The sequence below is a fragment of the Spermophilus citellus genome (assembly GCF_964194105.1).
Source record: "Spermophilus citellus genome assembly, chromosome: 11".
Lineage (NCBI taxonomy): Eukaryota > Metazoa > Chordata > Mammalia > Rodentia > Sciuridae > Spermophilus > Spermophilus citellus.
In genome coordinates, this window is record NC_138192.1 from 15,931,133 (window position 1) to 16,003,221 (window position 72,089).

The following is a 72,089-nucleotide window of genomic DNA, read 5'->3' on the forward strand; positions in this document are numbered from 1 at the left end:
TACATGTATTTGGAACTGTAAATCAAACACGGTTTGTTCCAGCTCTTTGAAATTTGAAAGAATAAAGTAGTTCCAAGTTCTATCTCTATGGTTTGGTTCCTATTGATGTATCCCTAAGCAGAGACTGGCGCAAATCACTTTTATGGAAAGGGGTTGCCAAGCTTCCAAAAAACAACGAGTTTCCTGAAATCTCAGCACACATTTTTTCACCCAATCTTGATGACATTTTCAGGTAATGATCAGTACCCCAATCCCACGTGGCTCACCAAATTTCGTTCTTCTAGGTTAAACCGTTCGTTGGCAGTAACAGTTTTAATATTTTAGGTTTCACTCTGTTTTCTCCTATATCGATACATGTAGTTGGAACTCTAAATGAAACACGGTTTGTGCTAGCTCTTTGAAACTTGACACAATAAAGTAGTTCCAAGTTCTATCTCTACGATTTGTTTCCTATTGATGTAGCCCTAAGCAGAGACTGGCGCAAATCAATTTCATGGAAAGGGGTTGCCAAGCTTCCAAAAAACTACGAGTTTCCTGAAATCTCAGCACACATTTTTTCACCCAATCTTGATGACACTTTCAAGTAATGATCAGTACCCCAATCCCACTTGGCTCACCAAATTTCCTTCTTCTAGTTTAAACCGTTTGTTGGCTGTAACGGTTTTAATTTTTAGGTTTCACTCTTTTTTTTTCCAATATGGTTACATGTAGTTGGAACTCTAAATCAAACACGGTTTGTGCTAGCTCTTTTAAACTTGACATAATAAAGTAGTTCCAAGTTCTATCTCTATGGTTTGTTTCAAATTGATGTAGCCCTAAGGAGAGACCAGCGCAAATCACTTTCATGGAAAGGTGTTGCCAAGCTTCCAAAAAACTACGAGTTTCCTGAAATCTCAGCACACATTTTTTCACCCAATCTTGATGACACTTTCAGGTAATGATCAGTCCCCCAATCCCACTTGGCTCACCAAATTTCGTTCTTCTAGGTTAAACCGTTCGTTGGCAGTAACAGTTTTAATTTTTAGGTTTCACTCTCTTTACTCCTATATGGCTACAAGTAGTTGGAATTTTAAATCAAACACGGTTTGTGCTAGCTCTTTGAAACTTGACACAATAAAGTACTTCCAAGTTCTATCTCTATGGTTTGTTTCAAATTGATGTAGCCCTAAGGAGAGACCAGCGCAAATCACTTTCATGGAAAGGGGGTGCCAAGCTTCCAAAAAACTACGAGTTTCCTGAAATCTCAGCACACATTTTTTCACCCAATCTTGATGACACTTTCAGGTAATGATCAGTACCCCAATCCCACTAGGCTCACCGAATTTCGTTCTTCTAGGTTAAACCGTTCGTTGGCAGTAACAGTTTTAATTTTTAGGTTTCACTCTGTATTCTCCTATATGGTACACGTATTTGGAACTCTAAATCAAACACGGTTTGTGCTAGCTCTTTGAAACTTGACACAATAAAGTAGTTCCAAGTTCTATCTCTATGGTTTGTTTCCTATTGATGTAGCCCAAAGCAGAGACTGGCGCAAATCACTTTAATGGAAAGGGGTTGCCAAGCTTCCAAAAAACTACGAGTTTCCTGAAATCTCAGCACACATTTTTTCAACCAATCTTGATGACACTTTCAGGTAATGATCAGTACCCCAATCCCACTTGGCTCACCAAATTTCGTTCTTCTAGGTTAAACCGTTCGTTGTCAGTAACAGTTTTAATTTTTAGGTTTCACTCTGTTTTCTCCTATATGGATATATGTATTTGGAACTGTAAATCAAACACAGTTTGTGCCAGCTCTTTGAAACTTGACACAATAAAGTAGTTCCAAGTTCTATCTCTATGGTTTGGTTCCTATTGATGTATCCCTAAGCAGAGACTGGCGCAAATCACTTTTATGGAAAGGGGTTGCCAAGCTTCCAAAAAACTACGAGTTTCCTGAAATCTCAGCACACATTTTTTCACCCAATCTTGATGACATTATCAGGTAATGATCAGTACCCCAATCCCACGTGGCTCACCAAATTTCCTTCTTCTAGGTTAAACCGTTCGTTGGCTGTAAAGGTTTTAATTTTTAGGTTTCACTCTGTTTTCTCCAATATGGATACACGTAGTTGGAACTCTAAATCAAACACGGTTTGTGCTAGCTCTTTGAAACTTGACACAATAAAGTAGTTCCAAGTTCAATCTCTATGGTTTGTTTCAAATTGATGTAGCCCTAAGGAGAGACCAGAACAAATCACTTTCATGGAAAGGGATTGCCAACCTTCCAAAAAACTACGAGTTTCCTGAAATCTCAGCACACATTTTTTCACCCAATCTTGATGACACTTTCAGGTAATGATCAGTCAGCCAATCCCACTTGGTTCACCAAATTTCGTTCTTCTAGGTTAAACCGTTCGTTGGCAGTAACAGTTTTAATTTTTAGGTTTCACTCTCTTTACTCCTATATGGCTACACGTAGTTGGAATTTTAAATCAAACACGGTTTGTGCTAGCTCTTTGAAACTTGACACAATAAAGTACTTCCAAGTTCTATCTATATGGTTTGTTTCCTATTGTTGTAGGCCTAAGCAGAGACAGGCTCAAATCACTTTCATGGAAAGGGGTTGCCAAGCTTCCAAAAAACTACGAGTTTCCTGAAATCTCAGCACACATTTTTTCACCCAATCTTGATGTCACTTTCAAGTAATGATCAGTACCCCAATCCCACTTGGCTCACCAAATTTCGTTCTTCTAGGTTAAACCGTTCATTGTCAGTAACAGTTTTAATTTTTAGGTTTCACTCTGTTTTCTCCTATATGGATATATGTATTTGGAACTGTAAATCAAACACAGTTTGTGCCAGCTCTTTGAAACTTGACACAATAAAGTAGTTCCAAGTTCTATCTCTATGGTTTGGTTCCTATTGATGTATCCCTAAGCAGAGACTGGCGCAAATCACTTTTATGGAAAGGGGTTGCCAAGCTTCCAAAAAACTACGAGTTTCCTGAAATCTCAGCACACATTTTTTCACCCAATCTTGATGACACTTTCAGGTAATGATCAGTACCTCAGTCCCACTTGGCTCAGCAAATTTCCTTCTTCTAGGTTAAACCGTTCGTTGGCAGTAACAGTTTTAATTTTTAGGTTTCACTCTGTTTTCTCCTATATGGATACATGTATTTGGAACTGTAAATCAAACACGGTTTGTGCCAGCTCTTTGAAATTTGAAAGAATAATGTACTTCCAAGTTCTATCTCTACGGTTTGGTTCCTATTGATGTATCCCTAAACAGAGACTGGCACAAATCACTTTTATGGAAAGGGGTTGCCAAGCTTCAAAAAAACTACTAGTTTCCTGAAATCTCAGCACACATTTTTTCACCCAATCTTGATGACATTATCAGGTAATGATCAGTACCCCAATCCCACGTGGCTCACCAAATTTCCTTCTTCTAGGTTAAACCGTTCGTTGGCTGTAAAGGTTTTAATTTTTAGGTTTCACTCTGTTTTCTCCAATATGGATACACGTAGTTGGAACTCTAAAACAAACACGGTTTGTGCTAGCTCTTTGAAACTTGACACAATAAAGTAGTTCCAAGTTCAATCTCTATGGTTTGTTTCAAATTGATGTAGCCCTAAGGAGAGACCAGAACAAATCACTTTCATGGAAAGGGATTGCCAACCTTCCAAAAAACTACGAGTTTCCTGAAATCTCAGCACACATTTTTTCACCCAATCTTGATGACACTTTCAGGTAATGATCAGTCAGCCAATCCCACTTGGTTCACCAAATTTCATTCTTCCAGGTTAAACCGTTCGTTGGCAGTAACAGTTTTAATTTTTAGGTTTCACTCTCTTTACTCCTATATGGCTACACGTAGTTGGAATTTTAAATCAAACACGGTTTGTGCTAGCTCTTTGAAACTTGACACAATAAAGTACTTCCAAGTTCTATCTATATGGTTTGTTTCCTATTGTTGTAGGCCTAAGCAGAGACAGGCTCAAATCACTTTCATGGAAAGGGGGTGCCAAGCTTCCAAAAAACTACGAGTTTCCTGAAATCTCAGCACACATTTTTTCACCCAATCTTGATGACACTTTCAGGTAATGATCAGTACCCCAATCCCACTTGGCTCACCGAATTTCGTTCTTCTAGGTTAAACCGTTCGTTGGCAGTAACAGTTTTAATTTTTAGGTTTCACTCTGTTTTCTCCTATATGGATACATGTAGTTGGAACTCTAAATCAAACACGGTTTGTGCTAGCTCTTTGAAACTTGACACAATAAAGTAGTTCCAAGTTCTATCTCTATGGTTTGGTTCCTATTGATGTAGCCCTAAGCAGAGACTAGCGCAAATCACTTTCATGGAATGGGGTTGCCAAGCTTCCAAAAAACTATGCGTTTCCTGAAATTTCAGCACACATTTTTTCACCCAATCTTGATGACGCTTTCCGGTAATGATAAGTACCCCAATCCCACTTGGCTCACCAAATTTCGTTCTTCTAGGTTAAACCGTTCGTTGGCAGTAACAGTTTTAATTTTTAGGTTTCACTCTGTATTCTCCTATATGGAACACGTATTTGGAACTCTAAATCAAACATGGTTTGTGCTAGCTCTTTGAAACTTGACACAATAAAGTAGTTCCAAGTTCAATCCCTATGGTTTGTTTCCTATTGATGTAGCCCTAGGGAGAGACCGGCTCAATTAACTTTCATGGAAAGGGGTTGCCAAGGTTCCAAAACTACGAGTTTCCTGAAATCTCAGCACACATTTTTTCACTCAATCTTGATGACACTTTCAGGTAATGTTCAGTACGCCAATCCCACTTAGCTCACCAAATTTCGTTCATCTAGGTTAAACCGTTCGTTGGCAGTAACAGTTTAAATTTTTAGGTTTCACTCTGTTTTCTCCTATATGGATACATGTAGTTGAAACTCTAAATCACAAACGGTTTGTGCTAGCTCTTTGAAACTTGACACTATAAAATAGATCCAAGTTCTATCTCTATGATTTTTTTCCTATTGAGTAGCCCTAATCAGAGACCGGCCCAAATCACTTTCATGGAAAGGGTTTGCCAAGCTTCCAAAAAACTACGAGTTTCCTGAAATCTCAGCACACATTTTTTCACCCAATCTTGATGACACTTTCAGGTAATGATCAGTACCCCAATCCCACTTGGCTCACCAAATTTCGTTCTTCTAGGTTAAACCGTTCGTTGTCAGTAACAGTTTTAATTTTTAGGTTTCACTCTGTTTTCTCCTATATGGATATATGTATTTGGAACTGTAAATCAAACACAGTTTGTGCCAGCTCTTTGAAACTTGACACAATAAAGTAGTTCCAAGTTCTATCTCTATGGTTTGGTTCCTATTGATGTATCCCTAAGCAGAGACTGGCGCAAATCACTTTTATGGAAAGGGGTTGCCAAGCTTCCAAAAAACTACGAGTTTCCTGAAATCTCAGCACACATTTTTTCACCCAATCTTGATGACACTTTCAGGTAATGATCAGTACCTCAGTCCCACTTGGCTCAGCAAATTTCCTTCTTCTAGTTTAAACCGTTCGTTGGCAGTAACAGTTTTAATTTTTAGGTTTCACTCTGTTTTCTCCTATATGGCTACATGTATTTGGAACTGTAAATCAAACACGGTTTGTGCCAGCTCTTTGAAATTTGAAAGAATAATGTAGTTCCAAGTTCTATCTCTACGGTTTGGTTCCTATTGATGTATCCCTAAGCAGAGACTGGCACAAATCACTTTTATGGAAAGGGGTTGTCAAGCTTCCAAAAAACTACGAGTTTCCTGAAATCTCAGCACACATTTTTTCACCCAATCTTGATGACATTTTCAGGTAATGATCAGTACCCCAATCCCACGTGGCTCACCAAATTTCGTTCTTGTAGGTTAAACCGTTCGTTGGCAGTAACAGTTTTAATTTTTAGGTTTCACTCTGTTTTCTCCTATATGGATACATGTAGTTGGAACTCTAAATCAAACACGGTTTGTGCTAGCTCTTTGAAACTTGACACAATAATGTAGTTCCAAGTTCTATCTCTATGATTTGTTTCCTACTGATGTAGCCCTAAGCAGAGACCAGCGCAAATCAATTTCATGGAAAGGGGTTGCCAAGCTTCCAAAAAACTACGAGTTTCCTGAAATCTCAGCACACATTTTTTCACCCAATCTTGATGACACTTTCAAGTAATGATCAGTACCCCAATCCCACTTGGCTCACCAAATTTCCTTCTTCTAGATTAAACCATTCGTTGGCTGTAATGGTTTTAATTGTTAGGTTTCACTCTGTTTACTCCAATATGTATACATGTATTTGGAACTCTAAATCAAACACGGTTTGTGCTAGCTCTTTGAAACTTGACACAATAAAGTAGTTCCAAGTTCTATCTCTATGGTTTGTTTCAAATTGATGTAGCCCTAAGGAGAGACTGGCGCAAATCACTTTCTTGGAAAGGGGTTGCCAACTTCAAAAAAACTACGAGTTTCCTGAAATCTCAGCACACATTTTTTCACCCAATCTGGATAACACTTTCAGGTAATGATCAGTACCCCAATCCCACTTGGCTCACCAAATTTCGTTCTTCTAGGTTAAACCGTTCTTTGGCAGTAACAGTTTTAATTTTTAGGTTTCACTCTGTTTTCTCCTATATGGATACATGTACTTGGAACTCTAAATGAAACACGGTTTCTGCTAGCTCATTGAAACTTGACACAATAAAGTAGTTCCAAGTTCTATCTCTGTGTTTTGTTTCCTATTGATGTAGCCCTAACAGAGACCGGCACAAATCACTTTCATGGAAAGGGGTTGCCAAGCTTCCAAAAAAATATGAGATTCCTGAAATCTCAGCACACATTTTTTCACCCAATCTTGATGACACTTTCAGGTAATGATCAGTACCCCAATCCCACTTGGCTCACCAAATTTCGTTCTTCTAGGTTAAACCGTTCGTTGTCAGTAACAGTTTTAATTTTTAGGTTTCACTCTGTTTTCTCCTATATGGATATATGTATTTGGAACTGTAAATCAAACACAGTTTGTGCCAGCTCTTTGAAACTTGACACAATAAAGTAGTTCCAAGTTCTATCTCTATGGTTTGGTTCCTATTGATGTATCCCTAAGCAGAGACTGGCGCAAATCACTTTTATGGAAAGGGGTTGCCAAGCTTCCAAAAAACTACGAGTTTCCTGAAATCTCAGCACACATTTTTTCACCCAATCTTGATGACATTATCAGGTAATGATCAGTACCCCAATCCCACGTGGCTCACCAAATTTCCTTCTTCTAGGTTAAACCGTTCGTTGGCTGTAAAGGTTTTAATTTTTAGGTTTCACTCTGTTTTCTCCAATATGGATACACGTAGTTGGAACTCTAAATCAAACACGGTTTGTGCTAGCTCTTTGAAACTTGACACAATAAAGTAGTTCCAAGTTCAATCTCTATGGTTTGTTTCAAATTGATGTAGCCCTAAGGAGAGACCAGAACAAATCACTTTCATGGAAAGGGATTGCCAACCTTCCAAAAAACTACGAGTTTCCTGAAATCTCAGCACACATTTTTTCACCCAATCTTGATGACACTTTCAGGTAATGATCAGTCAGCCAATCCCACTTGGTTCACCAAATTTCGTTCTTCTAGGTTAAACCGTTCGTTGGCAGTAACAGTTTTAATTTTTAGGTTTCACTCTCTTTACTCCTATATGGCTACACGTAGTTGGAATTTTAAATCAAACACGGTTTGTGCTAGCTCTTTGAAACTTGACACAATAAAGTACTTCCAAGTTCTATCTATATGGTTTGTTTCCTATTGTTGTAGGCCTAAGCAGAGACAGGCTCAAATCACTTTCATGGAAAGGGGTTGCCAAGCTTCCAAAAAACTACGAGTTTCCTGAAATCTCAGCACACATTTTTTCACCCAATCTTGATGTCACTTTCAAGTAATGATCAGTACCCCAATCCCACTTGGCTCACCAAATTTCGTTCTTCTAGGTTAAACCGTTCATTGTCAGTAACAGTTTTAATTTTTAGGTTTCACTCTGTTTTCTCCTATATGGATATATGTATTTGGAACTGTAAATCAAACACAGTTTGTGCCAGCTCTTTGAAACTTGACACAATAAAGTAGTTCCAAGTTCTATCTCTATGGTTTGGTTCCTATTGATGTATCCCTAAGCAGAGACTGGCGCAAATCACTTTTATGGAAAGGGGTTGCCAAGCTTCCAAAAAACTACGAGTTTCCTGAAATCTCAGCACACATTTTTTCACCCAATCTTGATGACACTTTCAGGTAATGATCAGTACCTCAGTCCCACTTGGCTCAGCAAATTTCCTTCTTCTAGGTTAAACCGTTCGTTGGCAGTAACAGTTTTAATTTTTAGGTTTCACTCTGTTTTCTCCTATATGGATACATGTATTTGGAACTGTAAATCAAACACGGTTTGTGCCAGCTCTTTGAAATTTGAAAGAATAATGTACTTCCAAGTTCTATCTCTACGGTTTGGTTCCTATTGATGTATCCCTAAACAGAGACTGGCACAAATCACTTTTATGGAAAGGGGTTGCCAAGCTTCAAAAAAACTACTAGTTTCCTGAAATCTCAGCACACATTTTTTCACCCAATCTTGATGACATTATCAGGTAATGATCAGTACCCCAATCCCACGTGGCTCACCAAATTTCCTTCTTCTAGGTTAAACCGTTCGTTGGCTGTAAAGGTTTTAATTTTTAGGTTTCACTCTGTTTTCTCCAATATGGATACACGTAGTTGGAACTCTAAAACAAACACGGTTTGTGCTAGCTCTTTGAAACTTGACACAATAAAGTAGTTCCAAGTTCAATCTCTATGGTTTGTTTCAAATTGATGTAGCCCTAAGGAGAGACCAGAACAAATCACTTTCATGGAAAGGGATTGCCAACCTTCCAAAAAACTACGAGTTTCCTGAAATCTCAGCACACATTTTTTCACCCAATCTTGATGACACTTTCAGGTAATGATCAGTCAGCCAATCCCACTTGGTTCACCAAATTTCATTCTTCCAGGTTAAACCGTTCGTTGGCAGTAACAGTTTTAATTTTTAGGTTTCACTCTCTTTACTCCTATATGGCTACACGTAGTTGGAATTTTAAATCAAACACGGTTTGTGCTAGCTCTTTGAAACTTGACACAATAAAGTACTTCCAAGTTCTATCTATATGGTTTGTTTCCTATTGTTGTAGGCCTAAGCAGAGACAGGCTCAAATCACTTTCATGGAAAGGGGGTGCCAAGCTTCCAAAAAACTACGAGTTTCCTGAAATCTCAGCACACATTTTTTCACCCAATCTTGATGACACTTTCAGGTAATGATCAGTACCCCAATCCCACTTGGCTCACCGAATTTCGTTCTTCTAGGTTAAACCGTTCGTTGGCAGTAACAGTTTTAATTTTTAGGTTTCACTCTGTTTTCTCCTATATGGATACATGTAGTTGGAACTCTAAATCAAACACGGTTTGTGCTAGCTCTTTGAAACTTGACACAATAAAGTAGTTCCAAGTTCTATCTCTATGGTTTGGTTCCTATTGATGTAGCCCTAAGCAGAGACTAGCGCAAATCACTTTCATGGAATGGGGTTGCCAAGCTTCCAAAAAACTATGCGTTTCCTGAAATTTCAGCACACATTTTTTCACCCAATCTTGATGACGCTTTCAGGTAATGATAAGTACCCCAATCCCACTTGGCTCACCAAATTTCGTTCTTCTAGGTTAAACCGTTCGTTGGCAGTAACAGTTTTAATTTTTAGGTTTCACTCTGTATTCTCCTATATGGAACACGTATTTGGAACTCTAAATCAAACATGGTTTGTGCTAGCTCTTTGAAACTTGACACAATAAAGTAGTTCCAAGTTCAATCCCTATGGTTTGTTTCCTATTGATGTAGCCCTAGGGAGAGACCGGCTCAATTAACTTTCATGGAAAGGGGTTGCCAAGGTTCCAAAACTACGAGTTTCCTGAAATCTCAGCACACATTTTTTCACTCAATCTTGATGACACTTTCAGGTAATGTTCAGTACGCCAATCCCACTTAGCTCACCAAATTTCGTTCATCTAGGTTAAACCGTTCGTTGGCAGTAACAGTTTAAATTTTTAGGTTTCACTCTGTTTTCTCCTATATGGATACATGTAGTTGAAACTCTAAATCACAAACGGTTTGTGCTAGCTCTTTGAAACTTGACACTATAAAATAGATCCAAGTTCTATCTCTATGATTTTTTTCCTATTGAGTAGCCCTAATCAGAGACCGGCCCAAATCACTTTCATGGAAAGGGTTTGCCAAGCTTCCAAAAAACTACGAGTTTCCTGAAATCTCAGCACACATTTTTTCACCCAATCTTGATGACACTTTCAGGTAATGATCAGTACCCCAATCCCACTTGGCTCACCAAATTTCGTTCTTCTAGGTTAAACCGTTCGTTGTCAGTAACAGTTTTAATTTTTAGGTTTCACTCTGTTTTCTCCTATATGGATATATGTATTTGGAACTGTAAATCAAACACAGTTTGTGCCAGCTCTTTGAAACTTGACACAATAAAGTAGTTCCAAGTTCTATCTCTATGGTTTGGTTCCTATTGATGTATCCCTAAGCAGAGACTGGCGCAAATCACTTTTATGGAAAGGGGTTGCCAAGCTTCCAAAAAACTACGAGTTTCCTGAAATCTCAGCACACATTTTTTCACCCAATCTTGATGACACTTTCAGGTAATGATCAGTACCTCAGTCCCACTTGGCTCAGCAAATTTCCTTCTTCTAGTTTAAACCGTTCGTTGGCAGTAACAGTTTTAATTTTTAGGTTTCACTCTGTTTTCTCCTATATGGCTACATGTATTTGGAACTGTAAATCAAACACGGTTTGTGCCAGCTCTTTGAAATTTGAAAGAATAATGTAGTTCCAAGTTCTATCTCTACGGTTTGGTTCCTATTGATGTATCCCTAAGCAGAGACTGGCACAAATCACTTTTATGGAAAGGGGTTGTCAAGCTTCCAAAAAACTACGAGTTTCCTGAAATCTCAGCACACATTTTTTCACCCAATCTTGATGACATTTTCAGGTAATGATCAGTACCCCAATCCCACGTGGCTCACCAAATTTCGTTCTTGTAGGTTAAACCGTTCGTTGGCAGTAACAGTTTTAATTTTTAGGTTTCACTCTGTTTTCTCCTATATGGATACATGTAGTTGGAACTCTAAATCAAACACGGTTTGTGCTAGCTCTTTGAAACTTGACACAATAATGTAGTTCCAAGTTCTATCTCTATGATTTGTTTCCTACTGATGTAGCCCTAAGCAGAGACCAGCGCAAATCAATTTCATGGAAAGGGGTTGCCAAGCTTCCAAAAAACTACGAGTTTCCTGAAATCTCAGCACACATTTTTTCACCCAATCTTGATGACACTTTCAAGTAATGATCAGTACCCCAATCCCACTTGGCTCACCAAATTTCCTTCTTCTAGATTAAACCATTCGTTGGCTGTAATGGTTTTAATTGTTAGGTTTCACTCTGTTTACTCCAATATGTATACATGTATTTGGAACTCTAAATCAAACACGGTTTGTGCTAGCTCTTTGAAACTTGACACAATAAAGTAGTTCCAAGTTCTATCTCTATGGTTTGTTTCAAATTGATGTAGCCCTAAGGAGAGACTGGCGCAAATCACTTTCTTGGAAAGGGGTTGCCAACTTCAAAAAAACTACGAGTTTCCTGAAATCTCAGCACACATTTTTTCACCCAATCTGGATAACACTTTCAGGTAATGATCAGTACCCCAATCCCACTTGGCTCACCAAATTTCGTTCTTCTAGGTTAAACCGTTCTTTGGCAGTAACAGTTTTAATTTTTAGGTTTCACTCTGTTTTCTCCTATATGGATACATGTACTTGGAACTCTAAATGAAACACGGTTTCTGCTAGCTCATTGAAACTTGACACAATAAAGTAGTTCCAAGTTCTATCTCTGTGTTTTGTTTCCTATTGATGTAGCCCTAACAGAGACCGGCACAAATCACTTTCATGGAAAGGGGTTGCCAAGCTTCCAAAAAAATATGAGATTCCTGAAATCTCAGCACACATTTTTTCACCCAATCTTGATGACACTTTCAGGTAATGATCTGTACCCCAGTCCCACTTGGCTCACCAAATTTCGTTCTTCTAGTTTAAACCGTTCTTTGGCAGTAACAGTTTTAATTTTTAGGTTTCACTCTGTTTTCTCCTGTATGGATACATGTAGTTGGAACTCTAAATCAAACACGGTTTGTGCTAGCTCTTTGAAACTTGACACAATAAAGTAGTTCCAAGTTCAATCTCTATCGTTTGTTTCAAATTGATTTAGCCCTAAGGAGAGAGCAGAACAAATAACTTTCATGGAAATGGATTGCCAAACTTCCAAAAAACTACGAGTTTCCTGAAATCTCAGCACACATTTTTTCACCCAATCTTGATGACACTTTCCGGTAATGATCAGTACCCGAATCCCACTTGGCTCACCAAATTTCGTTCTTCTAGGTTAAACCGTTCGTTGGCAGTAACAGTTTTAATTTTTAGGTTTAACTCTGTTTTCTCCTATATGGATACATGTAGTTGGAACTCTAAATCAAACACGGTTTGTGCTAGCTCTATAAAACTTGACACAATAAAGTAGTTCCACGTTCTCTCTCTATGGTTTCTTTCCTATTGATGTAGCCCTAAGCAGAGACCAGCACAAATCACTTTCATGGAAAGGGGTTGCCAAGCTTCGAAAAAACTACGAGTTTCCTGAAATCTCAGCACACATTTTTTCACCCAATCTTGATGACATGTTCAGGTAATGATCAGTACCCCAATACCACGTGGCTCACCAAATTTCGTTCTTGTAGGTTAAACCGTTCGTTGGCAGTAACAGTTTTAATTTTTAGGTTTCATTCTGTTTTCTCCTATATGGATACATGTAGTTGGAACTCTAAATCAAACACGGTTTGTGCTAGCTCTTTGAAACTTGACAAAATAAAGTAGTTCCAAGTTCTCTTTCTATGGTTTGTGTCCTATTGATGTAGCCCTAAGCAGAGACCGGCGCAAATCACTTGCATGGAAAGGGGTTGCCAAGCTTCCAAAAAACTACGAGTTTCCTGAAATCTCAGCACACATTTTTTCACCCAATCTTGATGACACTTTCAGGTAATGATCAGTACCCCAGTCCAACTTGGCTCACCAAATTTCGTTCTTCTAGGTTAAACCGTTCGTTGGCAGTAACAGTTTTAATTTTTAGGTTTCACTCTGTTTTCTCCTATATGGATACATATATTTGGAACTGTAAATCAAACACGGTTTGTGCCAGCTGTTTGAAACTTGACAGAATAAAGTAGTTCCAAGTTCTATCTCTATGGTTTGGTTCCTATTGATGTATCCCTAAGCAGAGACTGGCGCAAATCACTTTTATGGAAAGGGGTTGCCAAGCTTCCAAAAAACTACGAATTTCCTGAAATCTCAGCACACATTTTTTCACCCAATCTTGATGACATTTTCAGGTAATGATCAGTACCCCAATCCCACGTGGCTCACCAAATTTCGTTCTTCTAGGTTAAACCGTTCGTTGGCAGTAACAGTTTTAATTTTTAGGTTTCATTCTGTTTTCTCCTGTATGGAAACATGTAGTTGGAACTCTAAATCAAACACGGTTTGTGCTAGCTCTTTGAAACTTGACACAATAAAGTAGTTCCAAGTTCAATCTCTATGGTTTGTTTCAAATTGATTTAGCCCTAAGGAGAGAGCAGAACAAATAACTTTCATGGAAATGGATTGCCAAACTTCCAAAAAACTACGAGTTTCCTGAAATCTCAGCACACATTTTTTCACCCAATCTTGATGACACTTTCAGGTAATGATCAGTACCCCAATCCCACTTGGCTCACCAAATTTCGTTCTTCTAGGTTAAACCGTTCGTTGGCAGTAACAGTTTTAATTTTTAGGTTTAACTCTGTTTTCTCCTATATGGATACATGTAGTTGGAACTCTAAATCAAACACGGTTTGTGCTAGCTCTTTAAAACTTGACACAATAAAGTAGTTCCATGTTCTCTCTCTATGGTTTGTTTCCTATTGATGTAGCCCTAAGCAGAGACCAGCACAAATCACTTTCATGGAAAGGGGTTGCCAAGCTTCGAAAAAACTACGAGTTTCCTGAAATCTCAGCACACATTTTTTCACCCAATCTTGATGACATGTTCAGGTAATGATCAGTACCCCAATACCACGTGGCTCACCAAATTTCGTTCTTGTAGGTTAAACCGTTCGTTGGCAGTAACAGTTTTAATTTTTAGGTTTCATTCTGTTTTCTCCTATATGGATACATGTAGTTGGAACTCTAAATCAAACACGGTTTGTGCTAGCTCTTTGAAACTTGACAAAATAAAGTAGTTCCAAGTTCTCTTTCTATGGTTTGTGTCCTATTGATGTAGCCCTAAGCAGAGACCGGCGCAAATCACTTGCATGGAAAGGGGTTGCCAAGCTTCCAAAAAACTACGAATTTCCTGAAATCTCAGCACACATTTTTTCACCCAATCTTGATGACATTTTCAGGTAATTATCAGTACCCCAATCCAACGTGGCTCACCAAATTTCGTTCTTCTAGGTTAAACCGTTCGTTGGCAGTAACAGTTTTGATTTTTAGGTTTAACTCTGTTTTCTCCTATATGGATACATGTAGTTGGAACTCTAAATCAAACACAGTTTGTGCTAGCTCTTTGAAACTTGACACAATAAACTAGTTCCAAGTTCTATTTCTACGGTTTGTTTCCTATTGATGTAGCCCTAAGCAGAGCCCGGCGGAAACCACTATCATTGAAAGGGTTTGCCAAGCTTCCAAAAAACTACGAGTTTCCTGAAATCTCAGCACACATTTTTTCACCCAATCTTGATGACACTTTCAGGTAATGATCAGTACCCCAACCCACTTGGCTCACCAAATTTTGTTCTTATAGGTTAATCCGATCGTTGGCAGTAAGAGTTTTAATTTTTAGGTTTCACTCTGTTTTCTCCTTTATGGATACATGTATTTGGAACTCTAAATCAAACACGGTTTGTGCTAGCTGTTTGAAACTTGACACAATAAAGTAATCCCAAGTTCTATCTCTATGGTTTCTTTCCTATTGATGTAGCCCTAAACAGAGACCAGCGCAAATCACTTTCACGGAAAAAGTTTGCCAAGCTTCCAAAAAACTACGAGTTTCCTGAAATCTCAGCACACATTTTTTCACACAATCTTGATGACACTGTCAGGTAATGATCAGTACCCCAATCCCACTTGGCTCACCAATTTTCATTCTTCTAGGTTAAACCGTTCGTTGGCAGTAACAGTTTTAATATTTAGGTTTCACTCTGTTTTCTCCTATATGGATACATGTAGTTGGAACACTAAATCCAACACGGTTTGTGCTAGCTCTTTGAAACTTGACACAATAAAGTAGTTCCAAGTTCTATCTCTATGGTTTGTTTCCTATTGATGTAGCCCAAAGCAGAGACTGGCGCAAATCACTTTCATGGAAAGGGTTTGCCAAGCTTCCAAAAAACTACGAGTTTCATGAAATCTCAGCACACATTTTTTCACCCAATCTTGATGACACTTTCAGGTAATGATCAGTATGCCAATCCCAATTGGCTCACCAAATTTCGTTCTTCTAGGTTAAATCTTTGGGTGGCAGTAACAGTTTTAATATTTAGGTTTTACTCTGTTTTCTCCTATATGGATACATGTAGTTGGAACACTAAATCAAACACGGTTTGTGCTAGCACTTGGAAACTTGACACAATAAAGTAGTTCCAAGTTCTATCTCTATGAGTTGTTTCCTATTGATGTAGCCCTAAGCAGAGACTGGCACAAATCACTTTCATGGAAAGGGGTTTCCAAGATTCCAAAAAACTACGAGTTTCCTGAAATATCAGCACACATTTTTTAACCCAATCTTGATGACACTTTCACGTAATGATCAGTACGCCAATCCCACTAGGATCACCTAATTTCGTTCTTCTAGGTTAAACCGTTTGATGGCAGTAACAGTTTTAATTTTTATCTTTCACTCTGTTTTCTCATATATGGATACATGTAGTTGGAACACTAAATCAAACACGGTTTGTGCTAGCACTTGGAAACTTGACACAATAAAGTAGTTCCAAGTTCTATCTCTATGAGTTGTTTCCTATTGATGTAGCCCTAAGCAGAGACTGGCACAAATCAGTTTCATGGAAAGGGGTTGCCAAGCTTCCAAAAAACTACGAGTTTCCTGAAATCTCAGCACACATTTTTTCACCCAATCTTGATGACACTTTCAGGTAATGATCAGTACACCAATCCCACTAGGCTCACCTAATTTCATTCTTCTAGGTTAAACCGTTTGATGGCAGTAACAGTTTTAATTTTTATCTTTCACTCTGTTAACTCCTATATGGATTCATGTAGTTGGAACTCTAAATCAAACACGGTTTGTGCTAGCTCTTTAAAACTTGACACAATAAAGTAGTTCCAAGTTCTATTTCTACTGTTTGTTTCCTATGGATGTAGCCCTAAGCAGAGACCGGCGGAAACCACTATCATGGAAAGGGTTTGCCAAGCTTCCAAAAAACTACGAGTTTCCTGAAATATCAGCACCCATTTTTTCACCCAATCTTGATGACACTTTCAGGTAATGATCAGTACCCCAATCCCACTTGGCTCACCAAATTTCGTTCTTCTAGGTTAAACCGTTCGATGGCAGTAACAGTTTTAATTTTTATCTTTCACTCTGTTTTCTCCTATATGGATACATGTAGTTGGAACTCTAAATCCAACACGGTTTGTGCTAGCTCTTTGAAACTTGACACAATAAAGTAGTTCCAAGTTCTATCTCTATGGTTTGTTTCCTATTGATGTAGCCCTAAGCAGAGACTGGCGCAAATCACTTTCATGGAAAGGGGTTGCCAAGCTTCCAAAAAACTACGAGTTTCCTGAAATATCAGCACACATTTTTTCACCCAATCTTGATGACACTTTCAGATAATGATCAGTACCCATATCCCACATGGCTCACAAAATTTTGTATTTCTAGGTTAAACCGTTCGATGGCAGTAACAGTTTTAATTTTTAGGTTTCACTCTGTTTTCTCCTATATGGATACATGTAGTTGAAACTCTAAATCAAACACGGTTTGTGCTAGCTCTTTGAAACTTGACACAATAAAGTAGTTCCAAGTTCTATCTCTATGGTTTGTTTCCTATTGATGTAGCCCTAATCAGAGACCGGCGCAAATCACTTTCATGGAAATGGGTTGCCAAGCTTCCAAAAAACTACGAGTTTCCTGAAATCTCAGCCCAAATTTTTTCACCCAATCTTGATGACACTTTCAGGTAATGATCAGTACCCCAATCCCACATGGCTCACGAAATTTCGTATTTCTAGGTTAAACCGTTCGATGGCAGTAACAGTATTAATTTTTATGTTTCACTCTGTTTTCTCCTAATGGACACATGTTTTTGGAACTCTAAATCAAACATGGTTTGTGCTAGCTCTTTGAAACTTGACACAATAAAGTAGTTCAAAGTTCTGTCTCTATGGTTTGTTTCCTATTGCTGTAGCCCTAAGCAGAGACCAGCGCAAATCACTTTCATGGAAAGGGGTTGCCAAGCTTCCAAAAAACTACGAGTTTCCTGAAATCTCAGCACACATTTTTTCACCCAATCTTGATGACACTTTCAGGTAGTGATCAGTACCCAAAATCCACTTGGCTCAGCAAATTTCGTTCTTCTAGTTTAAACCATTCGATGGCAGTAACAGTTTTAATTTTTAGGTTTCACTCTGTTTTCTCCTATATGGATACATGTAGTTGGAACTCTAAATCAAACACGGTTTGTGCTAGCTCTTTGAAACTTGACACAATAAAGTAGTTCCAAGTTCTATCTCTATGGTTTGTTTCCTATTGATGTAGCCCTAATCAGAGACCGGCGCAAATCACTTTCATGGAAAGGGGTTGCCAAGCTTCCAAAAAACTACGAGTTTCCTGAAATCTCAGCCCACATTTTTTCACCCAATCTTGATGACACTTTCAGGTAATTGTCAGTACCCCAATCCCACTTGGCTCACCAAATTTCGTTTTTTTAGGTTAATCCGTTCCTTGGCAGTAACAGTTTTAATTTTTAGGTTTCACTCTGTTTTCTCCTATATGGATACATGTATTTGGAACTCTAAATCAAACACGGTTTGTGCTAGCTCTTTGAAACTTGACACAATAAAGTAGTTCCAAGTTTTATCTCTATGGTTTGTTTCCTATTGATGTAGACCTAAGCAGAGACCAGCGCAAATCACTTACATGGAAAGGGGTTGCCAAGCTTCCAAAAAACTACGAGTTTCCTGAAATATCAGCACCCATTTTTTCACCCAATCTTGATGACACTTTCAGGTAATGATCAGTACCCCAATCCCACGTGGCGCACCAAATTTCGTTCTTCTAGGTTAAACCGTTCGTTGGCAGTAACAGTTTTAAATTTTAGGTTTCACTCTGTCTTCTCCTACTTTGATACATGTATTTGGAACTCTAAATCAAACACGGTTTGTGCTAGCTCTTTGAAACTTGACACAATAAAGTAGTTCCAAGTTCTATCTCTATGGTTTGTTTCCTATTGATGTAGCCCTTAGTAGAGACTGGCTCAAATCACTTTCATAGAAAGGGGGTGGCAAGCTTCAAAAAAAATACGAGTTTCCTGAAATCTCAGCACAGATTTTTTCACCCAAACTTGATGACACTTTCAAGTAATGATCAGTACCCAATCCCACTTGGCTCACCAAATTTCTTTCTTCTAGGTTAAACCGTTCGTTGGCTGTAACGGTATTAATTTTTAGGTTTCACTCTGTTTTCTCCAATATAGATACATGTAGTTGGAACTCTAAATCAAACACGGTTCGTGCTAGCTCTTTGAAACTTGACACAATAAAGTAGTTCCAAGTTCAATCTCTATGGTTTGTTTCAAATTGATGTAGCCCTAAGGAGAGACCGGCGCAAATCACTTTCATGGAAAGGGGTTGCCAAGCTTCCAAAAAACTACGAGTTTCCTGAAATCTCAGCACACATTTTTTCACCCAAACTTGATGACACTTTCAGGTAATGATCAGTACCCCAGTCCCACTTGGCTCACCAAATTTTGTTCTTCTAGGATAAACCGTTCGTTGGCAGTAACAGTTTTAATTTTTAGGTTTCACTCTGTTTTCTCCTATATGGATACATGTACTTGGAACTCTAAATCAAACACGGTTTGTGCTAGCTCATTGAAACTTGACACAATAAAGTAGTTCCAAGTTCTATCTCTGTGTCTTCTTTCCTATTGATGTAGCACTAAGCAGAGACCGGTGCACATCACTTTCATGGAAGGGGGTTGCCAAGCTTCCAAAAAACTACGAGTTTCCTGAAATCTCAGCACACATTTTTTCACCCAATCTTGATGACACTTTCAGGTAATGATCAGTACCCCAATCCCACTTGGCGCACCAAATTTCGTTCTTCTAGGTTAAACCGTTCGTTGGCAGTAACTGTTTTAATTTTAGGTTTCACTCTGTCTTCTCCTATTTTGATACATGTAGTTGGAACTCTAAATCAAACACGGTTTGTGCTAGCTCTTTGAAACTTGACACAATAAAGTAGTTCCAAGTTCTATCTCTATGGTTTGTTTCCTATTGATGCAGCCCTTAGCAGAGAGTGGCTCAAATCACGTTCATAGAAAGGGGGTGGCAAGCTTCCAAAAAAATACGAGTTTCCTGAAATCTCAGCACATATTTTTTCACCCAATCTTGATGACACTTTCAAGTAATGATCAGTACCCCAATCCCACCTGGCTCACCAAATTTCCTTCTTCTAGGTTAAACCGTTCGTTGGCTATAATTGTATTAATTTTTAGGTTTCACTCTGTTTTCTCCTATATGGATACATGTATTTGGAACTGTAAATCAAACACGGTTTGTGCCAGCTCTTTGAAACTTGACACAATAAAGTAGTTCCATGTTCTATCTCTATGGTTTGGTTCCTATTGATGTATCCCTAAGCAGAGACTGGCGCAAATTACTTATATGGAAAGGGGTTGCCATGCTTCCAAAAAAACTACGAGTTTCCTGAAATCTCAGCACACATTTTTTCACCCAATCTTGATGACATTTTCAGGTAATGATCAGTACCCCAATCCCACGTGGCTCTACAAATTTCATTCTTCTAGGTTAAACCATACGTTGGCAATAACAGTTTTAATATTTAGGTTACACTTTGTTTTCTCCTATATGGGTACATGTAGTTGGTACTCTAAATCAAACACGGTTTGTGCTAGCTCTTTGAAACTTGACAGAATAAAGTAGTTCCAAGTTCTATCTCTACGATTTGTTTCCTATTGATGTAGCCCTAAGCAGAGACTGGCGCAAATCAATTTCATGGAAAGGGGTTGCCAAGCTTTCAAAAAACAACAAGTTTCCTGAAATCTCAGCACACATTTTTTCACCCAATCTTGATGACACTTTCAGGTAATGATCAGTACCCAAATCCCACTTGGCGCACCAAATTTCCTTCTTCTAGGTTAAACCGTTTATTGGCTGTAACGGTTTTAATTTTTAGGTTTCACTCTGTTTTCTCCAATATGGATACATGTAGTTGGAACTCTAAATCAAACACGGTTTGTGCTAGCTCTTTGAAACTTGACACAATAAAGTAGTTCCAAGTTCTATCTCTATGGTTTATTTCAAATTGATGTAGCCCTAAGGAGAGACCGGAGCAAATCACTTTTATGGAAAGGGGTTGCCAAGCTTCCAAAAAAATACGAGTTTCCTGAAATCTCAGCACACATTTTTTCACCCAATCTTGATGACATTTTCAGGTAATGATCAGTACCCCAATCCCACGTGGCTCACCAAATTTCGTTCTTCTAGGTTAAACCATTCGTTGGCAGTAACAGTTTTAATTTTTAGGTTTCACTCTGTTTTCTCCTATATGGATACATGTAGTTGGAAATCTAAATCAAACACGGTTTGTGCTAGCTCTTTGAAACTTGACACAATAAAGTAGTTCCAAGTTCTATCTCTACGATTTGTTTCCTATTGATGTAGCCCTAAGCAGAGACCGGCGCAAATCAATTTCATGGAAAGGGGTTGCCAAGCTTCCAAAAAACTACGAGTTTCCTGAAATCTCTGCACACATTTTTTCACCCAATCTTGATGACACTTTCAAGTAATGATCAGTACCCCAATCCCACTTGGCTCACCAAATTTCCTTCTTCTAGGTTAAACCGTTTATTGGCTGTAACGGTTTTAATTTTTAGGTTTCACTCTGTTTTCTCCAATATGGATACATGTAGTTGGAACTCTAAATCAAACACGGTTTGTGCTAGCTCTTTGAAACTTGACACAATAAAGTAGTTCCAAGTTCTATCTCTATGGTTTATTTCAAATTGATGTAGCCCTAAGGAAAGACCGGAGCAAATCACTTTTATGGAAAGGGGTTGCCAAGCTTCCAAAAAAATACGAGTTTCCTGAAATCTCAGCACACATTTTTTCACCCAATCTTGATGACATTTTCAGGTAATGATCAGTACCCCAATCCCACGTGGCTCACCAAATTTCGTTCTTCTAGGTTAAACCATTCGTTGGCAGTAACAGTTTTAATTTTTAGGTTTCACTCTGTTTTCTCCTATATGGATACATGTAGTTGGAAATCTAAATCAAACACGGTTTGTGCTAGCTCTTTGAAACTTGACACAATAAAGTAGTTCCAAGTTCTATCTCTACGATTTGTTTCCTATTGATGTAGCCCTAAGCAGAGACCGGCGCAAATCAATTTCATGGAAAGGGGTTGCCAAGCTTCCAAAAAACTACGAGTTTCCTGAAATCTCTGCACACATTTTTTCACCCAATCTTGATGACACTTTCAAGTAATGATCAGTACCCCAATCCCACTTGGCTCACCAAATTTCCTTCTTCTAGGTTAAACCGTTCGTTGGCTGTAACGGTTTTAATTTTTAGGTTTCGCTCTGTTTTCTCCAATATGGATACATATAGTTGGAACTCTAAATCAAACACGGTTTGTGCTAGCTCTTTTAAACTTGACACAATAAAGTAGTTCCAAGTTCTATCACTATGGTTTGTCTCAAATTGATGTAGCCCTAAGGAGAGACCAGAGCAAAACACTTTCAAGGAAAGGGGTTGCCAAGCTTCCAAAAAACTACGAGTTTCCTGAAATATTAGCACACATTTTTTCACACAATCTTGATGACACTTTCAGGTAATGATCAGTACCCCAATCCCACTAGGCTCAAAAAATTTCATACATCTAGGTTAAACCGTTCGTTGTCAGTAACAGTTTTAATTTTTAGGTTTCACTCCATTTTCTCCTATATGGATACATGTAGTTGGAACTCTAAATCAAACACGGTTTGTGCTAGCTCTTTGAAACTTGACACAATAAAGTAGTTCCAAGTTCTATCTCTATGGTTTGTTTCAAATTGATGTAGCCCTAAGGAGAGACCAGCGCAAAACACTTTCATGGAAAGGGGTTGCCAAGCTTCCAAAAAACTACGAGTTTCCTGAAATCTCAGCACACATTTTTTCACCCAATCTTGATGACACTTTCAGGTAATGATCAGTACACCAATCCCACTTGGCTCACCAAATTTCGATCTTCTTGGTTAAACCGTTCGTTGGCAGTAACAGTTTTAATTTTTAGGTTTCACTCTGTTTTCTCCTATATGGATACATGTACTTGGAACTCTAAATCAAACACGGTTTGTGCTAGCTCATTGAAACTTGACACAATAAAGTAGTTCCAAGTTCTATCTCTGTGTCTTCTTTCCTATTGATGTAGCACTAAGCAGAGACCGGTGCACATCACTTTCATGGAAAGGGGTTGCCAAGCTTCCAAAAAACTACGAGTTTCCTGAAATCTCAGCACACATTTTTTCACCCAATCTTGATGACACTTTCAGGTAATGATCAGAACCCCAGTCCCACTTGGCTCACCAAATTTCGTTCTTCTAGGTTAAACCGTTCATTGGCAGTAACAGTTTTAATTTTTAGGTTTCACTCTGTTTTCTCGTATATGGATACATGTAGTTGAAACTCTAAATGAAACACGGTTTGTGCTAGCTCTTTGAAACTTGACACAATAAAGTAGTTCCAAGTTCTATCTCTATGGTTTGTTTCCTATTGATATAGCCCTAAGCAGAGACTGGCGCAAATCACTTTCATAAAAAGGGGTTGCCAAGCTTCCAAAAAACTACAAGTTTCCTGAAATTTCAGCACACATTTTTTCACCCAATCTTGATGATGCTTTCAGGTAATGATCAGTACCCCAATCCCACTTGGCTCACCAAATTTCGTTCTTCTAGGTTAAACCATTCGTTGGCAGTAACAGTTTTAATTTTTAGGTTTCACTCTGTTTTCTCCTATATGGCTACACGTAGTTGGAACTCTAAATGAAACACGGTTTGTGCTAGCTCTTTTAAACTTGACACAATAAAGTAGTTCCAAGTTCTATCACTATGGTTTGTCTCAAATTGATGTAGCCCTAAGGAGAGACCAGCGCAAAACACTTTCAAGGAAAGGGGTTGCCAAGCTTCCAAAAAACTACGAGTTTCCTGAAATCTTAGCACACATTTTTTCACACAATCTTGATGACACTTTCAGGTAATGATCAGTACCCCAATCTCACTAGGCTCAAAAAATTTCATACATCTAGGTTAAACCGTTCGTTGTCAGTAACAGTTTTAATTTTTAGGTTTCACTCCATTTTCTCCTATATGGATACATGTAGTTGGAACTCTAAATCAAACACGGTTTGTGCTAGCTCTTTGAAACTTGACACAATAAAGTAGTTCCAAGTTCTATCTCTATGGTTTGTTTCAAATTGATGTAGCCCTAAGGAGAGACCAGCGCAAAACACTTTCATGGAAAGGGGTTGCCAAGCTTCCAAAAAACTACGAGTTTCCTGAAATCTCAGCACACATTTTTTCACCCAATCTTGATGACACTTTCAGGTAATGATCAGTACACCAATCCCACTTGGCTCACCAAATTTCGATCTTCTTGGTTAAACCGTTCGTTGGCAGTAACAGTTTTAATTTTTAGGTTTCACTCTGTTTTCTCCTATATGGATACATATATTTGCAACTGTAAATCAAACACGGTTTGTGCCAGCTGTTTGAAACTTGACAGAATAAAGCAGTTCCAAGTTCTATCTCTATGGTTTGGTTCCTATTCATGTATCCCTAAGCAGAGACTGGCGCAAATCACTTTTATGGAAAGGGGTTGCCAAGCTTCCAAAAAACTACGAGATTCCTGAAATCTCAGCACACATTTTTTCACCCAATCTTGATGACACTTTCAGGTAATGATCAGTTCCCCAATCCCACTTGGCTCACCAAATTTCCTTCTTCTAGGTTAAACCATTCGTTGGCTGTAACGGTTTTAATTTTTAGGTTTCACTCTGTTTTCTCCTATATGGATACATGTAGTTGGAACTCTAAATCAAACACGGTTTGTGCTAGCTCTTTGAAACTTGACACAATAAATTAGTTCCAAGTTCAATCTCTATGGTTTATTTCAAATTGATGTAGCCCTAAGGAGAGACCAGAACAATTCACTTTCATAGAAAGGGATTGCCAACCTTCCAAAAAACTACGAGTTTCCTGAAATTTCAGCACACATTTTTTCACCCAATCTTGATGACACTTTCAAGTAATGATCAGTACCCCAATCCCACTTGGCTCACCAAATTTCGTTCTTCTAGGTTAAACTGTTCGTTGGCAGTAACAGTTTTAATTTTTAGGTTTCACTCTGTTTTCTTCTATATGGATACATGTAGTTGGAACTCTAAATCAAACACGGTTAGTGCTAGCTCTTTGAAACTTGACACAATAAAGTAGTTCCAAGTTCTATCTCTATGGTTTGTTTCCTATTGATGCAGCCCTTAGCAGAGAGTGGCTCAAATCACGTTCATAGAAAGGGGGTGGCAAGCTTCCAAAAAAATACGAGTTTCCTGAAATCTCAGCACACATTTTTTCACCCAATCTTGATGACACTTTCAAGTAATGATCAGTACCCCAATCCCACCTGGCTCACCAAATTTCCTTCTTCTAGGTTAAACCGTTCGTTGGCTATAATGGTATTAATTTTTAGGTTTCACTCTGTTTTCTCCTATATGGATACATGTATTTGGAACTGTAAATCAAACACGGTTTGTGCCAGCTCTTTGAAACTTGAAACAATAAAGTAGTTCCATGTTCTATCTCTATGGTTTGGTTCCTATTGATGTATCCCTAAGCAGAGACTGGCGCAAATTACTTATATGGAAAGGGGTTGCCATGCTTCCAAAAAAACTACGAGTTTCCTGAAATCTCAGCACACATTTTTTCACCCAATCTTGATGACATTTTCAGGTAATGATCAGTACCCCAATCCCACGTGGCTCTACAAATTTCGTTCTTCTAGGTTAAACCATACGTTGGCAATAACAGTTTTAATATTTAGGTTACACTTTGTTTTCTCCTATATGGGTACATGTAGTTGGTACTCTAAATCAAACACGGTTTGTGCTAGCTCTTTGAAACTTGACAGAATAAAGTAGTTCCAAGTTCTATCTCTACGATTTGTTTCCTATTGATGTAGCCCTAAGCAGAGACTGGCGCAAATCAATTTCATGGAAAGGGGTTGCCAAGCTTTCAAAAAACAACAAGTTTCCTGAAATCTCAGCACACATTTTTTCACCCAATCTTGATGACACTTTCAGGTAATGATCAGTACCCAAATCCCACTTGGCGCACCAAATTTCCTTCTTCTAGGTTAAACCGTTTATTGGCTGTAACGGTTTTAATTTTTAGGTTTCACTCTGTTTTCTCCAATATGGATACATGTAGTTGGAACTCTAAATCAAACACGGTTTGTGCTAGCTCTTTGAAACTTGACACAATAAAGTAGTTCCAAGTTCTATCTCTATGGTTTATTTCAAATTGATGTAGCCCTAAGGAGAGACCGGAGCAAATCACTTTTATGGAAAGGGGTTGCCAAGCTTCCAAAAAAATACGAGTTTCCTGAAATCTCAGCACACATTTTTTCACCCAATCTTGATGACATTTTCAGGTAATGATCAGTACCCCAATCCCACGTGGCTCACCAAATTTCGTTCTTCTAGGTTAAACCATTCGTTGGCAGTAACAGTTTTAATTTTTAGGTTTCACTCTGTTTTCTCCTATATGGATACATGTAGTTGGAAATCTAAATCAAACACGGTTTGTGCTAGCTCTTTGAAACTTGACACAATAAAGTAGTTCCAAGTTCTATCTCTACGATTTGTTTCCTATTGATGTAGCCCTAAGCAGAGACCGGCGCAAATCAATTTCATGGAAAGGGGTTGCCAAGCTTCCAAAAAACTACGAGTTTCCTGAAATCTCTGCACACATTTTTTCACCCAATCTTGATGACACTTTCAAGTAATGATCAGTACCCCAATCCCACTTGGCTCACCAAATTTCCTTCTTCTAGGTTAAACCGTTCGTTGGCTGTAACGGTTTTAATTTTTAGGTTTCGCTCTGTTTTCTCCAATATGGATACATGTAGTTGGAACTCTAAATCAAACACGGTTTGTGCTAGCTCTTTTAAACTTGACACAATAAAGTAGTTCCAAGTTCCATCACTATGGTTTGTCTCAAATTGATGTAGCCCTAAGGAGAGACCAGAGCAAAACACTTTCAAGGAAAGGGGTTGCCAAGCTTCCAAAAAACTACGAGTTTCCTGAAATATTAGCACACATTTTTTCACACAATCTTGATGACACTTTCAGGTAATGATCAGTACCCCAATCCCACTAGGCTCAAAAAATTTCATACATCTAGGTTAAACCGTTCGTTGTCAGTAACAGTTTTAATTTTTAGGTTTCACTCCATTTTCTCCTATATGGATACATGTAGTTGGAACTCTAAATCAAACACGGTTTGTGCTAGCTCTTTGAAACTTGACACAATAAAGTAGTTCCAAGTTCTATCTCTATGGTTTGTTTCAAATTGATGTAGCCCTAAGGAGAGACCAGCGCAAAACACTTTCATGGAAAGGGGTTGCCAAGCTTCCAAAAAACTACGAGTTTCCTGAAATCTCAGCACACATTTTTTCACCCAATCTTGAAGACACTTTCAGGTAATGATCAGTACACCAATCCCACTTGGCTCACCAAATTTCGATCTTCTTGGTTAAACCGTTCGTTGGCAGTAACAGTTTTAATTTTTAGGTTTCACTCTGTTTTCTCCTATATGGATACATGTACTTGGAACTCTAAATCAAACACGGTTTGTGCTAGCTCATTGAAACTTGACACAATAAAGTAGTTCCAAGTTCTATCTCTGTGTCTTCTTTCCTATTGATGTAGCACTAAGCAGAGACCGGTGCACATCACTTTCATGGAAAGGGGTTGCCAAGCTTCCAAAAAACTACGAGTTTCCTGAAATCTCAGCACACATTTTTTCACCCAATCTTGATGACACTTTCAGGTAATGATCAGAACCCCAGTCCCACTTGGCTCACCAAATTTCGTTCTTCTAGGTTAAACCGTTCATTGGCAGTAACAGTTTTAATTTTTAGGTTTCACTCTGTTTTCTCGTATATGGATACATGTAGTTGAAACTCTAAATGAAACACGGTTTGTGCTAGCTCTTTGAAACTTGACACAATAAAGTAGTTCCAAGTTCTATCTCTATGGTTTGTTTCCTATTGATATAGCCCTAAGCAGAGACTGGCGCAAATCACTTTCATAAAAAGGGGTTGCCAAGCTTCCAAAAAACTACAAGTTTCCTGAAATTTCAGCACACATTTTTTCACCCAATCTTGATGATGCTTTCAGGTAATGATCAGTACCCCAATCCCACTTGGCTCACCAAATTTCGTTCTTCTAGGTTAAACCATTCGTTGGCAGTAACAGTTTTAATTTGTAGGTTTCACTCTGTTTTCTCCTATATGGCTACACGTAGTTGGAACTCTAAATGAAACACGGTTTGTGCTAGCTCTTTTAAACTTGACACAATAAAGTAGTTCCAAGTTCTATCACTATGGTTTGTCTCAAATTGATGTAGCCCTAAGGAGAGACCAGCGCAAAACACTTTCAAGGAAAGGGGTTGCCAAGCTTCCAAAAAACTACGAGTTTCCTGAAATCTTAGCACACATTTTTTCACACAATCTTGATGACACTTTCAGGTAATGATCAGTACCCCAATCTCACTAGGCTCAAAAAATTTCATACATCTAGGTTAAACCGTTCGTTGTCAGTAACAGTTTTAATTTTTAGGTTTCACTCCATTTTCTCCTATATGGATACATGTAGTTGGAACTCTAAATCAAACACGGTTTGTGCTAGCTCTTTGAAACTTGACACAATAAAGTAGTTCCAAGTTCTATCTCTATGGTTTGTTTCAAATTGATGTAGCCCTAAGGAGAGACCAGCGCAAAACACTTTCATGGAAAGGGGTTGCCAAGCTTCCAAAAAACTACGAGTTTCCTGAAATCTCAGCACACATTTTTTCACCCAATCTTGATGACACTTTCAGGTAATGATCAGTACACCAATCCCACTTGGCTCACCAAATTTCGATCTTCTTGGTTAAACCGTTCGTTGGCAGTAACAGTTTTAATTTTTAGGTTTCACTCTGTTTTCTCCTATATGGATACATATATTTGCAACTGTAAATCAAACACGGTTTGTGCCAGCTGTTTGAAACTTGACAGAATAAAGCAGTTCCAAGTTCTATCTCTATGGTTTGGTTCCTATTCATGTATCCCTAAGCAGAGACTGGCGCAAATCACTTTTATGGAAAGGGGTTGCCAAGCTTCCAAAAAACTACGAGATTCCTGAAATCTCAGCACACATTTTTTCACCCAATCTTGATGACACTTTCAGGTAATGATCAGTACCCCAATCCCACTTGGCTCACCAAATTTCCTTCTTCTAGGTTAAACCGTTCGTTGGCTGTAACGGTTTTAATTTTTAGGTTTCACTCTGTTTTCTCCTATATGGATACATGTAGTTGGAACTCTAAATCAAACACGGTTTGTGCTAGCTCTTTGAAACTTGACACAATAAATTAGTTCCAAGTTCAATCTCTATGGTTTATTTCAAATTGATGTAGCCCTAAGGAGAGACCAGAACAATTCACTTTCATAGAAAGGGATTGCCAACCTTCCAAAAAACTACGAGTTTCCTGAAATTTCAGCACACATTTTTTCACCCAATCTTGATGACACTTTCAAGTAATGATCAGTACCCCAATCCCACTTGGCTCACCAAATTTCGTTCTTCTAGGTTAAACCGTTCATTGGCAGTAACAGTTTTAATTTTTAGGTTTCACTCTGTTTTCTTCTATATGGATACATGTAGTTGGAACTCTAAATCAAACACGGTTTGTGCTAGCTCTTTGAAACTTGACACAATAAAGTAGTTCCAAGTTCTATCTCTATGGTTTGTTTCCTATTGATGCAGCCCTTAGCAGAGAGTGGCTCAAATCACGTTCATAGAAAGGGGGTGGCAAGCTTCCAAAAAAATACGAGTTTCCTGAAATCTCAGCACACATTTTTTCACCCAATCTTGATGACACTTTCAAGTAATGATCAGTACCCCAATCCCACCTGGCTCACCAAATTTCCTTCTTCTAGGTTAAACCGTTCGTTGGCTATAATGGTATTAATTTTTAGGTTTCACTCTGTTTTCTCCTATATGGATACATGTATTTGGAACTGTAAATCAAACACGGTTTGTGCCAGCTCTTTGAAACTTGACACAATAAAGTAGTTCCATGTTCTATCTCTATGGTTTGGTTCCTATTGATGTATCCCTAAGCAGAGACTGGCGCAAATTACTTATATGGAAAGGGGTTGCCATGCTTCCAAAAAAACTACGAGTTTCCTGAAATCTCAGCACACATTTTTTCACCCAATCTTGATGACATTTTCAGGTAATGATCAGTACCCCAATCCCACGTGGCTCTACAAATTTCGTTCTTCTAGGTTAAACCATACGTTGGCAATAACAGTTTTAATATTTAGGTTACACTTTGTTTTCTCCTATATGGGTACATGTAGTTGGTACTCTAAATCAAACACGGTTTGTGCTAGCTCTTTGAAACTTGACAGAATAAAGTAGTTCCAAGTTCTATCTCTACGATTTGTTTCCTATTGATGTAGCCCTAAGCAGAGACTGGCGCAAATCAATTTCATGGAAAGGGGTTGCCAAGCTTTCAAAAAACAACAAGTTTCCTGAAATCACAGCACACATTTTTTCACCCAATCTTGATGACACTTTCAGGTAATGATCAGTACCCAAATCCCACTTGGCGCACCAAATTTCCTTCTTCTAGGTTAAACCGTTTATTGGCTGTAACGGTTTTAATTTTTAGGTTTCACTCTGTTTTCTCCAATATGGATACATGTAGTTGGAACTGTAAATCAAACACGGTTTGTGCTAGCTCTTTGAAACTTGACACAATAAAGTAGTTCCAAGTTCTATCTCTACGATTTGTTTCCTATTGATGTAGCCCTAAGCAGAGACCGGCGCAAATCAATTTCATGGAAAGGGGTTGCCAAGCTTCCAAAAAACTACGAGTTTCCTGAAATCTCTGCATACATTTTTTCACCCAATCTTGATGACACTTTCAAGTAATGATCAGTACCCCAATCCCACTTGGCTCACCAAATTTCCTTCTTCTAGGTTAAACCGTTCGTTGGCTGTAACGGTTTTAATTTTTAGGTTTCGCTCTGTTTTCTCCAATATGGATACATGTAGTTGGAACTCTAAATCAAACACGGTTTGTGCTAGCTCTTTTAAACTTGACACAATAAAGTAGTTCCAAGTTTTATCACTATGGTTTGTCTCAAATTGATGTAGCCCTAAGGAGAGACCAGAGCAAAACACTTTCAAGGAAAGGGGTTGCCAAGCTTCCAAAAAACTACGAGTTTCCTGAAATATTAGCACACATTTTTTCACACAATCTTGATGACACTTTCAGGTAATGATCAGTACCCCAATCCCACTAGGCTCAAAAAATTTCATACATCTAGGTTAAACCGTTCGTTGTCAGTAACAGTTTTAATTTTTAGGTTTCACTCCATTTTCTCCAATATGGATACATGTAGTTGGAACTCTAAATCAAACACGGTTTGTGCTAGCTCTTTGAAACTTGACACAATAAAGTAGTTCCAAGTTCTATCTCTATGGTTTGTTTCAAATTGATGTAGCCCTAAGGAGAGACCAGCGCAAAACACTTTCATGGAAAGGGGTTGCCAAGCTTCCAAAAAACTACGAGTTTCCTGAAATCTCAGCACACATTTTTTCACCCAATCTTGATGACACTTTCAGGTAATGATCAGTACACCAATCCCACTTGGCTCACCAAATTTCGATCTTCTTGGTTAAACCGTTCGTTGGCAGTAACAGTTTTAATTTTTAGGTTTCACTCTGTTTTCTCCTATATGGATACATGTACTTGGAACTCTAAATCAAACACGGTTTGTGCTAGCTCATTGAAACTTGACACAATAAAGTAGTTCCAAGTTCTATCTCTGTGTCTTCTTTCCTATTGATGTAGCACTAAGCAGAGACCGGTGCACATCACTTTCATGGAAAGGGGTTGCCAAGCTTCCAAAAAACTACGAGTTTCCTGAAATCTCAGCACACATTTTTTCACCCAATCTTGATGACACTTTCAGGTAATGATCAGAACCCCAGTCCCACTTGGCTCACCAAATTTCGTTCTTCTAGGTTAAACCGTTCATTGGCAGTAACAGTTTTAATTTTTAGGTTTCACTCTGTTTTCTCGTATATGGATACATGTAGTTGAAACTCTAAATGAAACACGGTTTGTGCTAGCTCTTTGAAACTTGACACAATAAAGTAGTTCCAAGTTCTATCTCTATGGTTTGTTTCCTATTGATATAGCCCTAAGCAGAGACTGGCGCAAATCACTTTCATAAAAAGGGGTTGCCAAGCTTCCAAAAAACTACAAGTTTCCTGAAATTTCAGCACACATTTTTTCACCCAATCTTGATGATGCTTTCAGGTAATGATCAGTACCCCAATCCCACTTGGCTCACCAAATTTCGTTCTTCTAGGTTAAACCATTCGTTGGCAGTAACAGTTTTAATTTTTAGGTTTCACTCTGTTTTCTCCTATATGGCTACACGTAGTTGGAACTCTAAATGAAACACGGTTTGTGCTAGCTCTTTTAAACTTGACACAATAAAGTAGTTCCAAGTTCTATCACTATGGTTTGTCTCAAATTGATGTAGCCCTAAGGAGAGACCAGCGCAAAACACTTTCAAGGAAAGGGGTTGCCAAGCTTCCAAAAAACTACGAGTTTCCTGAAATCTTAGCACACATTTTTTCACACAATCTTGATGACACTTTCAGGTAATGATCAGTACCCCAATCTCACTAGGCTCAAAAAATTTCATACATCTAGGTTAAACCGTTCGTTGTCAGTAACAGTTTTAATTTTTAGGTTTCACTCCATTTTCTCCTATATGGATACATGTAGTTGGAACTCTAAATCAAACACGGTTTGTGCTAGCTCTTTGAAACTTGACACAATAAAGTAGTTCCAAGTTCTATCTCAATGGTTTGTTTCAAATTGATGTAGCCCTAAGGAGAGACCAGCGCAAAACACTTTCATGGAAAGGGGTTGCCAAGCTTCCAAAAAACTACGAGTTTCCTGAAATCTCAGCACACATTTTTTCACCCAATCTTGATGACACTTTCAGGTAATGATCAGTACACCAATCCCACTTGGCTCACCAAATTTCGATCTTCTTGGTTAAACCGTTCGTTGGCAGTAACAGTTTTAATTTTTAGGTTTCACTCTGTTTTCTCCTATATGGATACATATATTTGCAACTGTAAATCAAACACGGTTTGTGCCAGCTGTTTGAAACTTGACAGAATAAAGCAGTTCCAAGTTCTATCTCTATGGTTTGGTTCCTATTCATGTATCCCTAAGCAGAGACTGGCGCAAATCACTTTTATGGAAAGGGGTTGCCAAGCTTCCAAAAAACTACGAGATTCCTGAAATCTCAGCACACATTTTTTCACCCAATCTTGATGACACTTTCAGGTAATGATCAGTACCCCAATCCCACTTGGCTCACCAAATTTCCTTCTTCTAGGTTAAACCGTTCGTTGGCTGTAACGGTTTTAATTTTTAGGTTTCACTCTGTTTTCTCCTATATGGATACATGTAGTTGGAACTCTAAATCAAACACGGTTTGTGCTAGCTCTTTGAAACTTGACACAATAAATTAGTTCCAAGTTCAATCTCTATGGTTTATTTCAAATTGATGTAGCCCTAAGGAGAGACCAGAACAATTCACTTTCATAGAAAGGGATTGCCAACCTTCCAAAAAACTACGAGTTTCCTGAAATTTCAGCACACATTTTTTCACCCAATCTTGATGACACTTTCAAGTAATGATCAGTACCCCAATCCCACTTGGCTCACCAAATTTCGTTCTTCTAGGTTAAACCGTTCGTTGGCAGTAACAGTTTTAATTTTTAGGTTTCACTCTGTTTTCTTCTATATGGATACGTGTAGTTGGAACTCTAAATCAAACACGGTTTGTGCTAGCTCTTTGAAACTTGACACAATAAAGTAGTTCCAAGTTCTATCTCTATGGTTTGTTTCCTATTGATGCAGCCCTTAGCAGAGAGTGGCTCAAATCACGTTCATAGAAAGGGGGTGGCAAGCTTCCAAAAAAATACGAGTTTCCTGAAATCTCAGCACACATTTTTTCACCCAATCTTGATGACACTTTCAAGTAATGATCAGTACCCCAATCCCACCTGGCTCACCAAATTTCCTTCTTCTAGGTTAAACCGTTCGTTGGCTATAATGGTATTAATTTTTAGGTTTCACTCTGTTTTCTCCTATATGGATACATGTATTTGGAACTGTAAATCAAACACGGTTTGTGCCAGCTCTTTGAAACTTGACACAATAAAGTAGTTCCATGTTCTATCTCTATGGTTTGGTTCCTATTGATGTATCCCTAAGCAGAGACTGGCGCAAATTACTTATATGGAAAGGGGTTGCCATGCTTCCAAAAAAACTACGAGTTTCCTGAAATCTCAGCACACATTTTTTCACCCAATCTTGATGACATTTTCAGGTAATGATCAGTACCCCAATCCCACGTGGCTCTACAAATTTCGTTCTTCTAGGTTAAACCATACGTTGGCAATAACAGTTTTAATATTTAGGTTACACTTTGTTTTCTCCTATATGGGTACATGTAGTTGGTACTCTAAATCAAACACGGTTTGTGCTAGCTCTTTGAAACTTGACAGAATAAAGTAGTTCCAAGTTCTATCTCTACGATTTGTTTCCTATTGATGTAGCCCTAAGCAGAGACTGGCGCAAATCAATTTCATGGAAAGGGGTTGCCAAGCTTTCAAAAAACAACAAGTTTCCTGAAATCACAGCACACATTTTTTCACCCAATCTTGATGACACTTTCAGGTAATGATCAGTACCCAAATCCCACTTGGCGCACCAAATTTCCTTCTTCTAGGTTAAACCGTTTATTGGCTGTAACGGTTTTAATTTTTAGGTTTCACTCTGTTTTCTCCAATATGGATACATGTAGTTGGAACTGTAAATCAAACACGGTTTGTGCTAGCTCTTTGAAACTTGACACAATAAAGTAGTTCCAAGTTCTATCTCTACGATTTGTTTCCTATTGATGTAGCCCTAAGCAGAGACCGGCGCAAATCAATTTCATGGAAAGGGGTTGCCAAGCTTCCAAAAAACTACGAGTTTCCTGAAATCTCTGCATACATTTTTTCACCCAATCTTGATGACACTTTCAAGTAATGATCAGTACCCCAATCCCACTTGGCTCACCAAATTTCCTTCTTCTAGGTTAAACCGTTCGTTGGCTGTAACGGTTTTAATTTTTAGGTTTCGCTCTGTTTTCTCCAATATGGATACATGTAGTTGGAACTCTAAATCAAACACGGTTTGTGCTAGCTCTTTTAAACTTGACACAATAAAGTAGTTCCAAGTTCTATCACTATGGTTTGTCTCAAATTGATGTAGCCCTAAGGAGAGACCAGAGTAAAACACTTTCAAGGAAAGGGGTTGCCAAGCTTCCAAAAAACTACGAGTTTCCTGAAATATTAGCACACATTTTTTCACACAATCTTGATGACACTTTCAGGTAATGATCAGTACCCCAATCCCACTAGGCTCAAAAAATTTCATACATCTAGGTTAAACCGTTCGTTGTCAGTAACAGTTTTAATTTTTAGGTTTCACTCCATTTTCTCCTATATGGATACATGTAGTTGGAACTCTAAATCAAACACGGTTTGTGCTAGCTCTTTGAAACTTGACACAATAAAGTAGTTCCAAGTTCTATCTCTATGGTTTGTTTCAAATTGATGTAGCCCTAAGGAGAGACCAGCGCAAAACACTTTCATGGAAAGGGGTTGCCAAGCTTCCAAAAAACTACGAGTTTCCTGAAATCTCAGCACACATTTTTTCACCCAATCTTGATGACACTTTCAGGTAATGATCAGTACACCAATCCCACTTGGCTCACCAAATTTCGATCTTCTTGGTTAAACCGTTCGTTGGCAGTAACAGTTTTAATTTTTAGGTTTCACTCTGTTTTCTCCTATATGGATACATGTACTTGGAACTCTAAATCAAACACGGTTTGTGCTAGCTCATTGAAACTTGACACAATAAAGTAGTTCCAAGTTCTATCTCTGTGTCTTCTTTCCTATTGATGTAGCACTAAGCAGAGACCGGTGCACATCACTTTCATGGAAAGGGGTTGCCAAGCTTCCAAAAAACTACGAGTTTCCTGAAATCTCAGCACACATTTTTTCACCCAATCTTGATGACACTTTCAGGTAATGATCAGAACCCCAGTCCCACTTGGCTCACCAGATTTCGTTCTTCTAGGTTAAACCGTTCATTGGCAGTAACAGTTTTAATTTTTAGGTTTCACTCTGTTTTCTCGTATATGGATACATGTAGTTGAAACTCTAAATGAAACACGGTTTGTGCTAGCTCTTTGAAACTTGACACAATAAAGTAGTTCCAAGTTCTATCTCTATGGTTTGTTTCCTATTGATATAGCCCTAAGCAGAGACTGGCGCAAATCACTTTCATAAAAAGGGGTTGCCAAGCTTCCAAAAAACTACAAGTTTCCTGAAATTTCAGCACACATTTTTTCACCCAATCTTGATGATGCTTTCAGGTAATGATCAGTACCCCAATCCCACTTGGCTCACCAAATTTCGTTCTTCTAGGTTAAACCATTCGTTGGCAGTAACAGTTTTAATTTTTAGGTTTCACTCTGTTTTCTCCTATATGGCTACACGTAGTTGGAACTCTAAATGAAACACGGTTTGTGCTAGCTCTTTTAAACTTGACACAATAAAGTAGTTCCAAGTTCTATCACTACGGTTTGTCTCAAATTGATGTAGCCCTAAGGAGAGACCAGCGCAAAACACTTTCAAGGAAAGGGGTTGCCAAGCTTCCAAAAAACTACGAGTTTCCTGAAATCTTAGCACACATTTTTTCACACAATCTTGATGACACTTTCAGGTAATGATCAGTACCCCAATCTCACTAGGCTCAAAAAATTTCATACATCTAGGTTAAACCGTTCGTTGTCAGTAACAGTTTTAATTTTTAGGTTTCACTCCATTTTCTCCTATATGGATACATGTAGTTGGAACTCTAAATCAAACACGGTTTGTGCTAGCTCTTTGAAACTTGACACAATAAAGTAGTTCCAAGTTCTATCTCTATGGTTTGTTTCAAATTGATGTAGCCCTAAGGAGAGACCAGCGCAAAACACTTTCATGGAAAGGGGTTGCCAAGCTTCCAAAAAACTACGAGTTTCCTGAAATCTCAGCACACATTTTTTCACCCAATCTTGATGACACTTTCAGGTAATGATCAGTACACCAATCCCACTTGGCTCACCAAATTTCGATCTTCTTGGTTAAACCGTTCGTTGGCAGTAACAGTTTTAATTTTTAGGTTTCACTCTGTTTTCTCCTATATGGATACATATATTTGCAACTGTAAATCAAACACGGTTTGTGCCAGCTGTTTGAAACTTGACAGAATAAAGCAGTTCCAAGTTCTATCTCTATGGTTTGGTTCCTATTCATGTATCCCTAAGCAGAGACTGGCGCAAATCACTTTTATGGAAAGGGGTTGCCAAGCTTCCAAAAAACTACGAGATTCCTGAAATCTCAGCACACATTTTTTCACCCAATCTTGATGACACTTTCAGGTAATGATCAGTACCCCAATCCCACTTGGCTCACCAAATTTCCTTCTTCTAGGTTAAACCGTTCGTTGGCTGTAACGGTTTTAATTTTTAGGTTTCACTCTGTTTTCTCCTATATGGATACATGTAGTTGGAACTCTAAATCAAACACGGTTTGTGCTAGCTCTTTGAAACTTGACACAATAAATTAGTTCCAAGTTCAATCTCTATGGTTTATTTCAAATTGATGTAGCCCTAAGGAGAGACCAGAACAATTCACTTTCATAGAAAGGGATTGCCAACCTTCCAAAAAACTACGAGTTTCCTGAAATTTCAGCACACATTTTTTCACCCAATCTTGATGACACTTTCAAGTAATGATCAGTACCCCAATCCCACTTGGCTCACCAAATTTCGTTCTTCTAGGTTAAACCGTTCGTTGGCAGTAACAGTTTTAATTTTTAGGTTTCACTCTGTTTTCTTCTATATGGATACATGTAGTTGGAACTCTAAATCAAACACGGTTTGTGCTAGCTCTTTTAAACTTGACACAATAAAGTAGTTCCAAGTTCTATCACTATGGTTTGTCTCAAATTGATGTAGCCCTAAGGAGAGACCAGTGCAAAACACTTTCAAGGAAAGGGGTTGCCAAGCTTCCAAAAAACTACGAGTTTCCTGAAATCTTAGCACACATTTTTTCACACAATCTTGATGACACTTTCAGGTAATGATCAGTACCCCAATCCCACTAGGCTCAAAAAATTTCATACATCTAGGTTAAACCGTTCGTTGTCAGTAACAGTTTTAATTTTTAGGTTTCACTCCATTTTCTCCTATATGGATACATGTAGTTGGAACTCTAAATCAAACACGGTTTGTGCTAGCTCTTTGAAACTTGACACAATAAAGTAGTTCCAAGTTCTATCTCTATGGTTTGTTTCAAATTGATGTAGCCCTAAGGAGAGACCAGCGCAAAACACTTTCATGGAAAGGGGTTGCCAAGCTTCCAAAAAACTACGAGTTTCCTGAAATCTCAGCACACATTTTTTCACCCAATCTTGATGACACTTTCAGGTAATGATCAGTACACCAATCCCACTTGGCTCACCAAATTTCGTTCTTCTTGGTTAAACCGTTCGTTGGCAGTAACAGTTTTAATTTTTAGGTTTCACTCTGTTTTCTCCTATATGGATACATATATTTGCAACTGTAAATCAAACACGGTTTGTGCCAGCTGTTTGAAACTTGACAGAATAAAGTAGTTCCAAGTTCTATCTCTATGGTTTGGTTCCTATTCATGTATCCCTAAGCAGAGACTGGCGCAAATCACTTTTATGGAAAGGGGTTGCCAAGCTTCCAAAAAACTACGAGATTCCTGAAATCTCAGCACACATTTTTTCACCCAATCTTGATGACACTTTCAGGTAATGATCAGTAATCCAATCCCACTTGGCTCACCAAATTTCCTTCTTCTAGGTTAAACCGTTCGTTGGCTGTAACGGTTTTAATTTTTAGGTTTCACTCTGTTTTCTCCTATATGGATACATGTAGTTGGAACTCTAAATCAAACACGGTTTGTGCTAGCTCTTTGAAACTTGACACAATAAAGTAGTTCCAAGTTCAATCTCTATGGTTTATTTCAAATTGATGTAGCCCTAAGGAGAGACCAGAACAATTCACTTTCATAGAAAGGGATTGCCAACCTTCCAAAAAACTACGAGTTTCCTGAAATTTCAGCACAAATTTTTTCACTCAATCTTGATGACACTTTCAAGTAATGATCAGTACCCCAATCCCACTTGGCTCACCAAATTTCGTTCTTCTAGGTTAAACCGTTCATTGGCAGTAACAGTTTTAATTTTTAGGTTTCACTCTGTTTTCTTCTATATGGATACATGTATTTGGAACTCTAAATCAAACACGGTTTGTGCTAGCTCTTTGAAACTTGACACTATAAAGTAGTTCCAAGTTCTATCTCTACGGTTTGTTTCCTATTGATGTAGCCCTAAGCAGAGAACAGCACAAATCACTTTCATGGAAAGTGATTGTCAAGCTTCCAAAATCTACGAGTTTCCTGACAGCTCAGCACACATTTTTTCACACAATCTTGATGATACTTTCAGGTAATGATCAGTACCCCATTCCCACTTGGCTCACCAAATTTCGTTCTTCTAGGTTAAACCGTTCGTTGGCAGTAACATTTTTAATTTTTAGGTTACACTGTGTTTTCTCCTATATGGATACATGTAGTTGGAAATCTAAATGAAACACGGTTTGTGCTAGCTCATTGAAACTTGACACAATAAAGTAGTTCCAAGTTCTATCTCTGTGGTTTGTTTCCTATTGATGTAGCCCTAAGCAGAGACCGGCGCAAATCACTTTCATGTAAAGGGGTTGCCAAGCTTCCAAAAAACTACGAGTTTCCTGAAATCTCAGCACACATTTTTTCACCCAATCTTGATGACACTTTCAGGTAATGATCAGTACCCCAATCCCACTTGGCTCACCAAATTTCCTTCTTCTAGTTTAAATCGTTCGTTTGCAGTAACAGTTTTAATTTTTAGGTTTCACTCTGTTTTCTCCTATATGGATACATGTATTTGGAACTGTAAATCAAACACGGTTTGTGCCAGCTCTTTGAAACTTGACACAATAAAGTAGTTCCAAGTTCTATCTCTATGGTTTGGTTCCAATTGATGTATCCCTAAGCAGAGAGGGCGCAAATCACTTTTATGGAAAGGGGTTGCCAAGCTTCCAAAAAACTACGAGTTTCCTGAAAACCCAGCACACATTTTTTCACCCAATCTTGATGACATTTTCAGGTAATGATCAGTACCCCAATCCCACGTGGCTCACCAAATTTCGTTCTTCTAGGTTAAACCGTTCGTTGGCAGTAACAGTTTTAATTTTTAGGTTTCATTCTGTTTTCTCCTATATGGATACATGTAGTTGGAACTCTAAATCAAACACGGTTTGTGCTAGCTCTTTGAAACTTGACACAATAAAGTAGTTCCAAGTTCGATCTCTATGGTTTGTTTCCTATTGATGTAGCCCTAAGCAGAGACAGGCTCAAATCACTTTCATGGAAAGGGGTTGCCAAGCTTCCAAAAAACTACGAGTTTCGTGAAATCTCAGCACACATTTTTTCACCAATCTTGATGACACTTTCAGGTAATGATCAGTACCCCAATCCCACTTGGCTCACCAAATTTCCTTCTTCTAGGTTAAACCGTTCGTTGGCAGTAACAGTTTTAATTTTTAGGTTTCACTCTTTTTTCTCCTATATGGATACATGTAGTTGGAACTCTAAATCAAAGACGGTTTGTGTTAGCTGTTTGAAGCATGACACAATAAAGTAGTTCCAAGTTCAATCACTATGGTTTGTTTCCTATTGATGTAGCCCTAGGGAGAGACCGGCTCAATTAACTTTCATGGAAAGGGGTTGCCAAGCTTCCAAAAACTACGAGTTTCCTGAAATCTCAGCACACATTTTTTCACCCAATCTTGATGACACTTTCAGGTGATGATCAGTACCCCAATCCCACTTGGCTCACCAAATTTCGTTCTTCTAGGTTAAACCGTTCGTTGGCAGTAACAGTTTAAATTTTTAGGTTTCACTCTGTTTTCTCCTATATGGATACATGTAGTTGGAACTCTAAATCAAACACGGTTTGTGCTAGCTCTTTGAAACTTGACACAATAAAGTAGTTCCAAGTTCGATCTCTATGGTTTGTTTCCTATTGATGTAGCCCTAAGCAGAGACCAGCGCAAATCACTTTCATGGAAAGGGGTTGCCAAGCTTCCAAAAAACTACGAGTTTCCTGAAATATCAGCACACATTTTTTCACCGAATCTTGATGACACTTTCAGGTAATGATCAGTACCCCAATGATACTAGGCTCACCAAATTTCGTTCTTCTAGGTTAAACCGTTCATTGGCAGTAACAGTTTTAATTTTTAGGTTTCACTCTGTTTTCTCCTATATGGATACATGTAGTTGGAACTCTAAATCAAACACGGTTTTTGCTAGCTCATTGAAACTTGAAACAATAAAGTAGTTCCAAGTTCTATCTCTGTGGTTTGTTTCCTATTGATGTAGCCTTAAGCAGAGACCAGCGCAAATCACTTTCATGGAAAGGGGTTGCCAAGCTTCCAAAAAACTACGAGTTTCCTGACAGTTCAGCACATATTTTTTCACCCAATCTTGATGACACTTTCAGGTAATGTTCAGTACGCCAATCCCACTTGGTTCACCAAATTTCGTTCATCTAGGTTAAACCGTTCTTTGGCAGTAACAGTTTTAATTTTTAGGTTTCACTCTGTTTTCTTCTATATGGATACATGTAGTTGAAACTCTAAATCACACACGGTTTGTGCTAGCTCTTTGAAACTTGAATCAATAAAGTAGTTCCAAGTTCTATCTCTATGGTTTGTTTCCTATTGATGTAGCCCTAAGCAGAGACAGGCTCAAATCACTTTCATGGAAAGGGGTTGCCAAGCTTCCAAAAAACTATGAGTTTCCTGAAATCTCAGCACACATTTTTTCACCCAATCTTGATGACACTTTCAGGTAATGATCAGTACCCCAATCCCACTTGGCTCACCAAATTTCGTTCTTCTAGGTTAAACCGTTCGTTGGCAGTAACAGTTTAAATTTTTAGGTTTCACTCTGTTTTCTCCTATACGGATACATGTAGTTGGAACTCTAAATCAAACACGGTTTGTGCTAGCTCTTTGAAACTTGACACAATAAAGTAGTTCCAAGTCCTATCACTATGGTTTGTTTCCTATTGATGTAGCCCTAAGCAGAGACTGGTGCAAATCACTTTCATGGAAAGGGGTTGCCAAGCTTCCAAAAAACTACGAGTTTCCTGAAATCTCAGCACACATTTTTTCACCCAATCTTGATGACACTTTCAGGTAATGATCAGTACTCCAATCCCACTTGGCTCACCAAATTTCGTTCTTCTAGGTTAAACCGTTCGTTGGCAGTAACTGTTTTAATTTTTAGGTTTCACTCTGTTTTCTCCTATGGATACATGTATTTGGAACTCTAAATCAAACACGGTTTGTGCTAGCTCTTTGAAACCTGAAACAATAAAGTAGTTCCAAGTTTGATCTCTATGGATTGTTTCCTATTGATGTAGCCCTAGGCAGAGACTGGCGCAAATCCCTTTCATGGAAAGGGGTGGCCAAGCTTCCAAAAAACTACGAGTTTCCTGAAATCTCAGCACACATTTTTTCACCCAAGCTTGATGACATTTACAGGTAATGATCAGTACCCCAATCCCACGTGGCTCACCAAATTTCGTTCTTCTAGGTTAAACCGTTCGTTGGCAGTAATAGTTTTAATTTTTAGGTTTCATTCTGTTTTCTCCTATATGGATACATGTAGTTGGAACTCTAAATCAAACACGGTTTGTGCTAGCTCTTTGAAACTTGACACAATAAAGTAGTTCCAAGTTCTATCTCTATGGTTTGTTTCCTATTGATATAGCCCTAAGCAGAGACTGGCACAAATCACTTTCATAAAAAGGGGTTGCCAAGCTTCCAAAAAACTACAAGTTTCCTGAAATTTCAGCACACATTTTTTCACCCAATCTTGATGATGCATTCAGGTAATGATCAGTACCCCAATCCCACTTGGCTCACCAAATTTCGTTCTTCTAGGTTAAACCGTTCATTGGCAGTAACAGTTTTAATTTTTAGGTTTCACTCTGTTTTCTCGTATATGGATACATGTAGTTGAAACTCTAAATGAAACACGGTTTGTGCTAGCTCTTTGAAACTTGACACAATAAAGTAGTTCCAAGTTCTATCTCTATGGTTTGTTTCCTATTGATATAGCCCTAAGCAGAGACTGGCGCAAATCACTTTCATAAAAAGGGGTTGCCAAGCTTCCAAAAAACTACAAGTTTCCTGAAATTTCAGCACACATTTTTTCACCCAATCTTGATGATGCTTTCAGGTAATGATCAGTACCCCAATCCCACTTGGCTCACCAAATTTCGTTCTTCTAGGTTAAACCATTCGTTGGCAGTAACAGTTTTAATTTTTAGGTTTCACTCTGTTTTCTCCTATATGGCTACACGTAGTTGGAACTCTAAATGAAACACGGTTTGTGCTAGCTCTTTTAAACTTGACACAATAAAGTAGTTCCAAGTTCTATCACTACGGTTTGTCTCAAATTGATGTAGCCCTAAGGAGAGACCAGCGCAAAACACTTTCAAGGAAAGGGGTTGCCAAGCTTCCAAAAAACTACGAGTTTCCTGAAATCTTAGCACACATTTTTTCACACAATCTTGATGACACTTTCAGGTAATGATCAGTACCCCAATCTCACTAGGCTCAAAAAATTTCATACATCTAGGTTAAACCGTTCGTTGTCAGTAACAGTTTTAATTTTTAGGTTTCACTCCATTTTCTCCTATATGGATACATGTAGTTGGAACTCTAAATCAAACACGGTTTGTGCTAGCTCTTTGAAACTTGACACAATAAAGTAGTTCCAAGTTCTATCTCTATGGTTTGTTTCAAATTGATGTAGCCCTAAGGAGAGACCAGCGCAAAACACTTTCATGGAAAGGGGTTGCCAAGCTTCCAAAAAACTACGAGTTTCCTGAAATCTCAGCACACATTTTTTCACCCAATCTTGATGACACTTTCAGGTAATGATCAGTACACCAATCCCACTTGGCTCACCAAATTTCGATCTTCTTGGTTAAACCGTTCGTTGGCAGTAACAGTTTTAATTTTTAGGTTTCACTCTGTTTTCTCCTATATGGATACATATATTTGCAACTGTAAATCAAACACGGTTTGTGCCAGCTGTTTGAAACTTGACAGAATAAAGCAGTTCCAAGTTCTATCTCTATGGTTTGGTTCCTATTCATGTATCCCTAAGCAGAGACTGGCGCAAATCACTTTTATGGAAAGGGGTTGCCAAGCTTCCAAAAAACTACGAGATTCCTGAAATCTCAGCACACATTTTTTCACCCAATCTTGATGACACTTTCAGGTAATGATCAGTACCCCAATCCCACTTGGCTCACCAAATTTCCTTCTTCTAGGTTAAACCGTTCGTTGGCTGTAACGGTTTTAATTTTTAGGTTTCACTCTGTTTTCTCCTATATGGATACATGTAGTTGGAACTCTAAATCAAACACGGTTTGTGCTAGCTCTTTGAAACTTGACACAATAAATTAGTTCCAAGTTCAATCTCTATGGTTTATTTCAAATTGATGTAGCCCTAAGGAGAGACCAGAACAATTCACTTTCATAGAAAGGGATTGCCAACCTTCCAAAAAACTACGAGTTTCCTGAAATTTCAGCACACATTTTTTCACCCAATCTTGATGACACTTTCAAGTAATGATCAGTACCCCAATCCCACTTGGCTCACCAAATTTCGTTCTTCTAGGTTAAACCGTTCGTTGGCAGTAACAGTTTTAATTTTTAGGTTTCACTCTGTTTTCTTCTATATGGATACATGTAGTTGGAACTCTAAATCAAACACGGTTTGTGCTAGCTCTTTTAAACTTGACACAATAAAGTAGTTCCAAGTTCTATCACTATGGTTTGTCTCAAATTGATGTAGCCCTAAGGAGAGACCAGTGCAAAACACTTTCAAGGAAAGGGGTTGCCAAGCTTCCAAAAAACTACGAGTTTCCTGAAATCTTAGCACACATTTTTTCACACAATCTTGATGACACTTTCAGGTAATGATCAGTACCCCAATCCCACTAGGCTCAAAAAATTTCATACATCTAGGTTAAACCGTTCGTTGTCAGTAACAGTTTTAATTTTTAGGTTTCACTCCATTTTCTCCTATATGGATACATGTAGTTGGAACTCTAAATCAAACACGGTTTGTGCTAGCTCTTTGAAACTTGACACAATAAAGTAGTTCCAAGTTCTATCTCTATGGTTTGTTTCAAATTGATGTAGCCCTAAGGAGAGACCAGCGCAAAACACTTTCATGGAAAGGGGTTGCCAAGCTTCCAAAAAACTACGAGTTTCCTGAAATCTCAGCACACATTTTTTCACCCAATCTTGATGACACTTTCAGGTAATGATCAGTACACCAATCCCACTTGGCTCACCAAATTTCGTTCTTCTTGGTTAAACCGTTCGTTGGCAGTAACAGTTTTAATTTTTAGGTTTCACTCTGTTTTCTCCTATATGGATACATATATTTGCAACTGTAAATCAAACACGGTTTGTGCCAGCTGTTTGAAACTTGACAGAATAAAGTAGTTCCAAGTTCTATCTCTATGGTTTGGTTCCTATTCATGTATCCCTAAGCAGAGACTGGCGCAAATCACTTTTATGGAAAGGGGTTGCCAAGCTTCCAAAAAACTACGAGATTCCTGAAATCTCAGCACACATTTTTTCACCCAATCTTGATGACACTTTCAGGTAATGATCAGTAATCCAATCCCACTTGGCTCACCAAATTTCCTTCTTCTAGGTTAAACCGTTCGTTGGCTGTAACGGTTTTAATTTTTAGGTTTCACTCTGTTTTCTCCTATATGGATACATGTAGTTGGAACTCTAAATCAAACACGGTTTGTGCTAGCTCTTTGAAACTTGACACAATAAAGTAGTTCCAAGTTCAATCTCTATGGTTTATTTCAAATTGATGTAGCCCTAAGGAGAGACCAGAACAATTCACTTTCATAGAAAGGGATTGCCAACCTTCCAAAAAACTACGAGTTTCCTGAAATTTCAGCACAAATTTTTTCACTCAATCTTGATGACACTTTCAAGTAATGATCAGTACCCCAATCCCACTTGGCTCACCAAATTTCGTTCTTCTAGGTTAAACCGTTCATTGGCAGTAACAGTTTTAATTTTTAGGTTTCACTCTGTTTTCTTCTATATGGATACATGTATTTGGAACTCTAAATCAAACACGGTTTGTGCTAGCTCTTTGAAACTTGACAGTATAAAGTAGTTCCAAGTTCTATCTCTACGGTTTGTTTCCTATTGATGTAGCCCTAAGCAGAGAACAGCACAAATCACTTTCATGGAAAGTGATTGTCAAGCTTCCAAAATCTACGAGTTTCCTGACAGCTCAGCACACATTTTTTCACACAATCTTGATGATACTTTCAGGTAATGATCAGTACCCCATTCCCACTTGGCTCACCAAATTTCGTTCTTCTAGGTTAAACCGTTCGTTGGCAGTAACATTTTTAATTTTTAGGTTACACTGTGTTTTCTCCTATATGGATACATGTAGTTGGAAATCTAAATGTAACACGGTTTGTGCTAGCTCATTGAAACTTGACACAATAAAGTAGTTCCAAGTTCTATCTCTGTGGTTTGTTTCCTATTGATGTAGCCCTAAGCAGAGACCGGCGCAAATCACTTTCATGTAAAGGGGTTGCCAAGCTTCCAAAAAACTACGAGTTTCCTGAAATCTCAGCACACATTTTTTCACCCAATCTTGATGACACTTTCAGGTAATGATCAGTACCCCAATCCCACTTGGCTCACCAAATTTCCTTCTTCTAGTTTAAATCGTTCGTTTGCAGTAACAGTTTTAATTTTTAGGTTTCACTCTGTTTTCTCCTATATGGATACATGTATTTGGAACTGTAAATCAAACACGGTTTGTGCCAGCTCTTTGAAACTTGACACAATAAAGTAGTTCCAAGTTCTATCTCTATGGTTTGGTTCCAATTGATGTATCCCTAAGCAGAGAGGGCGCAAATCACTTTTATGGAAAGGGGTTGCCAAGCTTCCAAAAAACTACGAGTTTCCTGAAAACCCAGCACACATTTTTTCACCCAATCTTGATGACATTTTCAGGTAATGATCAGTACCCCAATCCCACGTGGCTCACCAAATTTCGTTCTTCTAGGTTAAACCGTTCGTTGGCAGTAACAGTTTTAATTTTTAGGTTTCATTCTGTTTTCTCCTATATGGATACATGTAGTTGGAACTCTAAATCAAACACGGTTTGTGCTAGCTCTTTGAAACTTGACACAATAAAGTAATTCCAAGTTCTATCTCTATGGTTTGTCTCAAATTGATGTAGCCCTAAGGAGAGACCAGAGCAAATCACTTTCATGGAAAGGGGGTGCCAAGCTTCCAAAAAACTACGAGTTTCCTGAAATCTCAGCACACATTTTTTCACCCAATCTTGATGACAATTTCAGATAATTATCAGTACCCCAATCCCACTTGGCTCACCAAATTTCGTTCTTCTAGGTTAAACCGTTCGTTGGCTGTAACAGTTTTAATTTTTAGGTTTCACTCTGTTTTCTCCTATATGGATACATGTAGTTGGAACTCTAAATCAAACACGGTTTGTGCTAGCTCTTTGAAACTTGACACAATAAAGTAGTTCCAAGTTCGATCTCTATGGTTTGTTTCCTATTGATGTAGCCCTAAGCAGAGACAGGCTCAAATCACTTTCATGGAAAGGGGTTGCCAAGCTTCCAAAAAACTACGAGTTTCGTGAAATCTCAGCACACATTTTTTCACCAATCTTGATGACACTTTCAGGTAATGATCAGTACCCCAATCCCACTTGGCTAACCAATTTTCTTCTTCTAGGTTAAACCGTTCGTTGGCAGTAACAGTTTTAATTTTTAGGTTTCACTCTTTTTTCTCCTATATGGATACATGTAGTTGGAACTCTAAATCAAAGACGGTTTGTGTTAGCTGTTTGAAGCATGACACAATAAAGTAGTTCCAAGTTCAATCACTATGGTTTGTTTCCTATTGATGTAGCCCTAGGGAGAGACCGGCTCAATTAACTTTCATGGAAAGGGGTTGCCAAGCTTCCAAAAACTACGAGTTTCCTGAAATCTCAGCACACATTTTTTCACCCAATCTTGATGACACTTTCAGGTGATGATCAGTACCCCAATCCCACTTGGCTCACCAAATTTCGTTCTTCTAGGTTAAACCGTTCGTTGGCAGTAACAGTTTAAATTTTTAGGTTTCACTCTGTTTTCTCCTATATGGATACATGTAGTTGGAACTCTAAATCAAACACGGTTTGTGCTAGCTCTTTGAAACTTGACACAATAAAGTAGTTCCAAGTTCGATCTCTATGGTTTGTTTCCTATTGATGTAGCCCTAAGCAGAGACCAGCGCAAATCACTTTCATGGAAAGGGGTTGCCAAGCTTCCAAAAAACTACGAGTTTCCTGAAATATCAGCACACATTTTTTCACCGAATCTTGATGACACTTTCAGGTAATGATCAGTACCCCAATGATACTAGGCTCACCAAATTTCGTTCTTCTAGGTTAAACCGTTCATTGGCAGTAACAGTTTTAATTTTTAGGTTTCACTCTGTTTTCTCCTATATGGATACATGTAGTTGGAACTCTAAATCAAACACGGTTTTTGCTAGCTCATTGAAACTTGAAACAATAAAGTAGTTCCAAGTTCTATCTCTGTGGTTTGTTTCCTATTGATGTAGCCTTAAGCAGAGACCAGCGCAAATCACTTTCATGGAAAGGGGTTGCCAAGCTTCCAAAAAACTACGAGTTTCCTGACAGTTCAGCACATATTTTTTCACCCAATCTTGATGACACTTTCAGGTAATGTTCAGTACGCCAATCCCACTTGGTTCACCAAATTTCGTTCATCTAGGTTAAACCGTTCTTTGGCAGTAACAGTTTTAATTTTTAGGTTTCACTCTGTTTTCTTCTATATGGATACATGTAGTTGAAACTCTAAATCACACACGGTTTGTGCTAGCTCTTTGAAACTTGAATCAATAAAGTAGTTCCAAGTTCTATCTCTATGGTTTGTTTCCTATTGATGTAGCCCTAAGCAGAGACAGGCTCAAATCACTTTCATGGAAAGGGGTTGCCAAGCTTCCAAAAAACTATGAGTTTCCTGAAATCTCAGCACACATTTTTTCACCCAATCTTGATGACACTTTCAGGTAATGATCAGTACCCCAATCCCACTTGGCTCACCAAATTTCGTTCTTCTAGGTTAAACCGTTCGTTGGCAGTAACAGTTTAAATTTTTAGGTTTCACTCTGTTTTCTCCTATATGGATACATGTAGTTGGAACTCTAAATCAAACACGGTTTGTGCTAGCTCTTTGAAACTTGACACAATAAAGTAGTTCCAAGTCCTATCACTATGGTTTGTTTCCTATTGATGTAGCCCTAAGCAGAGACTGGTGCAAATCACTTTCATGGAAAGGGGTTGCCAAGCTTCCAAAAAACTACGAGTTTCCTGAAATCTCAGCACACATTTTTTCACCCAATCTTGATGACACTTTCAGGTAATGATCAGTACTCCAATCCCACTTGGCTCACCAAATTTCGTTCTTCTAGGTTAAACCGTTCGTTGGCAGTAACTGTTTTAATTTTTAGGTTTCACTCTGTTTTCTCCTATGGATACATGTATTTGGAACTCTAAATCAAACATGGTTTGTGCTAGCTCTTTGAAACCTGAAACAATAAAGTAGTTCCAAGTTTGATCTCTATGGATTGTTTCCTATTGATGTAGCCCTAGGCAGAGACTGGCGCAAATCCCTTTCATGGAAAGGGGTGGCCAAGCTTCCAAAAAACTACGAGTTTCCTGAAATCTCAGCACACATTTTTTCACCCAAGCTTGATGACATTTACAGGTAATGATCAGTACCCCAATCCCACGTGGCTAACCAAATTTCGTTCTTCTAGGTTAAACCGTTCGTTGGCAGTAATAGTTTTAATTTTTAGGTTTCATTCTGTTTTCTCCTATATGGATACATGTAGTTGGAACTCTAAATCAAACACGGTTTGTGCTAGCTCTTTGAAACTTGACACAATAAAGTAGTTCCAAGTTCTATCTCTATGGTTTGTTTCAAATTGATGTAGCCCTAAGGAGAGACCGGAGCAAATCACTTTCATGGAAAGGGGGTGCCAAGCTTCCAAAAAACTACGAGTTTCCTGAAATCTCAGCACACATTTTTTCACCCAATCTTGATGACAATTTTAGATAATTATCAGTACCCCATTCCCACTTGTCTCACCAAATTTCGTTCTTCTGTTAAACCGTTCGTTGGCTGTAACAGTTTTAATTTTTAGGTTTCACTCTGTTTTCTCCTATATGGATACATGTAGTTGGAACTCTAAATCAAACACGGTTTGTGCTATCTCTTTCAAACTTGACACAATAAAGTAGTTCCAAGTTCTATCTCTATGGTTTGTTTCCTATTGTTGTAGCCCTAAGCAGAGACAGGCTCAAATCACTTTCATGGAAACGGGGTGCCAAGCATCCAAAAACTACGAGTTTCCTGAAATCTAAGCACACATTTTTTCACCCAATCTTGATGACACTTTCAGGTAATGATCAGTACCCCAATCCCACTTGGCTCACCAAATTTCCTTCTTCTAGGTTAATCCGTTCCTTGGCAGTAACAGTTTTAATTTTTAGGTTTCACTCTGTTTTATCCTATATGGATACATGTAGTTGGAACTCTAAATCAAAGACGGTTTATGTTAGCTGTTTGAAGCATGACACAATAAAGTAGTTCCAAGTTCTATCTCTGTGGTTTGTTTCCTATTGATGTAGCCCTAAGCAGAGACCGGCGCAAATCACTTTCATGTAAAGGGGTTGCCAAGCTTCCAAAAAACTACGAGTTTCCTGAAATCTCAGCACACATTTTTTCACCCAATCTTGATGACACTTTCAGATAATGATCAGTACTCCAATCCCACTTGGCTCACTAAATTTCGTTGTGCTTGGTTAAACCGTTCGTGGGCAGTAACAATTTTAATTTTTAGGTTTCATTCTGTCTTCTCCTATATGGATACATGTATTTGGAACTCTAAATCAAACACGGTTTGTGCTAGCTCTTTGAAACTTGACAGAATGAAGTAGTTCCAAGTTCTATCTCTATGGTTTGTTTCCTATTGATGTAGCCCTTATCAGAGACTGGCGCAAATCACTTTCATGGAAAGCGGTGGCCAAGCTTACAAAAAACTATGAGTTTCCTGAAATCTCAGCACACATTTTTTCACCCAATCTGGATGACACTTTCAGGTAATGATCAGTACCCCAATACCACTTGGCTCACCAAATTTCGTTCTTCTAGTTTAAACCGTTCGTTGGCAGTAACAGTTTAAATTTTTAGGTTTCACTCTGTTTTCTCCTATATGGATACATGTAGTTGGAACTCTAAATCAAACACGGTTTGTGCTAGCTCTTTGAAACTTGAAACAATAAAGTAGTTCCAAGTTCGATCTCTATGGTTTGTTTCCTATTGATGTAGCCCTAAGCAGAGACAGGCTCAAATCACTTTCATGGAAAGGGGTTGCCAAGCTTCCAAAAAACTACGAGTTTCCTGAAATCTCAGCACACATTTTTTCACCCTATCTTGATGACACTTTCAGGTAATGATCAGTACCCCATTCCCACTTGGCTCACCAAATTTCGTTTTTCTAGGTTAAACCGTTCGTTGGCAGTAACAGTTTAAATTTTTAGGTTTCACTCTGTTTTCTCCTATATGGATACATGTAGTTGGAACTCTAAATCAAACACGGTTTGTGCTAGCTCTTTGAAACTTGACACAATAAAGTAGTTCCAAGTTCGATCTCTATGGTTTGTTTCCTATTGATGTAGCCCTAAGCAGAGAGAGGCTCAAATCAGTTTCATGGAAATGGGTTGCCAAGCTTCCAAAAAACTACGAGTTTCCTGAAATATCAGCACACATTTTTTCACCCAATCTTGATGACACTTTAGGTAATGATCAGTACCCCAATGATACTTGGCTCACCAAATTTCGTTCTTCTAGGTTAAACCGTTCTTTGGCAGTAACAGTTTTAATTTTTAGGTTTCACTCTGTTTTCTCCTATAAGGATACATGTAGTTGGAACTCTAAATCAAACACGGTTTTTGCTAGCACATTGAAACTTGAAACAATAAAGTAGTTCCAAGTTCTATCTCTGTGGTTTGTTTCCTATTGATGTAGCCGTAAGCAGAGACCAGCGCAAATCACTTTCATGGAAAAGGGTTGCCAAGCTTCCAAAAAACTACGAGTTTCCTGACAGCTCAGCACATATTTTTTCACCCAATCTTGATGACACTTTCAGGTAATGTTCAGTACGCCAATCCCACTTGGCTCACCAAATTTCGTTCATCTAGGTTAAACCGTTCATTGGCAGTAACAGTTTTAATTTTTAGGTTTCACTCTGTTTTCTTCTATATGGATACATGTAGTTGAAACTCTAAATCACACACGGTTTGTGCTAGCTCTTTGAAACTTGACACAATAAAGTAGTTCCAAGTTCTATCTCTATGGTTTGTTTCCTATTGATGTAGCCCTAAGCAGAGACAGGCTCAAATCACTTTCATGGAAAGGTGTTGCCAAGCTTCCAAAAAACTACGAGTTTCCTGAAATATCAGCACACATTTTTTCTCCCAATCTTGATGACACTTTCAGGTAATGATCAGTACCCCAATGATACTTGGGTCACCAAATTTCGTTCTTCTAGGTTAAACCGTTCATTGGCAGTAACAGTTTTAATTTTTAGGTTTCACTCTGTTTTCTCCTATATGGATACATGTAGTTGGAACTCTAAATCAAACACGGTTTTTGCTAGCTCATTGAAACTTGAAACAATAAAGTAGTTCCAAGTTCTATCTCTGTGGTTTGTTTCCTATTGATGTAGCCGTAAGCAGAGACCAGCGCAAATCACTTTCATGGAAAGGGGTTGCCAAGCTTCCAAAAAACTACGAGTTTCCTGACAGCTCAGCACATATTTTTTCACCCAATCTTGATGACACTTTCAGGTAATGTTCAGTACGCCAATCCCACTTGGCTCACCAAATTTCGTTCATCTAGGTTAAACCGTTCTTTGGCAGTAACAGTTTTAATTTTTAGGTTTCACTCTGTTTTCTTCTATATGGATACATGTAGTTGAAACTCTAAATCACACACGGTTTGTGCTAGCTCTTTGAAACTTGAATCAATAAAGTAGTTCCAAGTTCTATCTCTATGGTTTGTTTGCTATTGATGTAGCCCTAAGCAGAGACAGGCTCAAATCACTTTCATGGAAAGGGGTTGCCAAGCTTCCAAAAAACTATGAGTTTCCTGAAATCTCAGCACACATTTTTTCACCCAATCTTGATGACACTTTCAGGTAATGATCAGTACCCCAATCCCACTTGGCTCACCAAATTTCGTTCTTCTAGGTTAAACCGTTCGTTGGCAGTAACAGTTTAAATTTTTAGGTTTCACTCTGTTTTCTCCTATATGGATACATGTAGTTGGAACTCTAAATCAAACACGGTTTGTGCTAGCTCTTTGAAACTTGACACAATAAAGTAGTTCCAAGTCCTATCACTATGGTTTGTTTCCTATTGATGTAGCCCTAAGCAGAGACTGGTGCAAATCACTTTCATGGAAAGGGGTTGCCAAGCTTCCAAAAAACTACGAGTTTCCTGAAATCTCAGCACACATTTTTTCACCCAATCTTGATGACACTTTCAGGTAATGATCAGTACTCCAATCCCACTTGGCTCACCAAATTTCGTTCTTCTAGGTTAAACCGTTCGTTGGCAGTAACTGTTTTAATTTTTAGGTTTCACTCTGTTTTCTCCTATATGGATACATGTATTTGGAACTCTAAATCAAACACGGTTTGTGCTAGCTCTTTGAAACCTGAAACAATAAAGTAGTTCCAAGTTTGATCTCTATGGATTGTTTCCTATTGATGTAGCCCTAGGCAGAGACTGGCGCAAATCCCTTTCATGGAAAGGGGTGGCCAAGCTTCCAAAAAACTACGAGTTTCCTGAAATCTCAGCACACATTTTTTCACCCAAGCTTGATGACATTTACAGGTAATGATCAGTACCCCAATCCCACGTGGCTCACCAAATTTCGTTCTTCTAGGTTAAACCGTTCGTTGGCAGTAATAGTTTTAATTTTTAGGTTTCATTCTGTTTTCTCCTATATGGATACATGTAGTTGGAACTCTAAATCAAACACGGTTTGTGCTAGCTCTTTGAAACTTGACACAATAAAGTAGTTCCAAGTTCTATCTCTATGGTTTGTTTCAAATTGATGTAGCCCTAAGGAGAGACCGGAGCAAATCACTTTCATGGAAAGGGGGTGCCAAGCTTCCAAAAAACTACGAGTTTCCTGAAATCTCAGCACACATTTTTTCACCCAATCTTGATGACAATTTCAGATAATTATCAGTACCCCAATCCCACTTGGCTCACCAAATTTCGTTCTTCTATGTTAAACCGTTCGTTGGCTGTAACAGTTTTAATTTTTAGGTTTCACTCTGTTTTCTCCTATATGGATACATGTAGTTGGAACTCTAAATCAAACACGGTTTGTGCTATCTCTTTCAAACTTGACACAATAAAGTAGTTCCAAGTTCTATCTCTATGGTTTGTTTCCTATTGTTGTAGCCCTAAGCAGAGACAGGCTCAAATCACTTTCATGGAAAGGGGGTGCCAAGCATCCAAAAACTACGAGTTTCCTGAAATCTAAGCACACATTTTTTCACCCAATCTTGATGACACTTTCAGGTAATGATCAGTACCCCAATCCCACTTGGCTCACCAAATTTCCTTCTTCTAGGTTAATCCGTTCCTTGGCAGTAACAGTTTTAATTTTTAGGTTTCACTCTGTTTTATCCTATATGGATACATGTAGTTGGAACTCTAAATCAAAGACGGTTTATGTTAGCTGTTTGAAGCATGACACAATAAAGTAGTTCCAAGTTCTATCTCTGTGGTTTGTTTCCTATCGATGTAGCCCTAAGCAGAGACCGGCGCAAATCACTTTCATGTAAAGGGGTTGCCAAGCTTCCAAAAAACTACGAGTTTCCTGAAATCTCAGCACACATTTTTTCACCCAATCTTGATGACACTTTCAGGTAATGATCAGTACCCCAATCCCACTTGGCTCACCAAATTTCCTTCTTCTAGTTTAAATCGTTCGTTTGCAGTAACAGTTTTAATTTTTAGGTTTCACTCTGTTTTCTCCTATATGGATACATGTATTTGGAACTGTAAATCAAACACGGTTTGTGCCAGCTCTTTGAAACTTGACACAATAAAGTAGTTCCAAGTTCTATCTCTATGGTTTGGTTCTAATTGATGTATCCCTAAGCAGAGAGGGCGCAAATCACTTTTATGGAAAGGGGTTGCCAAGCTTCCAAAAAACTACGAGTTTCCTGAAAACCCAGCACACATTTTTTCACCCAATCTTGATGACATTTTCAGGTAATGATCAGTACCCCAATCCCACGTGGCTCACCAAATTTCGTTCTTCTAGGTTAAACCGTTCGTTGGCAGTAACAGTTTAAATTTTTAGGTTTCATTCTGTTTTCTCCTATATGGATACATGTAGTTGGAACTCTAAATCAAACACGGTTTGTGCTAGCTCTTTGAAACTTGACACAATAAAGTAATTCCAAGTTCTATCTCTATGGTTTGTTTCAAATTGATGTAGCCCTAAGGAGAGACCAGAGCAAATCACTTTCATGGAAAGGGGGTGCCAAGCTTCCAAAAAACTACGAGTTTCCTGAAATCTCAGCACACATTTTTTCACCCAATCTTGATGACAATTTCAGATAATTATCAGTACCCCAATCCCACTTGGCTCACCAAATTTCGTTCTTCTAGGTTAAACCGTTCGTTGGCTGTAACAGTTTTAATTTTTAGGTTTCACTCTGTTTTCTCCTATATGGATACATGTAGTTGGAACTCTAAATCAAACACGGTTTGTGCTAGCTCTTTGAAACTTGACACAATAAAGTAGTTCCAAGTTCGATCTCTATGGTTTGTTTCCTATTGATGTAGCCCTAAGCAGAGACAGGCTCAAATCACTTTCATGGAAAGGGGTTGCCAAGCTTCCAAAAAACTACGAGTTTCGTGAAATCTCAGCACACATTTTTTCACCAATCTTGATGACACTTTCAGGTAATGATCAGTACCCCAATCCCACTTGGCTCACCAAATTTCCTTCTTCTAGGTTAAACCGTTCGTTGGCAGTAACAGTTTTAATTTTTAGGTTTCACTCTTTTTTCTCCTATATGGATACATGTAGTTGGAACTCTAAATCAAAGACGGTTTGTGTTAGCTGTTTGAAGCATGACACAATAAAGTAGTTCCAAGTTCAATCACTATGGTTTGTTTCCTATTGATGTAGCCCTAGGGAGAGACCGGCTCAATTAACTTTCATGGAAAGTGGTTGCCAAGCTTCCAAAAATTACGAGTTTCCTGAAATCTCAGCACACATTTTTTCACCCAATCTTGATGACACTTTCAGGTGATGATCAGTACCCCAATCCCACTTGGCTCACCAAATTTCGTTCTTCTAGGTTAAACCGTTCGTTGGCAGTAACAGTTTAAATTTTTAGGTTTCACTCTGTTTTCTCCTATATGGATACATGTAGTTGGAACTCTAAATCAAACACGGTTTGTGCTAGCTCTTTGAAACTTGACACAATAAAGTAGTTCCAAGTTCGATCTCTATGGTTTGTTTCCTATTGATGTAGCCCTAAGCAGAGACCAGCGCAAATCACTTTCATGGAAAGGGGTTGCCAAGCTTCCAAAAAACTACGAGTTTCCTGAAATATCAGCACACATTTTTTCACCGAATCTTGATGACACTTTCAGGTAATGATCAGTACCCCAATGATACTTGGCTCACCAAATTTCGTTCTTCTAGGTTAAACCGTTCATTGGCAGTAACAGTTTTAATTTTTAGGTTTCACTCTGTTTTCTCCTATATGGATACATGTAGTTGGAACTCTAAATCAAACACGGTTTTTGCTAGCTCATTGAAACTTGAAACAATAAAGTAGTTCCAAGTTCTATCTCTGTGGTTTGTTTCCTATTGATGTAGCCTTAAGCAGAGACCAGCGCAAATCACTTTCATGGAAAGGGGTTGCCAAGCTTCCAAAAAACTACGAGTTTCCTGACAGTTCAGCACATATTTTTTCACCCAATCTTGATGACACTTTCAGGTAATGTTCAGTACGCCAATCCCACTTGGTTCACCAAATTTCGTTCATCTAGGTTAAACCGTTCTTTGGCAGTAACAGTTTTAATTTTTAGGTTTCACTCTGTTTTCTTCTATATGGATACATGTAGTTGAAACTCTAAATCACACACGGTTTGTGCTAGCTCTTTGAAACTTGAATCAATAAAGTAGTTCCAAGTTCTATCTCTATGGTTTGTTTCCTATTGATGTAGCCCTAAGCAGAGACAGGCTCAAATCACTTTCATGGAAAGGGGTTGCCAAGCTTCCAAAAAACTATGAGTTTCCTGAAATCTCAGCACACATTTTTTCACCCAATCTTGATGACACTTTCAGGTAATGATCAGTACCCCAATCCCACTTGGCTCACCAAATTTCGTTCTTCTAGGTTAAACCGTTCGTTGGCAGTAACAGTTTAAATTTTTAGGTTTCACTCTGTTTTCTCCTATATGGATACATGTAGTTGGAACTCTAAATCAAACACGGTTTGTGCTAGCTCTTTGAAACTTGACACAATAAAGTAGTTCCAAGTCCTATCACTATGGTTTGTTTCCTATTGATGTAGCCCTAAGCAGAGACTGGTGCAAATCACTTTCATGGAAAGGGGTTGCCAAGCTTCCAAAAAACTACGAGTTTCCTGAAATCTCAGCACACATTTTTTCACCCAATCTTGATGACACTTTCAGGTAATGATCAGTACTCCAATCCCACTTGGCTCACCAAATTTCGTTCTTCTAGGTTAAACCGTTCGTTGGCAGTAACTGTTTTAATTTTTAGGTTTCACTCTGTTTTCTCCTATGGATACATGTATTTGGAACTCTAAATCAAACACGGTTTGTGCTAGCTCTTTGAAACCTGAAACAATAAAGTAGTTCCAAGTTTGATCTCTATGGATTGTTTCCTATTGATGTAGCCCTAGGCAGAGACTGGCGCAAATCCCTTTCATGGAAAGGGGTGGCCAAGCTTCCAAAAAACTACGAGTTTCCTGAAATCTCAGCACACATTTTTTCACCCAAGCTTGATGACATTTACAGGTAATGATCAGTACCCCAATCCCACGTGGCTCACCAAATTTCGTTCTTCTAGGTTAAACCGTTCGTTGGCAGTAATAGTTTTAATTTTTAGGTTTCATTCTGTTTTCTCCTATATGGATACATGTAGTTGGAACTCTAAATCAAACACGGTTTGTGCTAGCTCTTTGAAACTTGACACAATAAAGTAGTTCCAAGTTCTATCTCTATGGTTTGTTTCAAATTGATGTAGCCCTAAGGAGAGACCGGAGCAAATCACTTTCATGGAAAGGGGGTGCCAAGCTTCCAAAAAACTACGAGTTTCCTGAAATCTCAGCACACATTTTTTCACCCAATCTTGATGACAATTTTAGATAATTATCAGTACCCCATTCCCACTTGTCTCACCAAATTTCGTTCTTCTGTTAAACCGTTCGTTGGCTGTAACAGTTTTAATTTTTAGGTTTCACTCTGTTTTCTCCTATATGGATACATGTAGTTGGAACTCTAAATCAAACACGGTTTGTGCTATCTCTTTCAAACTTGACACAATAAAGTAGTTCCAAGTTCTATCTCTATGGTTTGTTTCCTATTGTTGTAGCCCTAAGCAGAGACAGGCTCAAATCACTTTCATGGAAACGGGGTGCCAAGCATCCAAAAACTACGAGTTTCCTGAAATCTAAGCACACATTTTTTCACCCAATCTTGATGACACTTTCAGGTAATGATCAGTACCCCAATCCCACTTGGCTCACCAAATTTCCTTCTTCTAGGTTAATCCGTTCCTTGGCAGTAACAGTTTTAATTTTTAGGTTTCACTCTGTTTTATCCTATATGGATACATGTAGTTGGAACTCTAAATCAAAGACGGTTTATGTTAGCTGTTTGAAGCATGACACAATAAAGTAGTTCCAAGTTCTATCTCTGTGGTTTGTTTCCTATTGATGTAGCCCTAAGCAGAGACCGGCGCAAATCACTTTCATGTAAAGGGGTTGCCAAGCTTCCAAAAAACTACGAGTTTCCTGAAATCTCAGCACACATTTTTTCACCCAATCTTGATGACACTTTCAGGTAATGATCAGTACCCCAATCCCACTTGGCTCACCAAATTTCCTTCTTCTAGTTTAAATCGTTCGTTTGCAGTAACAGTTTTAATTTTTAGGTTTCATTCTGTTTTCTCCTATATGGATACATGTATTTGGAACTCTAAATCAAACACGGTTTGTGCTAGCTCTTTGAAACTTGACACAATAAAGTAGTTCCAAGTTCTATCTCTACGATTTTTTTCCTATTGATGTAGCCCTAAGCAGAGACCGGCGCAAATCACTTTCATGGAAAGGGGTTGTCAAACATCTAAAAAACTACGAGTTTCCTGAAATCTCAGCACACATTTTTTCACCCAATCTTGATGACACTTTAAGATAATGATCAGTACCCCAATCCCACTTGGCTCACCAAATTTCGTTCTTCTAGGTTAAACCGTTCGTTGGCAGTAACAGTTTTAATTTTTAGGTTTCACTCTGTTTTCTCCTATATGGATACATGTAGTTGGAACTCTAAATCAAACACGGTTTGTGCTAGCTCTTTGAAACTTGACAGAATGAAGTAGTTCCAAGTTCTATCTCTATGGTTTGTTTACTATTGATGTAGCCCTAAGCAAAGACTGGCGCAAATCACTTTCATGGAAAGGGGATGCCAAGCTTCCAAAAAACTACGAGTTTCCTGAAATCTCAGCACACATTTTTTCAACCAATCTTGATGACACTTTCAGATAATGATCAGTACTCCAATCCCACTTGGCTCACTAAATTTCGTTGTGCTTGGTTAAACCGTTCGTGGGCAGTAACAATTTTAATTTTTAGGTTTCATTCTGTCTTCTCCTATATGGATACATGTATTTGGAACTCTAAATCAAACACGGTTTGTGCTAGCTCTTTGAAACTTGACAGAATGAAGTAGTTCCAAGTTCTATCTCTATGGTTTGTTTCCTATTGATGTAGCCCTTATCAGAGACTGGCGCAAATCACTTTCATGGAAAGCGGTGGCCAAGCTTACAAAAAACTATGAGTTTCCTGAAATCTCAGCACACATTTTTTCACCCAATCTTGATGACAATTTCAGATAATTATCAGTACCCCAATCCCACTTGGCTCACCAAATTTCGTTCTTCTAGGTTAAACCGTTCGTTGGCTGTAACAGTTTTAATTTTTAGGTTTCACTCTGTTTTCTCCTATATGGATACATGTAGTTGGAACTCTAAATCAAACACGGTTTGTGCTAGCTCTTTGAAACTTGACACAATAAAGTAGTTCCAAGTTCGATCTCTATGGTTTGTTTCCTATTGATGTAGCCCTAAGCAGAGACAGGCTCAAATCACTTTCATGGAAAGGGGTTGCCAAGCTTCCAAAAAACTACGAGTTTCGTGAAATCTCAGCACACATTTTTTCACCAATCTTGATGACACTTTCAGGTAATGATCAGTACCCCAATCCCACTTGGCTCACCAAATTTCCTTCTTCTAGGTTAAACCGTTCGTTGGCAGTAACAGTTTTAATTTTTAGGTTTCACTCTTTTTTCTCCTATATGGATACATGTAGTTGGAACTCTAAATCAAAGACGGTTTGTGTTAGCTGTTTGAAGCATGACACAATAAAGTAGTTCCAAGTTCAATCACTATGGTTTGTTTCCTATTGATGTAGCCCTAGGGAGAGACCGGCTCAATTAACTTTCATGGAAAGTGGTTGCCAAGCTTCCAAAAATTACGAGTTTCCTGAAATCTCAGCACACATTTTTTCACCCAATCTTGATGACACTTTCAGGTGATGATCAGTACCCCAATCCCACTTGGCTCACCAAATTTCGTTCTTCTAGGTTAAACCGTTCGTTGGCAGTAACAGTTTAAATTTTTAGGTTTCACTCTGTTTTCTCCTATATGGATACATGTAGTTGGAACTCTAAATCAAACACGGTTTGTGCTAGCTCTTTGAAACTTGACACAATAAAGTAGTTCCAAGTTCGATCTCTATGGTTTGTTTCCTATTGATGTAGCCCTAAGCAGAGACCAGCGCAAATCACTTTCATGGAAAGGGGTTGCCAAGCTTCCAAAAAACTACGAGTTTCCTGAAATATCAGCACACATTTTTTCACCGAATCTTGATGACACTTTCAGGTAATGATCAGTACCCCAATGATACTTGGCTCACCAAATTTCGTTCTTCTAGGTTAAACCGTTCATTGGCAGTAACAGTTTTAATTTTTAGGTTTCACTCTGTTTTCTCCTATATGGATACATGTAGTTGGAACTCTAAATCAAACACGGTTTTTGCTAGCTCATTGAAACTTGAAACAATAAAGTAGTTCCAAGTTCTATCTCTGTGGTTTGTTTCCTATTGATGTTGCCTTAAGCAGAGACCAGCGCAAATCACTTTCATGGAAAGGGGTTGCCAAGCTTCCAAAAAACTACGAGTTTCCTGACAGTTCAGCACATATTTTTTCACCCAATCTTGATGACACTTTCAGGTAATGTTCAGTACGCCAATCCCACTTGGTTCACCAAATTTCGTTCATCTAGGTTAAACCGTTCTTTGGCAGTAACAGTTTTAATTTTTAGGTTTCACTCTGTTTTCTTCTATATGGATACATGTAGTTGAAACTCTAAATCACACACGGTTTGTGCTAGCTCTTTGAAACTTGACACAATAAAGTAGTTCCAAGTCCTATCACTATGGTTTGTTTCCTATTGATGTAGCCCTAAGCAGAGACTGGTGCAAATCACTTTCATGGAAAGGGGTTGCCAAGCTTCCAAAAAACTACGAGTTTCCTGAAATCTCAGCACACATTTTTTCACCCAATCTTGATGACACTTTCAGGTAATGATCAGTACTCCAATCCCACTTGGCTCACCAAATTTCGTTCTTCTAGGTTAAACCGTTCGTTGGCAGTAACTGTTTTAATTTTTAGGTTTCACTCTGTTTTCTCCTATGGATACATGTATTTGGAACTCTAAATCAAACACGGTTTGTGCTAGCTCTTTGAAACCTGAAACAATAAAGTAGTTCCAAGTTTGATCTCTATGGATTGTTTCCTATTGATGTAGCCCTAGGCAGAGACTGGCGCAAATCCCTTTCATGGAAAGGGGTGGCCAAGCTTCCAAAAAACTACGAGTTTCCTGAAATCTCAGCACACATTTTTTCACCCAAGCTTGATGACATTTACAGGTAATGATCAGTACCCCAATCCCACGTGGCTCACCAAATTTCGTTCTTCTAGGTTAAACCGTTCGTTGGCAGTAATAGTTTTAATTTTTAGGTTTCATTCTGTTTTCTCCTATATGGATACATGTAGTTGGAACTCTAAATCAAACACGGTTTGTGCTAGCTCTTTGAAACTTGACACAATAAAGTAGTTCCAAGTTCTATCTCTATGGTTTGTTTCAAATTGATGTAGCCCTAAGGAGAGACCGGAGCAAATCACTTTCATGGAAAGGGGGTGCCAAGCTTCCAAAAAACTACGAGTTTCCTGAAATCTCAGCACACATTTTTTCACCCAATCTTGATGACAATTTTAGATAATTATCAGTACCCCATTCCCACTTGTCTCACCAAATTTCGTTCTTCTGTTAAACCGTTCATTGGCTGTAACAGTTTTAATTTTTAGGTTTCACTCTGTTTTCTCCTATATGGATACATGTAGTTGGAACTCTAAATCAAACACGGTTTGTGCTATCTCTTTCAAACTTGACACAATAAAGTAGTTCCAAGTTCTATCTCTATGGTTTGTTTCCTATTGTTGTAGCCCTAAGCAGAGACAGGCTCAAATCACTTTCATGGAAACGGGGTGCCAAGCATCCAAAAACTACGAGTTTCCTGAAATCTAAGCACACATTTTTTCACCCAATCTTGATGACACTTTCAGGTAATGATCAGTACCCCAATCCCACTTGGCTCACCAAATTTCCTTCTTCTAGGTTAATCCGTTCCTTGGCAGTAACAGTTTTAATTTTTAGGTTTCACTCTGTTTTATCCTATATGGATACATGTAGTTGGAACTCTAAATCAAAGACGGTTTATGTTAGCTGTTTGAAGCATGACACAATAAAGTAGTTCCAAGTTCTATCTCTGTGGTTTGTTTCCTATTGATGTAGCCCTAAGCAGAGACCGGCGCAAATCACTTTCATGTAAAGGGGTTGCCAAGCTTCCAAAAAACTACGAGTTTCCTGAAATCTCAGCACACATTTTTTCACCCAATCTTGATGACACTTTCAGGTAATGATCAGTACCCCAATCCCACTTGGCTCACCAAATTTCCTTCTTCTAGTTTAAATCGTTCGTTTGCAGTAACAGTTTTAATTTTTAGGTTTCATTCTGTTTTCTCCTATATGGATACATGTATTTGGAACTCTAAATCAAACACGGTTTGTGCTAGCTCTTTGAAACTTGACACAATAAAGTAGTTCCAAGTTCTATCTCTACGATTTTTTTCCTATTGATGTAGCCCTAAGCAGAGACCGGCGCAAATCACTTTCATGGAAAGGGGTTGTCAAACATCTAAAAAACTACGAGTTTCCTGAAATCTCAGCACACATTTTTTCACCCAATCTTGATGACACTTTAAGATAATGATCAGTACCCCAATCCCACTTGGCTCACCAAATTTCGTTCTTCTAGGTTAAACCGTTCGTTGGCAGTAACAGTTTTAATTTTTAGGTTTCACTCTGTTTTCTCCTATATGGATACATGTAGTTGGAACTCTAAATCAAACACGGTTTGTGCTAGCTCTTTGAAACTTGACAGAATGAAGTAGTTCCAAGTTCTATCTCTATGGTTTGTTTACTATTGATGTAGCCCTAAGCAAAGACTGGCGCAAATCACTTTCATGGAAAGGGGATGCCAAGCTTCCAAAAAACTACGAGTTTCCTGAAATCTCAGCACACATTTTTTCAACCAATCTTGATGACACTTTCAGATAATGATCAGTACTCCAATCCCACTTGGCTCACTAAATTTCGTTGTGCTTGGTTAAACCGTTCGTGGGCAGTAACAATTTTAATTTTTAGGTTTCATTCTGTCTTCTCCTATATGGATACATGTATTTGGAACTCTAAATCAAACACGGTTTGTGCTAGCTCTTTGAAACTTGACAGAATGAAGTAGTTCCAAGTTCTATCTCTATGGTTTGTTTCCTATTGATGTAGCCCTTATCAGAGACTGGCGCAAATCACTTTCATGGAAAGCGGTGGCCAAGCTTACAAAAAACTATGAGTTTCCTGAAATCTCAGCACACATTTTTTCACCCAATCTGGATGACACTTTCAGGTAATGATCAGTACCCCAATACCACTTGGCTCACCAAATTTCGTTCTTCTAGTTTAAACCGTTCGTTGGCAGTAACAGTTTTAATTTTTAGGTTTCACTCTGTTTTCTCCTATAAGGATACATGTAGTTGGAACTCTAAATCAAACACGGTTTTTGCTAGCACATTGAAACTTGAAACAATAAAGTAGTTCCAAGTTCTATCTCTGTGGTTTGTTTCCTATTGATGTAGCCGTAAGCAGAGACCAGCGCAAATCACTTTCATGGAAAAGGGTTGCCAAGCTTCCAAAAAACTACGAGTTTCCTGACAGCTCAGCACATATTTTTTCACCCAATCTTGATGACACTTTCAGGTAATGTTCAGTACGCCAATCCCACTTGGCTCACCAAATTTCGTTCATCTAGGTTAAACCGTTCATTGGCAGTAACAGTTTTAATTTTTAGGTTTCACTCTGTTTTCTTCTATATGGATACATGTAGTTGAAACTCTAAATCACACACGGTTTGTGCTAGCTCTTTGAAACTTGACACAATAAAGTAGTTCCAAGTTCTATCTCTATGGTTTGTTTCCTATTGATGTAGCCCTAAGCAGAGACAGGCTCAAATCACTTTCATGGAAAGGTGTTGCCAAGCTTCCAAAAAACTATGAGTTTCCTGAAATCTCAGCACATATTTTTTCACCCAATCTTGATGATACTTTCAGGTAATGATCAGTACCCCATTCCCACTTGGCTCACCAAATTTCGTTCTTCTAGGTTAAACCGTTCGTTGGCAGTAACATTTTTAATTTTTAGGTTTCACTCTGTTTTCTCCTATATGGATACATGTAGTTGGAAATCTAAATCAAACACGGTTTGTGCTAGCTCTTTGAAACTTGACACAATAAAGTAGTTCCAAGTTCGATCTCTATGGTTTGTTTCCTATTGATGTAGCCCTAAGCAGAGACCAGCGCAAATCACTTTCATGGAAAGGGGTTGCCAAGCTTCCAAAAAACTACGAGTCTCCTGAAATATCAGCACACATTTTTTCTCCCAATCTTGATGACACTTTCAGGTAATGATCAGTACCCCAATGATACTTGGGTCACCAAATTTCGTTCTTCTAGGTTAAACCGTTCATTGGCAGTAACAGTTTTAATTTTTAGGTTTCACTCTGTTTTCTCCTATATGGATACATGTAGTTGGAACTCTAAATCAAACACGGTTTTTGCTAGCTCATTGAAACTTGAAACAATAAAGTAGTTCCAAGTTCTATCTCTGTGGTTTGTTTCCTATTGATGTAGCCGTAAGCAGAGACCAGCGCAAATCACTTTCATGGAAAGGGGTTGCCAAGCTTCCAAAAAACTACGAGTTTCCTGACAGCTCAGCACATATTTTTTCACCCAATCTTGATGACACTTTCAGGTAATGTTCAGTACGCCAATCCCACTTGGCTCACCAAATTTCGTTCATCTAGGTTAAACCGTTCTTTGGCAGTAACAGTTTTAATTTTTAGGTTTCACTCTGTTTTCTTCTATATGGATACATGTAGTTGAAACTCTAAATCACACACGGTTTGTGCTAGCTCTTTGAAACTTGAATCAATAAAGTAGTTCCAAGTTCTATCTCTATGGTTTGTTTGCTATTGATGTAGCCCTAAGCAGAGACAGGCTCAAATCACTTTCATGGAAAGGGGTTGCCAAGCTTCCAAAAAACTATGAGTTTCCTGAAATCTCAGCACACATTTTTTCACCCAATCTTGATGACACTTTCAGGTAATGATCAGTACCCCAATCCCACTTGGCTCACCAAATTTCGTTCTTCTAGGTTAAACCGTTCGTTGGCAGTAACAGTTTAAATTTTTAGGTTTCACTCTGTTTTCTCCTATATGGATACATGTAGTTGGAACTCTAAATCAAACACGGTTTGTGCTAGCTCTTTGAAACTTGACACAATAAAGTAGTTCCAAGTCCTATCACTATGGTTTGTTTCCTATTGATGTAGCCCTAAGCAGAGACTGGTGCAAATCACTTTCATGGAAAGGGGTTGCCAAGCTTCCAAAAAACTACGAGTTTCCTGAAATCTCAGCACACATTTTTTCACCCAATCTTGATGACACTTTCAGGTAATGATCAGTACTCCAATCCCACTTGGCTCACCAAATTTCGTTCTTCTAGGTTAAACCGTTCGTTGGCAGTAACTGTTTTAATTTTTAGGTTTCACTCTGTTTTCTCCTATATGGATACATGTATTTGGAACTCTAAATCAAACACGGTTTGTGCTAGCTCTTTGAAACCTGAAACAATAAAGTAGTTCCAAGTTTGATCTCTATGGATTGTTTCCTATTGATGTAGCCCTAGGCAGAGACTGGCGCAAATCCCTTTCATGGAAAGGGGTGGCCAAGCTTCCAAAAAACTACGAGTTTCCTGAAATCTCAGCACACATTTTTTCACCCAAGCTTGATGACATTTACAGGTAATGATCAGTACCCCAATCCCACGTGGCTCACCAAATTTCGTTCTTCTAGGTTAAACCGTTCGTTGGCAGTAATAGTTTTAATTTTTAGGTTTCATTCTGTTTTCTCCTATATGGATACATGTAGTTGGAACTCTAAATCAAACACGGTTTGTGCTAGCTCTTTGAAACTTGACACAATAAAGTAGTTCCAAGTCCTATCACTATGGTTTGTTCCCTATTGATGTAGCCCTAAGCAGAAACTGGCGGAAATCACTTACATGGAAGGGGGTTGCCAAGCTTCCAAAAAACTACGAGTTTCCTGAAATCTAAGCACACATTTTTTCACCCAATCTTGATGACACTTTCAGGTAATGATCAGTACCCCAATCCCACTTGGCTCACCAAATTTCCTTCTTCTAGGTTAATCCGTTCCTTGGCAGTAACAGTTTTAATTTTTAGGTTTCACTCTGTTTTATCCTATATGGATACATGTAGTTGGAACTCTAAATCAAAGACGGTTTATGTTAGCTGTTTGAAGCATGACACAATAAAGTAGTTCCAAGTTCTATCTCTGTGGTTTGTTTCCTATCGATGTAGCCCTAAGCAGAGACCGGCGCAAATCACTTTCATGTAAAGGGGTTGCCAAGCTTCCAAAAAACTACGAGTTTCCTGAAATCTCAGCACACATTTTTTCACCCAATCTTGATGACACTTTCAGGTAATGATCAGTACCCCAATCCCACTTGGCTCACCAAATTTCCTTCTTCTAGTTTAAATCGTTCGTTTGCAGTAACAGTTTTAATTTTTAGGTTTCATTCTGTTTTCTCCTATATGGATACATGTATTTGGAACTCTAAATCAAACACGGTTTGTGCTAGCTCTTTGAAACTTGACACAATAAAGTAGTTCCAAGTTCTATCTCTACGATTTTTTTCCTATTGATGTAGCCCTAAGCAGAGACCGGCGCAAATCACTTTCATGGAAAGGGGTTGTCAAACATCTAAAAAACTACGAGTTTCCTGAAATCTCAGCACACATTTTTTCACCCAATCTTGATGACACTTTAAGATAATGATCAGTACCCCAATCCCACTTGGCTCACCAAATTTCGTTCTTCTAGGTTAAACCGTTCGTTGGCAGTAACAGTTTTAATTTTTAGGTTTCACTCTGTTTTCTCCTATATGGATACATGTAGTTGGAACTCTAAATCAAACACGGTTTGTGCTAGCTCTTTGAAACTTGACAGAATGAAGTAGTTCCAAGTTCTATCTCTATGGTTTGTTTACTATTGATGTAGCCCTAAGCAAAGACTGGCGCAAATCACTTTCATGGAAAGGGGATGCCAAGCTTCCAAAAAACTACGAGTTTCCTGAAATCTCAGCACACATTTTTTCAACCAATCTTGATGACACTTTCAGATAATGATCAGTACTCCAATCCCACTTGGCTCACTAAATTTCGTTGTGCTTGGTTAAACCGTTCGTGGGCAGTAACAATTTTAATTTTTAGGTTTCATTCTGTCTTCTCCTATATGGATACATGTATTTGGAACTCTAAATCAAACACGGTTTGTGCTAGCTCTTTGAAACTTGACAGAATGAAGTAGTTCCAAGTTCTATCTCTATGGTTTGTTTCCTATTGATGTAGCCCTTATCAGAGACTGGCGCAAATCACTTTCATGGAAAGCGGTGGCCAAGCTTACAAAAAACTATGAGTTTCCTGAAATCTCAGCACACATTTTTTCACCCAATCTGGATGACACTTTCAGGTAATGATCAGTACCCCAATCCCACTTGGCTCACCAAATTTCGTTCTTCTAGTTTAAACCGTTCGTTGGCAGTAACAGTTTAAATTTTTAGGTTTCACTCTGTTTTCTCCTATATGGATACATGTAGTTGGAACTCTAAATCAAACACGGTTTGTGCTAGCTCTTTGAAACTTGAAACAATAAAGTAGTTCCAAGTTCGATCTCTATGGTTTGTTTCCTATTGATGTAGCCCTAAGCAGAGACAGGCTCAAATCACTTTCATGGAAAGGGGTTGCCAAGCTTCCAAAAAACTACGAATTTCCTGAAATCTCAGCACACATTTTTTCACCCTATCTTGATGACACTTTCAGGTAATGATCAGTACCCCATTCCCACTTGGCACACCAAATTTCATTCTTCTAGGTTAAACCGTTCGTTGGCAGTAACAGTTTAAATTTTTAGGTTTCACTCTGTTTTCTCCTATATGGATACATGTAGTTGGAACTCTAAATCAAACACGGTTTGTGCTAGCTCTTTGAAACTTGACACAATAAAGTAGTTCGAAGTTCTCTCTCTATGGTTTGTTTCCTATTGATGTAGCCCTAAGCAGAGAGAGGCTCAAATCAGTTTCATGGAAATGGGTTGCCAAGCTTCCAAAAAACTACGAGTTTCCTGAAATATCAGCACACATTTTTTCACCCAATCTTGATGACACTTTCAGGTAATGATCAGTACCCCAATGATACTTGGCTCACCAAATTTCGTTCTTCTAGGTTAAACCGTTCTTTGGCAGTAACAGTTTTAATTTTTAGGTTTCACTCTGTTTTCTCCTATAAGGATACATGTAGTTGGAACTCTAAATCAAACACGGTTTTTGCTAGCACATTGAAACTTGAAACAATAAAGTAGTTCCAAGTTCTATCTCTGTGGTTTGTTTCCTATTGATGTAGCCGTAAGCAGAGACCAGCGCAAATCACTTTCATGGAAAAGGGTTGCCAAGCTTCCAAAAAACTACGAGTTTCCTGACAGCTCAGCACATATTTTTTCACCCAATCTTGATGACACTTTCAGGTAATGTTCAGTACGCCAATCCCACTTGGCTCACCAAATTTCGTTCATCTAGGTTAAACCGTTCATTGGCAGTAACAGTTTTAATTTTTAGGTTTCACTCTGTTTTCTTCTATATGGATACATGTAGTTGAAACTCTAAATCACACACGGTTTGTGCTAGCTCTTTGAAACTTGACACAATAAAGTAGTTCCAAGTTCTATCTCTATGGTTTGTTTCCTATTGATGTAGCCCTAAGCAGAGACAGGCTCAAATCAATTTCATGGAAAGGTGTTGCCAAGCTTCCAAAAAACTATGAGTTTCCTGAAATCTCAGCACACATTTTTTCACCCAATCTTGATGACACTTTCAGGTAATGATCAGTACCCCAATCCCACTTGGCTCACCAAATTTCGTTCTTCTAGGTTAAACCGTTCATTGGCAGTAACAGTTTTAATTTTTAGGTTTCACTCTGTTTTCTCCTATATGGATACATGTAGTTGGAACTCTAAATCAAACACGGTTTGTGCTAGCTCTTTGAAACTTGACAGAATGAAGTAGTTCCAAGTTCTATCTCTATGGTTTGTTTCCTATTGATGTAGCCCTAAGCAGAGACTGGCGCAAATCACTTTCATGGAAAGGGGTTGTCAAGCTTCCAAAAAACTACGAGTTTCCTGAAATCTCAGCACACATTTTTTCACCCAATCTGGATGACACTTTCAGGTAATGATCAGTACCCCAATCCCACTTGGCTCACCAAATTTCGTTCTTCTAGGTTAAACCGTTCGTTGGCAGTAACAGTTTTAATTTTTAGTTTTCACTCTGTTTTCTCCTATATGGATACATGTAGTTGGAACTCTAAATCAAACACGGTTTATGCTAGCTCTTTGAAATTTTACACAATAAAGTAGTTCCAAGTTCTATCTCTATGGTTTGTTCCCTATTGATGTAGCCCTTATCAGAGATTGGCGCAAATCACTTTCATGGAAAGGGGTTGTCAAGCTTCCAAAAAACTACGAGTTTCCTGAAATCTCAGCACACATTTTTTCACCCAATCTGGATGACACTTTCAGGTAATGATCAGTACCCCAATTTCACTTGGCTCACCAAATTTCGTTCTTCTAGGTTAAACCGTTCGTTGGCAGTAACAGTTTTAATTTCTAGGTTTCACTCTGTTTTCTCCTATATGGATACATATATTTGGAACTCTAAATCAAACACGGTTTGTGCTAGCTCTTTGAAAATTGACACAATAAAGTAGTTCCAAGTCCTATCACTATGGTTTGTTCCCTATTGATGTAGCCCTAAGCAGAAACTGGCGGAAATCACTTACATGGAAGGGGGTTGCCAAGCTTCCAAAAAACTATGAGTTTCCTGGAATCTCAGCACACATTTTTTCACCCAATCTGGATGACACTTTCAGGTATTGATCAGTACGACAATCCCACTTGGCTCACCAAATTTCGTTCTTCTAGGTTAAACCGTTCGTTGGCAGTAACTGTTTTAATTTTTAGGTTTCACTCTGTTTTCTCCTATATGGATACATGTAGTTGGAACTCTAAATCAAACTCGGTTTGTGCTAGCTCTTTGAAACTTGAAACAATAAAGTAGTTCCAAGTTCTATCTCTATGGTTTGTTTCCTATTGATGTAGCCCTTATAGAGACTGGCGCAAATCACTTTCATGGAAAGGGGTTGTCAAGCTTCCAAAAAACTACGAATTTCCTGAAATCTCAGCACACATTTTTTCACCCAATCTTGATGCCACTCACAGATAATGATCAGTACCCCAATGACACTTGGCTCACCAAATTTCGTTCTTCTTGGTTAAAACGCTCGTTGGCAGTAACAGTTTTAATTTTTAGGTTTCACTCTGTTTTCTCCTATATGGATACATGTAGTTGGAACTCTAAATCAAACACGGTTTGTGCAAGCTCTTTGAAACTTGACACAATGAATTATTTCCAAGTTCTATCTCTATGGTTCGTTTCCTATAGATGTAGCCCTAAGCAGAGACTGGCGCAAATCACTTTCATGGAAATGGGTGGCCAAGCTTCCAAAAAACTACGTGTTTCCTGAAATCTCAGCACACATTTATTCACCCAAGCTTGGTGACACTTTCAGGTAATTATCAGTACCCCAATCCCACTTGGCTCACCAAATTTCGTTCTTCTAGGTTAAACCGTTCGTTGGCAGTAAAAGTTTTAATTTTTAGGTTTCACTCTGTTTTCTCCTATATGGATACATGTAGTTGGAACTCTAAATCAAACACGGTT